At 48.6% G+C, this 72,089-nt stretch overlaps 2 pseudogenes; both read right to left on the reverse strand.

The window, feature by feature from the left end:
• Positions 1-22,439: 22,439 nt before the first annotated feature.
• On the reverse strand, positions 22,440-22,579 carry LOC147708638 (5.8S ribosomal RNA; annotated as a pseudogene).
• A 958-nt stretch (positions 22,580-23,537) lies between these two features.
• On the reverse strand, positions 23,538-25,358 carry LOC147708639 (18S ribosomal RNA; annotated as a pseudogene).
• Positions 25,359-72,089: the final 46,731 nt, after the last annotated feature.

Raw genomic sequence — 72,089 nt, forward strand, 5'->3', positions numbered from 1 at the left:
ACACCACAGAGTGATCACGGAAACCCCCAGGCCACGTTTTCAGGGCCACCAAAATAGGAAAAAGTTCGAGAAAAGCAATGTTACTCGTCAACCCGCACTCATGCCACCAAGACGGCCATTTTTGAGCCGACCATTGTGTGCCAAATATGGCACCAAAACCTATACTCCCCGCCGAATCTGTCCAAAGGCCCAGCTCCTCGGAGGACACCGCTGGTTTGTTCCAGACAATTCGACCATTGAAATCCGCCAGAAATGCGAACCAAATGCGCATGTCCTGGCGAACCTCTGCCGAGAGTCTCGTGCGGTGATGTCCGTCCTTCAGGCCGACCATGGCTTGTGCAATCGAGCGGGAAAAGGGGCGTGCCATTGGTATCACTCATAGGGCAAAATTCAACTGACCCACCACCTGTTGCAATTGATGCAGGTTTACTTTTGTTGCACGAATACATGTCTCAAGGGACAATCTGAATTTCAACACTTTTTCTTTGGGTAATCGAAAACAACCTTCCACCGAGTCGAGCTCGATCCCCAGAAACTCGATCAAGGTCGAGGGACCCACAGTCTTACCTGGCGCCAATGGCACCCCAAACCCATTCATTAAGACACAAAATTCATGTAAAGCCTGTCCACACTCAGGATCCCCGGCTGCCCCCAAAAACAGAAAGTCATCGAGATAGTGCATAACATGTTGAAAACCTGTCTTCCTTGTGAATACCCACTGCAGAAAACAACTGAACTTCTCGAAATAGGCACATGAAATCGAGCACCCCATTGGCATACATCTATCCATGTAATAGCGACCCTGAAACATGAAACCAAGAAGACGCTGATCGTCTGGGTGTACCGGGAGCAACCGGAACGCTGACTCGATGTCTGATTTCGCCATCAGCGCCCCGGGCCCCAGGCGATTCAACATGGCTACGGCCTCATCGAAAGATGCATACCGCACTGAACACACTTCCGGGTCTATCGCGTCATTCACGGAAAGACCACGTGGGGCTGACAAGTTATGTATCAGCCGAAACTCACCCGGGTCCTTCTTGGGGACCACCCCTAGAGGGGAACAAACAAAGTTAGCAACCGGTGGTAAATCGAATGGACCGGCAACACGACCTCGAGTCACCTCTTTCCCAATCTTTACCTGTACCACCGCCGCGTGCTGCAAGACCGACAGTTGATTCTTACAGTTTGCTACACCCTGAAAATCCCCCACTGGGATGCGGAAACCATATGAGAACCCGTTTCGCAACACCCCAGCGGAAGCATGATCCGGGTATTCGTTGAGCCAAGGAATCATTGCCATGGTATCAATCGGGGTAGGTAAAGGCGCCCCTCGGACTATATCAGACCTGTTTGGCGCCTCCCTTACCACCGTTATCCCCCGTTTTGGCTCTGCACAAGGACTCAGGATGGGATGGCTGCCCACACCCCCCACACTCATGTCTGAATTTGCATGACCCCTGGGGCCTCGTACATTTCCCTCTGTTAAAATTCCAACAGATCCCCCTTTTTCCTGTGTTGCCACTCGGTTTCGAGTGGTACTCATTACCTGCACCCGTTCGAAAGGGCGTCCCAGAGTTTTGGCGGGAAGATTCTCCTCCGTTACATCCCACCAATGGTACCTTCAACATTCTTGTACTCTCCATTTTTTGCCATGACACGGAGTCGTAACAATCCCAAGTCAACAGAGGGTTGTGTTCCTTAGCTTTTCTAAACAGATTGTCATAGCAGAACCACTGATTGCCCCCATATGCCACAGAATACTCCATAATACGAGACTGATAAATGGGTAACTCGGTCAGCAACTCGGGCCTGCGCTCGCCCATGATGGAGGTAAATATGCCCCACGCTCTGCCCCAAGTACCAATGGTCTCGTCAACCTTAAAGGCGGCCATTTTTGCGCGACAAACACTCGGGTGCATGAGCTCCTTTTGGCTCTTCACATGCTCTATCTCGTAATGGTCGGTAAGCAATGAAAACATGTTTACATACTTATCCGCCCAAATCAATTCCTTAATTTCTAGCGGGACATGCTGGGCAATCTTCTCCCTTCGAGAAGGTACAAACCCCTCCCCCGCAATCGGCAATGGCCGCTTACCTGAAGTAGACCCCGTGCTTGTCGCCGAACTTGGGCCTGCTGTACTTCCAGCCGCCTGAACCTGTGGGGGAACAGAAGATGTTGCCTTCGCAGCCTCCCTAGATTCCCGCAGTTGCGTCATTACTGCCCGGGCGTCGTCAGCCGTGGCGCCCTCGCTATCTTTCCCCAACCACGCTGCCAATTGTGCCGCTAACTCGGGGGGCATATCCTCCCTGTTCACGGGGGTGACCACCACAGGAATTGGATTCCCCTCTTTTGGCACCGGGATTGGCTCCTCACGTGGGGTATCGGGAACCGGGGTGTCTCCCCCAAGTGCTCCCCTTCTGGGCCTCTTGCTTTTTCCACCGGGGACTGCTTCCTGCAAAGGCCGTTTCGATACTCCCGGCCCGTCCTTAGCCTCCACCTTTTTCTTCAGATCGGCTATCTCCTTCATGAGCATGTGGAGCATCTGCTCGGTACCGACCCGCTTTCCGACTTTCTTGGGCATTCTCCGACGGGATATCTGTAAGACAAAAGAAAGATTACCACGCTCAAAATTGGCTCTTCGTTCCGTCTCGAGCTCACGTGCAGCGGGGAGGTGCAGCTTCAGAGCACAGGAACAAGAGGATGCTTTCTTGGCTTCCGCTCCTTTTATCCGTCTTCAGGGCGAGCGTAAACCCGCCCCCGCCTGCCTCCGAGGGCGTGGCCGGCCGCGTTGGTGTCTAGGCCAGCCCACTCTAGGGCGGGAAAAAGGCGCGCCCCGGCTACGCCGCTTCGGGCATACCAGCCGAGACTCGCCTCCCGCCCAAGATGGCTTCCCGGGGGGATCGTGGTACTCCACCATACGTTCGGGGGGACCGAATGGTCGCCCCTTTCCAGAAGAAGGGTAAATAAAGTAAGCGGTCAAACAAAAACACAGCGTTGTTCAGAAACAAAGTTACAAATTCACACATTTCCTGGAGTAGGAGCAGCAATGCTCCACTGCATCCAGCTGTCCGGGAAGTGAACCGACATGTAACTGATCTTGCTGCTTTGAACCAGTGCGGGAGAATTCCTTAAAGGTCAGACATTGCTAGGCCACTTCTCTTTCGTCGGCCTTGATGAGTGAGGTTATAAGTTGATGAACGGCCATACTGAAAAGCATCAAGTGTGGAACCTACGCAGATGGCAATAATGGTTCAGTCGTAATTAAAAGTAGCAAGCATGAAAACTAACTGAGGTGGCAATATTGTTTACATGCCAACAATATGCTAGAGAAAATAACTCATGCCAATGCTTGCGAATTAGCGCAGTAGAATGACTTAAAATAAAAACATAACTAGACCGTGCCGCTTACATTGGCCATGATGGGTTAGCCTGAAAGGTATATAGTACACCTTTCATTACAAGTGTGGAAACATACTTCGGCTGCAGTAATCCATGGAAAAGACTGCTAGCAATTCAACAATTTACTGGAGGAAAATTGCTAAATGGGGCAACTGAAATGACTGCAGAGATAATTGCTGAGACAGAGACTTTGCAGATTAAGTCAGTACATTATCCTGTAATCATGGCAGCCATCTTTAAACTGGACAAAGCGTATGACAGGAAGAAAAAGTAGAAGGATTAGTGGTGTGTTCTGAGAGTGCTCAGTACGTAAATGTCACCGGGTTATAGTTAAAAGAGTTAATCTATTAGCATGGTGTGTGAAAAAATATATATTCATTTCATGTAGCTGGAAAAAACATTACATTATAATACATATTTCATGATTATGAATATTTGTCTGGCCAGCAATTACAGACATTTATGTTGAATCCAGTGAAACAGCAAACAGTGCATAAATGTTTTATGGTAGGGATCTCATTACAGATCGATATAAGTTCCACAATCATTTCTATATTACTGAAAAATAATTACAGAAATTCATTATGAATCAAATGTAAGCTTGCAACACACACTGCCTAGATGTCAGATAGCCAGGATTATCATATCAATTGACTAAGATTGCACTGATAAAAGGAATAGGACATTATACAATATATATAATCCATACGATCAAAGTGTAGACATTTCAAAGTAATAACATGATATGTAAAGCAACTGTATAACACATGCTTTTACAACTGAAAAGTCAAATTCCAATGTAAAATATGAGAGCCTTCTCATAGGAAACTCAGGTAATGCGAGGAGTACATTTACCACCATAACTCAGAGATTAACAAAGTGCAGAGCAAAGCTTCATTGAGAATCTGCAGTTGACTCCAGGGAAATAACTAGAGTGTTGCTACGGAAATGTTTTCTTTTTGTGCCCTCATACATGGTGAAACATCCTTTACAACGCAACTTTTACCACGCAGTGCCTTTACGACACAACTATTACAACGCAAACCATTACAACGCATTGCGCTGGGGGGCGCTCTAAGATAGGGAATAGATTTAATTTACCATCCTACACCTTCCCTAGTGTCCACGGGGACTGGAGTTGGAATAGTAAATTAAACTACTCACTATCCAGCACCCCAAAGCGCTATGCGTTGTAAAGGTTTGCGTTGTAATACTTACATTGTAAAAGCATGCGTGGTAAAAGCATGCGTTGTAATGTTATACATCCTCATACATGCCACCAGAAGATGTCTGCTCTAGATGGGATCTCTCTGAGCCTTTCACACACAGACTTAGATTCGGCCCCTGGAGTGTGTGGGCAGCATTCAGAATTCACCCAGAGGTAGGCTGTCTCCTTGTCCAACTCCCAATTACCTCGATACACCATTTTTACCAGGGAGGACCGGACCACAAACCTCTGGCATAATCATTGAACTTGAGTTATTCTCTTGACCAGGCTTCTAACGAAGACCAAACTTTACCGGCACTCTCTCCACCACATGCCCTATCTGATTGGCTGATCATCATTATGTTCTTTAAACAGTCTGCAAATCTGGGGGGGGCCTTCGACTCCCACTCTCTACATATTTCTCTCCTAGCGATAACAATCACATAGAACAGAAACTGTGTGGCACAATTATTCATCGAATACCCCTGCGGGAGACCAAAGAAAAATCAATCTGGGGCAACAGGTAATTGATATTAATAGAACCTCCTCCAAAAAGCCACACACCTGCCTCCAGTAGCTGGTAATTTCCGGCCAGTCTATAAACATGTGTTGATCATCAGCTGCCGGAAGGTAACATCTCGGGCAGTGATAGCTTTCAGCTGATATCCTGGATAGCTTAGCAGGGGTCCAATATACCCTGTAAGCTGTAATCAGGTGGTTTCTTCTGAGGTTGGCTGGTTTAATTATCTTTTGAGACATAGTGAATGCATCAGACCAGACTTTCTGTATCTCTTCTGGGCTCTCAGTTAGAACATTGCCCCAGAGACTCACTAATTCATAGTCCAGACTATGTTTTACAGCCACCAGAGTGTTATACCAGAAGGCGATCTCCCGATTCCAGCCTCTCCCTCTACCGATGAAATAAAAAATCTGGGTCTCCTCCTCTTTCCCCAACACTGTCTTCCCCACCATGATGACAATTGGTAGTTTTTGAATCTAGTAAGGGACCCCCTAGTTAGATTTACTAGGGATTCCCAATCTAAAAGCTGAGTGTTAACACAGAGGTTCCCCCACATTTCCAAACCTGCTTCTTTCAGTGGCTGAGCCAATCGATCTAACAAACAGTCTGGGGTGCCCGGGGAGTCCCATATTGGGGCTTGTACGTTCTAATAGGGGATCCCCAGAATCCTCTGAATGTATCGCCAGATTTTAAGTGCCGCCTGTAAAATCTTCAAGCGAACCTTTTTGTAAAATTTTTGGTCCCCAAATTTATAGAGAAAAAATTCAAGACCCTGTGGCTGGTCCGATAACATTGCCTGGAAGAAAGGGCCATGCGAGGAGGAGTCTAGCTTATTGGCCAACATTCTAAAGTTCTTGAACTGGAAGGCATAGCAGTATAAAAGCAAATCAGGTAAAGCCAGGCCTCCTAACTTCAACCCTCTTCTCAATTTTTTCCAGCCTATCCTGGGAAATTTTGAGGCCCACATAAATGATCCAATTTTCCCCTGGAGACTAGCGATATCCTTAGGGTTAAATGATAGAGGTATGGTGTTAAACAAAAAGGTTATTTTGGGGAGAATAGTCATTTTAACCAAGTTCACTCTTCTGTAAATGTTCAAGGGAAGGCCCCCCACATAGATAATAACTTACTTACTTCCTTCACCACTGTCTGCCAGCTAGTTTTAGAAGTATCTGCTAATTTCTGTGTGAGGTATATTCCCAAGTATCTAATTTTTTGTTTAGCCCACTGTACCGGGGCTACGCCATTCCAACTCATTATGTCTGTTTTCTCTTTATTGATTTTGTATCCCAATACCCTACCAAAATCTTCACCTAGTTCAAATAATCTAGGAATTGCCTCAGTATGGTTTGCAGTGTATAGGAGGAGATCATCTGCATATAATGCTGTTTTAAGTTCTAACTCCGCCATTTTAAAAGGTGAAATAACGGAGTCCGATCTCAGGGAGCATACAAAGTGCTCGATATAAGCATCGAACAGGAGGGGGGACAGGGGACAACCCTGCCTGGTGCCTCTGGAGATGTTAAACCAATCTGTCAAACCACAATTAATCAGGACTTTGGCCCGGGGGCTCCTGTATAGGGATTTAACTTCCTCGATAAAGATGGAAGGAAACACAAAACGTGTCATCGTCTCCCAGAGGTACACCCAATTAACCTGATCAAATGCTTTAGCAGCATCAATTGCTACAATGGTAAGTGGCAGTCCTCTCTCCTCTGCTAAATCTATTGCTCCAATCACCTGAAACGTGAGCTCATTGAGCTGCCGGCCCAGTATAAACCCCCTTTGATCTGGGTGAGTGATTGTCTTAATAACTTTTGCTAGTCTGATTGCTAGGATTCCAGAAAATATTTTCAGACCTAAATTTAGAAGAGAAATCGGTCTATAAGACTCGATTTTTTGGGGATCTTTTTTTGGTTTAACTATTAAGGCGATAGTAGCCTCCAGCTAAGAAGGGGGAATACCATCTCCTTGTAGAAGAATTCTGTTGAAAAGTGTCATAAGCACAGGCAAGATTTCCTCCAAGTTATCCACACATACATCAGTCGGCATGCCATCCGGACCAGCGGCTTTACCTCGGCTCATCTTTTTAACTTGCACCCTTATCTCTCCCTCTGTTACGGAAATATTCAGCCCTTTCCTGACACTGTCATCCTTTCAAATCCATCTATTTTCCTTGACAATCAGAAGGCAATCAACATTCTGAATCTCGTAGTGGATTTGATGAAATCTTTTGTAAACCATTTCATGTCCTTCCCCAATTGTATAAAAATTTTGACTAAGGTAGTTTGTCCTATCTTACACCTTTCTCATGATTGGTGTAGTAGAATGCATTTTCTGACACCCGGGGCACCCACCATATACAAGTTAGAGGCCGGAGGGAGAGCCCCAAGACCCCAGCCGGGTTCACTCATGCAGCAGGCACTGGCACAACTCCCACCTGGAGGGAGCAGCTACTCAGGGCAATTTCAACCATTAGGCAAGACTTGGCGGCCACCTAGGGGGGCAAAAGGGGGAATTTTTTTTATTTTAAATGAAACAGCGAAAAAAATTACAGTCGGAGAGAGTGATGGTAGTAAAACGGAGGGGCGGCCTTTTTCAATTCTCGCCTAGGGCGGCAAAACATCTAGAAATGGCCCTGCAGCTACTAATGCTGCTCCCTCCAGATGGTATCAATATTTCGACTTGTTTCCTTGCCTCTGGAAAGTCTGCTCCTAGCAGGTGTGAGCCTTTTTAATGCTTCTGCCAGCATGGTAGTGGACCTTGTGTTTGCCCCCGCCTGACAGAAGATTGAAAAATGCTCACACCAAGAGGGAGCAAGTACAGGTTTCCCGCCCCACTCCGCTGGGGGTAGGGAAACCCCTATATCATGTGGGTGGACTCCCAGGGACAAATCATGGGGTATAGCCCCAGGGAATGGGGTTCTTGGGGAAATAAATGGCTCAGAGAGAATGGGTTGTGTGGCTCCCTTCCCATTTACTGTAATTTCGACCCTGGGGGGGGGGGGGGACATGGGTCTTTTAGAGGCTTTTAGAGACTTGGGGGCATGTGGCTCCAATGCATTTTGAGTAATTTCAGCCAAGGGTGTGGGCTCCCAGGGGCCTTTAGAGTCTCAGGAAAAGTGTTGTCTGCCCCCTCCCCATTTTGAAAATGTTTGACCTCGGGGTGGGCTCTCTTGGGCCTCTGATGGTTCCAGGATGGACCAGCGCAGCCCTCTATCCTTATTCAATTATTTTGACCTTGAGTGGGTTCCCCGGGGCCTCTGATGGCTTGGTTAGGGGGGCCAAAATCCACCCACAGCATATAAAATGTTTTCGATCGTGGGGTGGAGTCCCTGGGGCCTCTAATGGTTCAAAGAGGGGGGGCCACACATCATCCCTCCCTATATATATATATTAATGTTGTCCCTGTGGTGGACTCCCTGGAACCTATAAAGGATAGGAGAGAGAGGGTTGCGTGCCCCCTCCCAATATTAAAACACATCGATCCCCACCCACCTTTTTTTTTATTCCAATCCCACTGGAGTTACACAGAAATCTGGCATTTTTTGCCAATTGCTTTTAGGTCTTGCCTAGCGACGCAGCGCATACGCTGCTCGCCTTGGCTACATCTATTGTCGTCGACTTGGTTTTCGAACGGGGACAGGACTTGTGCACACGTAGAAGGGACAAGAGTTGTGCATGCATATGGTGGCATTAGCACAACTCGGAGGACAGGAGATGTGCATGCGTATGGCTCGTGGCGTGTTATCACAAGTCCTGCTGGCTCGCGTCACTTCCTCCCTCTTCCCTTTACTTTGTACCCACCCCCCTCCTGTTGTTCTGTTCTCCTTCCTCCCCTTTAGTTTGTACCCACCCCCTCCTGTTGTTCATGTTTTCTTTCCTCCCACTGTCCACCCGCCTCACTGGACTGTTTGAGGGAGGACGCACACGAGTTGCACTTTTTGTGGCTACTATATGCAGAATGCTCCTTGTTCCCTTGTAGAGAGTGTGTGCACACACGGCAGTCCCCTCCCTGTTCTCCATTAGTTTATACCCTCTGTCTGGTGCGGGCGTGCGCTAGGTATCAGTGGTGTATTACCGGGTTTAGCGCCCCTACGAGAAGCTCTCAGTGCCAAATCCTCTCCATTCTTGGTTGGTGTCTCGTGCGTCTTCCTTCCATTTCTGCTAATGCTATAATGATGATGATGAAGCCGCCCTCACAGCAGGCCCCGCCTGGGCAGAAACTAGTCATGCCTGGAGCAGGGATACTCTCGCCCCAACTGTGCGTTGAGCCCAGGACTGTGGCAAGACCGTCCTGGAGGTGGGGGCAAGTAAGTGCTAATTTGAGGTGTGGAGAGACTGGCATCATGTGGTGTGGCAGATGAGTTACATCAAAACTCCATGCTGTTCGCAGTATTTTTGTTATAAATATCAGATGTATGAAGTGGACTCGGCAAATATTTCACCAGTGGTTGTTGTTTACTTCCCCAATAAATCTGACAGACAGACAGAGAGGGAGAAAATAGGGTTGCCTCTGACAGGGGCCATGTGTGATTCCTTATATACCTAAACATATTTTGAAAGCAAATAACAAAAGGCAATTAATTAAATGCACTTAGGACAATGCTGAAAAACGTTTTCTTCAATGCTGTCATATCAGTAGGTTTCATAAAGTTAGCCTGGCTATATATGCAAATAAAAATAATGTCTCGCTGGTGACATTGTCTAGGTGAAGACTGAATCGTATTGTAATAGCATTCATATAGTGCTTCCCTATTCCCAACAAAAAATTAAAGCGCTTCATTAGAACATTTTGTCTCCATGCGTTAAGCGTATTATTGAATATGGCATTATAAGTCCATTTTGAGTTATGTTTAGCTGTGTATGTTGTTCGCTGCACAGCCTGGGATGGTGTATGTTCATGTGCTTCCCTAGCGTTACTAACCCTGTTCTTTGCCTCCAGGCCTCCCGGATGTAAACGTGGCTAGTAAATGTCAGCACACAGAAAGGAACTACAGCGAACTGCAAGAGCTGCGCAGGGAGCTCTTTACAATCCTGACCTTTCCCTGCAATCCCTTTGAAAAGTCAGAGCCAGCCTCGATCCAGCAGATCACAGCTTTTGCCTCCATGACCTACGCGGCCACCTTTCCCATCTTCAGCAAGATTAAGATTCTGGGACCGGAAGCCGAGCCGACCTTCAGATTCCTTACAGATAACTGACTAAAAACACCTTCTTCCGGCAACTATGGTACATGTATCCGAATCATGCTTGCACCAACACTTGTGTTTTTGAAAGAGAAAAATGGTGGTTTATTCACATTTTTACTTCTAAGAATTAATTTTGAAAACAATTAAACGCAAAGGCTTATTTTAATGATTTCTTACACAGAGTTTGTTTGAACATGTGTGCTGGGAGTGCAGTGAGCCATCATGTCAGCTGTAGTACATATGCACCCATTTTAGTACCTGATTTAAAGTTTGGTGACAAAGATGCCAGATGGCTGTAGTGGCATTATAGGGCTGAAACATGGCACCAAGCAAGAGGCCACGGTGGAACTGCTGTCACTTACGTGAGGCCTTCGGGTTGACTTCTAATTTTTGGATCTCTTTCTTCAACAATCTCCAGCACATTATAAATAAGAAATTGCAATGCAATAAGGCATGCATTCCGTGAGTTTAAACTATTAGCATTGTAAATGACAATGCTTTTTATTTATCTGTTATGAAAACAAACACATAAATAAAAGGCCTTGTCATTTACAATGCCAATTGCTCAAACTCTCGCAAATGCGAGACATATTGCATTGCAAATGCTTGTTTGTTTTGACGGTAGTACCTCTGGGTCCCCTCATGGGTATCCCTACCCTGCTCCATTATAAAGCTTTTGAAACATGTTCAGGACAGTGGACAACGTCCCTGAGTTCTGTAATGGATGCCGTCAACATTTTTCCCTTGTTGCTGTAAGCCAATCAAAAATGGCCCAAGGGAAGTAAGGTTGCCTGGTATACAATAATATTTTAACCTTAATATCTCGAAAACTACTAAACGGATTTATGCAAAATCACAAAAGGTACAATCGGAGGACCAAGTTCTAGCTTCCTGCCACATTTGGTGTAATTCCGTTCAGCAGTTTTTGTTGTAGCCAGCCTAAATAAGTCTATGAAAAATGCTGGGGATTTCGCTTTTTAGAAACCGCTCCCTTTTTTCTCGACCACCGCTTTCTGGATCACTCCAAAGGCACTAACTAGGCATAAAGTAGCACATATTTTGAGTGTTTCCTGGAGATTCACAAAACAGTGTAAAAGTTATTAACAATTAAAAAAATGCTTCATATACCTATATCTAAATATATATGTATATATATTAGACATCTGAGAGATTTAAAGGTTAAAATAAATATATAATTAATACATATTTTATCTATTATTTTAAAAAGTATTAATATTTTTTTGAAGCTATCACAGGAGTGTTTTTGTCAAATCAATTATTAAAAATAATATTGATAAATTAATAAAATATACTTTATGAAAATTAATTTGTTAGTACACATTAAATAAAATGTCTGCAGTCAAATTTTATTTTACGTTTCACTTGGTTTACAAACATATTTAAAATTATTTTACAGTAATATTTTATATGAAAATATTTTTTGTTTATAATTTAGTAAATTTCGTTATTGGCACAGAAACCTCCCCACTACGTGTCAAAAGTTACTAGTAGTAACGGTTCTAGCAGGCATAAGTTTACAGCTGGGAATAACTTTATATTCTGAAATGGTGAATAACAATAAAGAGTAAAGTTACTACCGGGTATAAGAGTAAATTTACAGGTAGTAAATCTACTCATGTAAATTTAGGTTTGTGAATAGGCCCCAGCCCCATTGTGCTTTTCCCAAATTTGGCTACCCATATTCACATCTGCGCCAATTGGGTTTGTATCCCCACTTAGAATGTAGGCCTTGCTGTGGGCATGAAGGGCCATGATGATATGTATGAGGTCGACATTTTAAATCTAATTTCAAAAGTGTGTTGCAATATATTGAGCGAAAAATGACAATAATTGATGTTTTAATCCTGAGTCCTTTCAGTAAGAGTTGTGTTCTGACAGTTTTTCAAGTGAGTATTCAAAATATTCTTCCATTGATATCGGGCATGTCACCGAGTGAGTTTCAAAAGACTGAGCACAGTGGGTGCCACAGCCATTCATTGCTGCTTCAAGGTCATTTTTGTGAAGATCCGTGGTGACGCAGCTAATAAAACTTTACAATGTAACTTTCCAAAGGGCACCGGCACACTGACATTCTGCTATAATGTTCCTGCTATGAAATATCTACTTATCATGTTTTCTTTCGTTTGAGGTTCTACTTGTGCCGGGTATTATTTGATGTGTTTGGAATCTCTGTGGATCTAATCAGGCGCGCCACCTGCTGGGCTCTTTCATCTCAGCTTAGAAGGAAGTAAAACTTGAGTCCAGGGCCTGTGGCTGAGCAGGGCCTGTTCCAAGGATGACAGATTGCTGCCAGACAGGTGAAAAGTCTGCGGTAAGGATTTATCTGTGGCCGCGAGCCCCTCAGGGATTCATTAGGGTTATGGAAGAGAACAGCTCCGTCTTAGTCTCTGTCTTCGCCGAAGGATAGTGGCCGTGTTAACATGCTCTTCCCCCGGGTCAGCCAAGATGGAGCACGACCTTGACTTATTTCCTTTTTATCAGCTAGAACGCCTCTATTGCTGGCACTTTCTTGCTGTGAGTTTCTTCGAACAACTTTTCAAGTTGCTCTTCCTTACAGTTATTTGTTGTGTGATGTTTCGCTGCGTAGGAACATATTAGAACGTGTTACGCATGCTCACACCAGGTGGATGAGCTTTTTCCCATGTACGCGCTTATGATCTAATGATGGCAAAAAGTGACTGTATGAATTGTAATTTTGTTTGTATATTGCGTCATAGCTCGTTACGAAGAGCGAAAGCACGTTATGGGACAGGTTGAGCGGATGCACCTTATGGTACAGGTAGCACCGGATAGCACGTTACACTGTGGGATAGTGGAAAGGTTGTTATGTGCCCGAGTTAGGCCCATGTAACATATTTCCATATTTTCCTCTTTTTGCACAATAACATTACTGCTGTGACCTTTTGCACATTTGTGCACGCGTGAAAATGTTGGATTAGTTTATCTGAAACGACTTCTGTTTTCACATCTGGCTTCGCCTTCCATTCCTCGAACACCAAGTACAAGGCCTCCATGCACGAGGTTCAAATGTCGCCCTATCTTCATCAAGGGGGCGACAGGGCTATCTACATATCCATAACATTGCTAATCTATACGTACATCTCAAGGATGGTTTTTATTATAAATAATACGCATCTCAGAGGATTAGCAGAGGAGGCACTTCAGCTGACACCCATCCCTGCATGCGGAGACTTCACCTCACAGCAGTCTGGCATCTCAGAGGATGTACTTTCTATGGGCCTACTTGGCAAGCATTTTGATGTTGTGTGTGAGCGACCAGAGTGGTGCACTTATCTTGGGACACAACGCTTAGCGAAGAGATCGAGGAAAGACAAGTGAGTGACAGGGCACACACGTTATAATTAGCTGGAAGCTATAATTTACTCTGATGCTATCTTGCTAGATTTAAGGTGATTACTGAAAACGGCATAAAATTTGAGGTAGTGTGTCGGCTGTACCAAAAATGTGAAATCTAACCATGGGGTTGTAGCTTGAGTAGCACACCTGCAAATCTAGGCAGTTCAGATGTAAACATGGAAAAGAAACAAAGATGCTATTAAGAGAAAATGTGATCGTTATGCAGAGACAAACTATTATACTATCATGGTACCATGCAAAAGAAAATGCTTAATAAACAAGCACAGGCAAATCCAACATGCTGTACATTTTATAGACGGCGGCGCTTCTTCTTCAGTGAGTGAGTTTGTGTGTGACAGTGTGGTTGGGTGGGTCGGTGAATGGGAGCCTGTGCCAATGGTTGAATGAATGAGATGTGCGGATGGATCAATGGGTGAGTGATGGCATGGATGATCAATGGTTGACATAATGCATAGATAGATAAGTCTGTCTAGTTCAGGAGTTGAGTGAGCAAGTGTATGAATTGATGGCTAAATACATGGGTGAGTGGATCAGTGCATGTATGGATGCAGAAAGATTAATCCAATCTTTTTTTAATGTTATTATTGATTAGCAAAATCATTGCAAATAAATACATTTGATTACATGGAAGAGAAAAACAAGACCAAAACTACAGCAAAAAGGTAGTGGAAATATATTCAGATAGCAATCTCAAAACACAAATATCAGAAGCTGAATAAAAATAGACCATCTCCTTCCCTGTTGATTAATCAACCTACATTTCATTTTAATATGGGCAACATAGCTGAAGGGGCAAGGTACAAGAGATACTTTCCACCACAGTTACTCAGTTGCATCAGGCAAATGTTTCCAAATTCCTGAAAATCTGTGTAAGGAGCCAATTCTAGCCGCATATAACCTCTCAAAATGCTATACCCATTGTACCTTGCTTAATCATGAGACAAACAAATGTACAGCTTTGGATTTCCACTTTTGTAAAATTAATGATATGACGACCAAAAAGGTAATAACAACAAACTGTTGCTGCTGCAAAGGTATCTAAAGTTCTGGGATACTAGTCCAAATAATGCCCCAAATGATTCTGGCAGTAGATTAACTTGGAGCTGCTGGCTTAAAAACCTGAAGACCTGCTTCCAGAAATAACAAAGATGTGAACAGGTGAAACATATAGGATCCAATCCTCTTTAGGACTGGAGCATTCGAAACAACAAGATGGTGTTGCCGGATACATCTTGTGGAGACAATTTGGCATGTAATAAATAGAGCATCCATTTGTTAAAGATGGCAATTCTTCTGATGTTAGCAGCTCAAATTGCTCTACTGGTGATCCTATATTAGAAGCCCCAAAATGTAAGATCTATCTGGTTATTGGTTATGACCAAGATGGTGCTTAATCTTGAAGGCAAAGTTTTGTCTACCAGTTTTGAATGAAGCAGGCGATACTGGTTTGCACTTACGCTTAAGATGGGAAATGAAGAATGCCTTAGGATCTCAGGATTTGTGTGATTCCCTCCATGATTATTTTTTCACCAAAATTTCCAGTATTCAATCTCATATTTCTCCTCCGTCCCCCTTTTTTGTTTCTCCCTCTCCCCCTCCTAGTATACATTCCTACTCACACTTTCCGCCCATACTGACAGAGAATTTTCTCAGTTTGGTGAGCTCTACTAAATCTGGCTCTCCCACTGATAGTTGTCCTTCACATATCTTCCGTGAGATTTTTTCGATCTGTGTCAATCCACTGCTTACTCTCCTTAATAAATCTCTGGCCTTGGGCGTCATCCCTAATCTTTTTAAATCAGCCATGATCGTTCCAGTGTTGAAAAAGGTGGGAGCTGATCCGACTATCTCTTCCAACTTTCGACCCATCTCCCTACTTCCCTTTTTGGGTAAGGTCTTAGAGAAACATGTCACCAACTGCCTTAGCTCTTTTATAGAGGCCTCTGACTACTTAAACCCTTATCAAGCTGGTTTCTGTCCTACTCATTCAACGGAAACGGTCACTCTCGCAGTGCTGGATGAGCTGAGAGTCAGTGCTGACCGTGGATCTACTCAGGCCCTTGTACTTCTCGATCTCTCGGCAGCCTGTGACACGGTCGACCACCACTTTTTGGTCGGCCGTGTCCAGGCAGCTGGCATCTCCGATGTGGCCTTGAGCTGGGTTTCTTCATTCCTGGAGAACCGCCAACAGGCGGTTCAGCTTTCCCCTTTTTCGTCTACTTTTCGTACAGTCTCTTGTGGTGTCCCTCAAGGTTCTGCTCTTTCCCCTCTTCTCTTCAATCTTTACATATTTCCTTTAATCTTGGCTTTACATAATCGGGAGGTCACAGTGTTTAACTACGCTGATGACCTTCAACTTATTTTTTCCTATTCTTCCTCTCCTCACTCTATTTCCCATTTTCAAAACACAATGATTTATATCCAAGACTGGATGAGCTTAAACCATCTAAAGTTAAATCCTGACAAGACTGAGTTAGTCTTGTTCGGAGGCTCATACAATCCCTGGTCTTCTAATTGTTGGCACCCTTCCCTTGGACCTGCCCCCATCCTGTTAAGTTGGTGAAGAGTCTGGGCATTAAAATCAGTGACAATCTTTCAATGCACACCCAGATTAGTATGATCGTCTCTTCCTGCTTTTTATGCCTCCGCACTATTCGCAAGGTCTCCCGTTTCTTCACCATTGAGGCTCTTAAGGCTATCCTTCTCGCCCTGGTTATTTCCCGGGTCGATTATGCCAATTCTCTTTATATTGGTATTCCAGCCTATGAACTACGCCGACTCAAGCTGATTCAAAATCAGGCGGCTAGGCTGAGTAATAACCGGTCCAGATTCCATCATGCCCTTCCGCTGCTGAGGCAACTGCATTGGCTACCGGTGGTTCATAGATGCCTATTTAAATTAGGGTGTCTTATTTTTAAATCATTAGCGGGCTTAGCTCCCTTCTACGTTGCTTCTAGACTTTTAACCTATTCTCCTTCTAGGAATTTACGGTCTTCCTCCAAGAATCTCTTGGTTGTTCATCGTTTTGTTAGGAAGAAACACGGGGGGTCGAGCTTCTCCTTCCAGGCTCCCCGATTTTGGAACTCTCTCCCTGACAATCTTCGATTTTCTCAATCCTACTTGGAGTTCCGCAAAGGTTTGAAGACCTGGTTATTCATTAGTGCTTTTGAGGTCTAATTGTCACCCTGTCTGCTGCTGACTGCCTTAGCGCCATGAAACCTTTTTGTTATACGTGTGCTTTATAAATTTCCCTAACTTCAACTTCAACTTAGTTATAACTTGAGCTAATGGAGAAGAATCCTGATGGCTCTTACTAATAAAACTGCTAATTTGGCTATAACTAAACCATAGACAGAGAGGAATATTAGGGGAATTCACAACTAAGACACCCCATGGTATCACAGCTCTAGCTTGGACGAAGTTTGTCTACAAAGGGCATTCAACCTTTTCCCATTACAAGATTTCAGATTCATCCAGTGGTAAACCTAATGGGGAGGCGGCTTTTAAATGTAATAATAAATGAATCCAGGGCACCTTGTATTCGTGCCAACATTTTACTAAATCTGAAACTTAAAAATGTATGAGTTTCAGAAGCCTCAGTATTTTTAGAAACGTTGTAACATCTGTACTGTCTTGAATAAGCATCTTAATAGGACAGATATTTTTTCAGGAGTTCCTCATGCAACTAGCTAGTGGAGCAGAAAAGATTGATAGCACATTTTACTCCTAGATAAAGTTATACCACCTTCATTTACTTCTAGTTGAAGAACTTTAACATTTGTGCTGTTTTTATCCCCATGTCACACAAAACCTCTCAAAACATTATCAAATTCATCAATATACGATTGAGGAATCTTGATAAGAGTATTGGCGAACACGAAAACAAACAAAGGGACTATGGACATCTTAACTAGGGATGGGCATAAAACTCTGCTCTGCCAGCGTGGTGGATAACGCCAGCCACCCCTGCTCCCCGGCCCAGTCCCTGCTTCTCAAAGCAGCCAGGCCAGTAAGAGCCTCCTCTGGCCCCAGTGGACCCCGTCCCCAGCGCCCAGACCCTCCGCTGGCTTGCAGGACGGGGTACTCCCACAGCCCAGGGCCCACCGGACGCAGCACGAGCCCCAGGCCCAGTCCCAGCTTCCGAACCCTAGCCAGGCCAGGGAGAGCCTCCCCGGGCCCCGGCGGACCCCCTGTACCAGTGCCCGGACCCTCAGCTGGCTTGCAGGACGGGGGGCTCCCACAGCCCAGGGCCCACCGGACGCAGCACGAGCCCCCGGCCGGGTCCCAGCTTCCGAACCCTAGCCAGACCAGGGAGAGCCTCCCCAGGCCTCGGTGGACCCCGTCACCAGCGCCTGGACAAATGGCTGGCTTGCAGGACTGGGGGCTCACGCACCCCGGGGCCCGCCGAATGGAGCTCAAGCCCCGGGCCCGTTGCCAGCTTCCAAACCCTAGCCAGGCCAGGGAGAGCCTCCCTGGGACACGGTGGACCCCTGTCCCCAGCGCCCGGACCCTCTGATCGCTTGCAGGACATGGGGCTCACGCACCCCGGGGCCCACCGGACGAAGCTCAAGCCCCGGGCCCGGTCCCAGCTTCCAAACCCTAGCCAGGCCGGAAAAAGCCTCCCCGGGACACAGTTGACCCCCATCCCCAGCGCCTGGACCCTCTGATGGCTTGCAGGAACGGGGCTCACATACCACGGGGTCCATCGGACGGAGCTCAAGCCCCGGGCCCGGTCCCAGTTTCCGAACCCTAGCCATGCTGGGGAGACCCCTGTACCCAGCACCCAGACCCTCGGCTGGGCACAAGGAGGGTTTAACCCAGGCCACATCCTCTCCCCGACAGCCTTCCCTGGAAGCCCATTTTTCTTGACTATTAAGCCCCCACGTAGTGGGGGCTTACAGAACTTTGGCGAAGGACAAAATTTGGAGGTAGCCCGACCGCCGGCCCGCAAGGCCATCTGCTCACCTGGCCCGCAGGCCCATCTGTTCATACTTTTTATTGTTTGATCCAGAACATTTAACTTTTTTCCTTCTGTTCCTGTCATTTCCAATTTGAATGATAGCTTAGGGGACAAAGTACTGACACAAAATTTCTATTTTCTGCATGGGCTTTTGAGCCCAATTGACAAGAACTTCATTAATGTTGTTGTTGCTTGTATAGCTAGTGTGTGGATCAAAGTTCAATCCGAGGTATCTCTCACTTTCTCCTGGATGAATGTTTTCAATATTTTCTTTTTCAAAGTCCCATGGTTTACAGTTGTTAATCAGGATTTTATTTTTATGGTGACTAATATAAAATCCATGTGTTTTTTTCACATGAAATTTTAATCCTGTCGTTTTACAGAACTTTTCAATGATTTTCAGATTTGTACTCATTCCTTCCAAGGTGCTGCTGAGTACTGCGATGTCATCGGCAAAGGCGAGAGCAGTGATTTGCTCAAAGAGACTATCTGATCCAAATGTGAAGCCCCTGTCGTTTTTCTGAAGATCACAGATCAGAGGTTCCATTGCAATGTTAAATAATAGTGGGAATAAAGAGTCACCGTGTTGAACCTCAGATTTCATTGTTATTTCAGGAGTTGCTTCGTTGTTCTTTTCCTTGAAAATTTTTGTTGAATCAGTGTACAAGTATTTTATTATGTCTCTGATCTATGATTGAACTCTGTGCCTTGCCAGACTCTGTATAATGTAACCTGGTTGACAGAGTTGAAGGCTTTTAAGATATCTATGAACACTACTGCTAATGAATGACAGTTTTTTCGTGCCCTTTTTATGATATTTTGCAGGAAAGTCAGATTCTCGAGACAACCTATTACCTTCATGAAGCCTTTTGTCTCATATTCAATTCAACAAAAAATGAGGCTCTTTTAGTTAGTATTTTTGTGAATAACTTCATGAATGCAGTACCGATGGTAATTGAACGCTAGTTACTGATTTTTTTAAGTTCACTAATCGGTACATTCTTGGGCATCAAAATTGATTCGTTCTTTTTGATACTTTCTGGTACTCTTCTCATAAACAATCAAGACGATAAAATTCTGGGTAGCAGTCTTGGTTACCAGCTGTGCACTTTATACAAGTCATTCAGACCAATCTTATCAGGCCCCACTGCTTTCTTTAATTGGGAGTCCTCGAAGGCATAAGTTATTTCGAGGAGTGTTATTTCTTTACATAAATTTCTAATTTTGTAATCTTCTGGTATCCGATCAATCGGCATGAATTTAGGGTTTTTCTTGTTTTCATTCTCAATTATGTTTTTGTAGTATTGAAAAATGTCATCAGCGCTGATTTGGCAAGTGGCATCTTCTGCCCCATCAGTGATAATCCAGGAAATTTTCTTTCTGTCTTTTTTAAACATTGCCTGGTATCCTTTATAGCTGCCCTTTGCTTTGGCATAATTTTTCTTGTGCTTCCGATTAAGCCTTCCATTTTTCTTGTCTTTTTTTTGTTATCTTGTTCCCTACTGAAGCATTCTGGTGCTCATCTTGAGCAGAGTTCATAGGCTCATTATTGAGTGCACTTGCTGGTTCATTTGTTGGTACACTTGCTGGTGCAGGATATATATCAGTGGTGTTTTCTGAGATATAAGTCACTACCTCATCCATCAGATCCATAGCAGCATCGTGTTGCTCTATGTTTTGGGTGTACTTCTCGATTTCTATCTATCTTCCAGCTCATCAAAGTTCTTGATTTGTTGCGCACGTTTGCGATTAATAAAGTCTCTGCTCTTTTCTGTTGTTACTTCCACTGTAATCTCTGGTTCATCGCAAGAGTAATTTTCAGAAACATTTGATGCTTGCAGTACATCTTATGCCGATTTTTTGCTTTTATCTCTTCTATCTCGTCTTTTTTCTGCAATTTGTTTTCTCTTTTTATTGTCAAAATGTGGAACCATCAACGCATTAACATTCCTCTTGCTTTCATATACTTTTTCCAATTCTGCTTGTAGCAGTAGTTTTCCTGTGACCATCATTCTGACGGTTTGCTGCTTGCTAGAGCTGCTAGTCTAGCCTCATTTTGCGCTCTTGGATGCCCATGCCGAGCATGGTGAGAAACACCAATCTTTGTTCCAAATCTGAGGTCACAGAAGCTGCACAAGAATGGCAGCTCTCCTTTTTGAGGTCTTCCTTTACATTTGGCATAAAGGCATGCAATAATGAGGTATTCAGCTTTTTTGCCACATTTTGAGCAGTGCTTTTTTAGATAGAAGCCTTTGTGCTTGTTGGAGATATGTTTTCTCAGTTCTTTAAACGTTCCCAATATGTCTCCGCACAAATCACATTTATACTTTTCGTTTGGGTATTTCCAATAAGTGACTTTTTTTGTGTAGTCACTTTTCTTTGTTATTACATCTTTACTGACCTCGTACTTTTGGGAAGATTTTCAAAGTTTGTGGTACCAATGTTATTCTTGGCTGAGGAGGCCACAGACTCGATGGATTCGCTGAGGTCTACTGTTTTGTCTTCTTCTGCTACGGAGGGTGAACTAAGGCCTATATCGTGAACTGAATCATTTTTGCTTGTTGCATTATTTGAAGTGGGTGCTGGTTTGTCTACCCAATCTGGAATTGGGTTTGTTTGATTTGCCATTTCTCACTATCACACTTGCTGCCATGATAGAAAATTTTTTGGCCTGTCTCTATAGACTTCTCTACACAGAGTCTAGCACTACAGAGGCAGTTACCGGCGGGACCACTGGGAGGTAAAAGCCACTACAACCAAGAACAGGTTAAGAGGTTCATAATTACTCCTGCCATTTACCCGCACTTCATTGAATTTCTTCACTTTGACATTCAGAGCACTGGGCATATATCACATTGCGTCAACACCCGCCTCGGGCCTTCGCGATGCTTTGTTTTAATTAAACCAGTTCTAAGTCCCCTGTTAGGCACCGGCTGAGGCAGAATGCCGGCCCCGCCCCCGCTGGGGAGGGGGCATGGGGAGAGGCGACCACCGCAGCTGGGGCGATCCACAGGAAGGGCCCGACTCGCGTCCAGAGTTGCACCTGCCCTGGGGGGAGGCACCTCGTCCAGCCGTGGTGCGAGCCCAGCCCCGCTTTGCGCCCCAGCCTGACTGACCCAGCCCTTAGAGCCAATCCTTATCCCGAAGTTACGGATCTGACTTGCTGACTTCCCTTACCAACATTGTTCCAGAGGCTGCGGATATGGGTACGCCCCGGCACGAGATTTACACCATCTCCCCCGGATTTTCAAAGACCAGCAAAAGCTCACCGGACGCCGACGAAACTGTGATGCTTTCCACGGCTCGGGACCTCTCTCGGGGTGAACCCATTCCAGGGCACCCTGCACTTCACAAAGAAAAGAGAACTCTCCCTGGGGCTCACAACGTTTTTTCTGGGATCATTTAGGTTACTGCACTGAACGCCACGAGGTGGCCCGTCTCCACCACGACAGGTTCGGGGATCTCGCGGAAGTGGGCGCCCGAGGCGCGTGCACACGGGCAGCCGGTGAGGCACCACAGACAGCAACACGAGGCATGCAGCCAGGCACCCCGGGACGGGCCCGGGGGCGGACAGGTCACCAGGCCCCTTTCCTGGTGGCAAGGCACGTTGGTGGCATACCTCCGTGGCAGGACCTGGTGAAGGACCCTGCCACGAGCAATCAGGGGGTCTGAACTTGTGGGGGGACAAAGGGGAAGCGGAGCTAACCCTGCGACAGCCACAGCTGCGTCCGGGGGAAGCCCTGGGGAGATTGATGATCGAGCGACCCTCAGACAGGCGTAGCCCCGGGAAGAACCCGGGGCTGCATGGTGCGCTCGAAGTGTCGATGATCAATGTGTCCTGCAATTCACACTAATTCTCGCAGCATCGATGCGTGAGCTGAGTGGTTCACCGCCAAGAGTCACAGGCAACTTTTCGAAAATGTTCGCCCACCTGTGGGCACAGGAGAGGCGGAAGGAAGGCGACGCCATCCATCTACCGCCCACAGGACGAGACGGCACAGGCGCCCCGTTCAAGGCTTTCCCTCAGGGAGTCAGACTGCACCGTTGGGAGAAAAAAACATTGCCAGGCTCTCGGCCTGGGAATCTCCCCACCCACGGGCAAGGAAGGGGCTCCCGGTGCGACAAGAGCAGGCAGCCCCACAGCCGCCGGTCCCTCCCGGGGTAACCGGGAGGGACCCCACGAGTCTTCAAACCCCTTGGCCCAGATGCACGGGACCGGGTCAAACAGGGTACCTGGCATTGAGGCATGGTTGCCCCACCTGCACCTTAGCTGTCCGTCACTGGGCGGCCCGATCCGTGCACCAAGCTGGCTTGTACAGCCCACCGCATCCCTGCCTGTGCCATAGATGCCGGATGGGAAGAGCCAGGCAGCTCCCCTTCCTGCACGCTTCCCACCGAGAGGAGCTGGGGTCCCCTTGCAGGCCCTCAGCCCCTTCTCTTCCAGTCTGCCCTACCTCAGTCGCCCGGATCTCGGTCAGACCAGGACATTGGGCGCAGGAGAGCCCAGCCAGCCAGCAGCCCCTCTAGGGGGGTGGTACCTGCCATTTGGTTTCCCCCCATTATGGGGTGGTGTCAGGTGAGCTTGGGTTCCATCTCGGGAGGGCCTATCGAGGTTCCCCTCCCAGAGAGGGACAAGAGACAGGGGCCTCTCCCCATCCCCAGTCCCTCTCACGTCTGTTGGGCCTTCCCCAGGGAGAAGATAACCTCCAGTCCTCATGCAAGCGCCCCATATGGCCGCGGACCGCTCCGCCAGCCGGGGTGCCAGGGCAGGGCTGGGCCCTTTGCCTACAGTGTGTGCTTTCAGGAGGCAGCCGAGGGTTTCAGGCAGGTGCCGCCGGTCGCTCAGGCCCCTCCGCCGTTAATGATCCTTCCTCAGGTTCACCTATGGAAACCTTGTTACGACTTTTATTTCCTCTAGATAGTCAAGTTTGATCGTCTTCTTGGCGCTTCGCCAGGGCTGTTGCCGACCCCGGCGGGACCGATCTGAGAACCTCACTAAACCATCCAATCGGTAGTAGCGATGGGCTGTGTGTACAAAGGGCAGGGACTTAATCAACGCAAGCTTATGACCCGCACTTACTGGGAATTCCTCCTCCTTCATGGGAAATAATTGTAATCCCCAATCCCTATCATGAACGGGGTTCAGCGGGTTACCCGCACCTGTGGGCGAAGGGTAGACACACGCTGATCTATTCAGTGTAGCGCGTGTGCAGCCCTGGACATCTATGGCATCACAGACCTGTTATTGCTTGATCTCGTATGGCTGAACGCCACTTGTCCCTCTAAGAAGTTGGACGCCGAAAGCTGGGGGTCGCATAACCAGTTAGCGTGGAGGATTCTCGTTCGTTATCGGAATTAACCTGACAAATCGCTCCACCAACTAAGAATGGCCATGCACCACCACCCACAGAATCGAGAAAGAGCTATCAATCTGTCAATCCTTTCCGTGTCCGGGCCAGGTGAGGTTTCTCGTGTTGAGTCAAATTAAGCCGCAGGCTGCACTCCTGGTGGTGCCCTTCCGTCAATTCCTTTAAGTTTCAGCTTTGCAACCATAATTCCCCTGGAACCCAAAGACTTTGGTTTCCCGGAAGCTGCTCAGTGGGTCATGGGAATAACGCCACCAGATCACTAGTCGACATCGTTTATGGTCGGAACTACACGGCTATCTGATCATCTTCGAACCTCCGACTTTCATTCTTGATTAATGAAAACATTCTTGGCAAATGCTTTCGCTTTGGCTCGTCTTGCGCCAGTCCAAGAATTTCACCTCTAGCGGCACAAAACGAATGCCCCTGGCCGTCCCTTTTAATCATGGCCCCAGTTCTAAAAAACAACAAAATGGAACCAGAGTCCTATTCCATTATTCCTAGCTCAAGTATTCAGGCGACCGGCCTGCTTTGAACGCTCTAAATTTTTCAAAGGAAATGCTTCGTACCCCCAGGACACTCAGTCAAGAGCATCAAGGGGGCACGGAGAGGCAGGGGCTGGGACAGGCGTTAGCTCGTTTTAGGGCGGATCGCCTGATCGATCCCAAGAGCCAACTACGAGCTTTTTTACTGCAGCAACTTTAATATGCGCTATTAGAGCTGGAATTAAGACAGCTGCTGGCACCAGACTTGCCCTCCAGTGGATCCTCATTAAAGGATTTAAAGTGTACTCATTTAAATTACAGGGCCACGAAAGAGTTCTGTATTGTTATTTTTCATCACTACCTCCCCGAGTCAGGAGTGGGCAATTTGCGTGCCTGCTGCCTTCCTTGGATGTGGTAGCCGTTTCTCAGGCTCCCTCTCCGGAATCGAACCCTGATTCCCCGTTACCCGTGGTCACCATTATAGGCACAGAAAGTACCATCAAAAGTTGATAGGGCTATCATCTGAAAGTATTGTCGCTGTCACGGGGACGTGCAATTGGCCCGAGGTTATCTAGAGTCACCATAGCGGCCTGGCGAACCCGGATTGGTCTTGGTCTGATAAATGCACGCATCCCGGGAGGTCAGCGCTCGTCGGCATGTATTACCTCTAGAATTACAACCGTTGCCCAAGTAACAGATGGAGCGTTCAAAGGAACCATAACTGATTAAATGAGCCATTCGCAGGTTCACTGTACCGGCCGTGTATACTTACACATGCATGGCTTAATCTTTGAGACAAGCATATGCTACTGGCAGGATCAACCAGGTAGCCGCACTTGATGACGGCGTGGGAGCCGCATGTCCATCTCCCCGACCGGCAACCTTCACGCACCCCTCCATCTCCCAGGAGCCTGCCATGGGAAGGAGCCCGCCCGCCTGGGCGGGAGGGCTCGGTGGAGGGGTGTGGAGTTGTGAGGTCACATGGGCACAGGCAGGCCCAGCCGTCTCCCCCAGGAGGACAAGGCGGGCCGAGGTGCAGCCTGAGCAAGATGCAGGGATGCCGGAGCCTGGCGGCGGCGGCACCCCTCAGAATGGTCATTCTGAGCTGCTGTGGAAATGTGCTGGGCAGAGAGGGGTGACAGTGTGACATGTAGGGCCTACAGATCTGCTAGGCAGCAGCATCCAAGGGCCTGGCGCCACCCAACCCCTCCTGTTCGGGTCAGACCACTGGGGGGCACAAGCTGCTGGGGCCACTAGGCCTTTGCTCTGCTGGGTAAAGGGCCTCCTGCCAGGCGGCAGGCCCTCGAGTCGGACAGTCCATGCAGGGTGGACCCAGCCCGGGCTCCCAGGCCCAGAGGCGCAGGGGAAGCCTCCCCGGGCCTGCCGGACACCATCCCGGGCACCCTGCAATGCGGCAGGACCGAGGCCGGAGTGGGGAGGCCACCCTCACTGGGGCCCTCAAGGACCCCGGATAGAGCTCCTGAACCCAGCCAAGCAAGGGGAGGCTCCCCGGGCACAACAGAACCCTGTCCTGGGCCTTTAGCAGAGTGGCCGGCTGGGTGACGGGCCCAGGGCTGGAACACCCGACCCGGGGCCCCAGGGGCCCAAGGACCCAGCCAGGGTTCCAAGGCCCAGAGGCACAGGGGAAGCATCCTCTGGTCTTCTGGGGTGGGGAGGCCGTTCCTTCCCAGGGCACTCGGGGGTCCCAGATGGAGCTCAAACCCAACCAAGCAAGGGGAGGCTCCCTGGGCACAACAGAAACCCGGCCTGGGCCTTTGGCAGTGTGGCAGGCCGGGGGACTGGGCCCAGGGCTGGAGCACCTGACCCGGGGCCCAGTGGGGCCCCTGGACCCAGCCAGGGCTCCCGAGCCCAGAGGCACAGGGGAAGCCTCCAAGGCCCACTGAACACCATCCCGGGCAACCTGCCATGCAGCAAGACCGAGGAAAGAGCTCGGGGTGGGGAGGCCACCCTCCCCAGGGCCCTCAGGGGCCCCAGCCGGATCTCCTGACCCCAGCCAAGCAAGGGGAGCCAGGGCTCCCAAGCCCAGAGGCACAGGGGAAGCCTCCCCGGGCCCTCTAGACATTGTCCCGGGCACCCTGCCACACGGCTGGACCGAGGACGGAGCCTGGGTTGGGGAGGCCACCTCCTTGGGCCCCTGGACCCAACCCATCAGGGGGAGTCTCCCCGGGCCCGTCGGACTCCATCCAGGGCAGCCTGCCACGCGGAAGGCCCCGGGGCAGACCCAGGGCTGGGGCAGCATCCTGGCCCATCCAGTTGCCGGCGGAGGACCGCTAGGCCGAGAGGGGTCAGAGAGTACCTTGTCCCTAGTACCCAGAGGAAGGCTAACTCTCTTTCTGGGAACCTATGCGCACCGCGAGGCTCAGGAGACCTTAGGCGCGAACGTGCCCGGCCTCCTGGAGCCCTTGCTGGGATCAGGGAGGCAAATGGCCCCTCATCAGGACTTCCAGGGAAGCCCGGCCATCTATTCGCCCCATTGGAAAGCATTGGGTGCGACCAGATGGCCGAGGGGGGCAGGTGGAACCAGATAGCCGGGACTGAAAGCACTCCCATCTGCCAGCCCCGAGCCTTCCCACCTGCCCGCAGGGCTCGAGGGCTCTGCTTCCCGGGGGCTCAGGGAACCCTTGCTGGACCTCGGGCATGGGGAGGACGAACGGAGCTCTTGCGCCCGGACGCCCGGGGGATGACTGCCCAGGAACCATGGAGCCTGTCTCGGGCACTTTGCCACGCTGTTGGCCTAGAGGAGGGAGCCGCGGAACCCTAGGGAGGTGTTGTCAGTGCATAGCCCATCTGATCCCCGGCAGAGAACCGCCAGCCCGGGAGGGGTGTCCCGGCATACCCTGCCCCTAGTAATCCACAGGAAGGCTACCCCTCTTTCTGAGAACCAAGGCATCAGAAATGTTCTGTTCAGGTAACTGAACTGGACAAGCTTAAAGCTACCATTATTAGATATTGTCTTTGTGCGCATGCCTTTTCCCAACATTTATCTGTTTTGAATCCTGGGACGTCCACTTCCCATCTTTCCCTGGAGCCCATATCCCTTCTCAGAGCCGTATAGATGTTAGAAACAAATATTTTTCTGAGGCCATGTTGATTAATGTCTTCAGAGCCTCTGAATCTAGCGCTTCCTCTACGAATACTAGCCAAAGAGCCATAACTATTTGAGGCAAACTCACATAGTGTAAGAACTGTCCTTGCCAATCATAACATTCTGCCTACGTATACACAAACATCATAAACCTACCATTTTGGTAAATGGCCCCTCCAATTAGAGAATCCCCATCGTTCCACGGTGCCATCTCTATCATACTCCTCATTTTCTGAAAGGTCTAGAATGACCATATTGCCAAATCATGCATTAATGGTGCATGCTTCAATATTTCTCATACTGCTGTTTCACATACTTTTCCCACCTATCACACTATATTTGGAAATTCTTGTGGAATATACAACTCCATCGTTAACAGCTCTTGCAGAGCAATTTCTTTATGAGTGCTTTTGAGCAGGTCCCTTTCTCAGCTGGAGCCATCTCATGATAAATGCACTGCAAGCAGAAGGTAGTGACTGTTGAGTATAACTCTATATTGGATAGCACTAATCTGCCATTGTACCATGGTAGTTTCATGATGTCTAATTTAACCCTGCCTTGCCAACCAGCCCATTTTGGCTGTATTAACATCGGGTCTAGTTCTTGACACAATTGGACTGGGAGTGGACTTATAGCTCCCCGGAGACATCACACACAGAACATATTCACAATGCAGTTCATGCCAAGATGGATAACAGTGATGTTTTCCGGCAATGGGTGACTTCAGACCCAACATCACCTGTCCCATGTTATATTTATATGGCTTTTCTGGGGCTTGGGCCTCTATTGTCTAAATATCTGAAACTATCGGACTCCCATGAAATGCCTAAATCTGGGACATTCCTAATTTAATGCCCTGCCAGGGAGAAAGCCTGGCCTTAGCCTCGTCACTCCCTGATGGAAATATAGGGATATATAAGCAGAGAAAAGACTCCCTGGAGGTAAATTCCACACACCATTCACCATTCACTCTAGGCACCTTCCCATCCACCACAGTTGGAAGTCCTATACCTAGGTTAATAATTATACACAAAGTTATAACCCCATAGCTGAAATGTAGTGTGTACACTAATTTATTAGAAAAGGAGTAGCACGTTTTCACAGTCGGTGCAGGTACTAGAGACCCAGGTCTTGCAGGGAATGAGGTGTCAGGCTCAGGCAGCTTGTTTCTGTATTCCCCAACCTCCCTCCATCTTGGAGACCCATGAAATTGGGAAAGAATGTGGGCAAGACTGCTTGCTGTCATTCCAACTTCTTGCTCAGGTTTTTGGATACCTATGTATGGAAGGGGAGCATAGGAGAAGAAAGTGCTTGTCCTTATGATGCAACAGAACTGGAAAACAAATCTTGTTTCCCTTTGTTACTATGTTACAGCTATGAATAACCTGGTTTCCCATCCAGTTACTCACGCTGTTTCAGAGGATCACCTTAGAAATACACTTTGTTGATTTGTGAATGTTTGTTCAAGAAATGTAACAGTAGTAATGTAAGACCATTTTTTAAAGAACGAACACACAACAACACGCTTTTTGCTTTTCTTTCTGACTGCACTTTCTGTTTTGGACACTGCAGATAGAGCAATTTATTCAAATAAAAAAAAACAGACAAACGCTCTGTTCAGCTTTTTGTCACGGATGGACATGTGAATGTCTTCAAAGTATCAATGTGAGAATATCATGTGGCATAAATGTGTGCCCTAAATAGTGTCCATAAAAGGATCGCTCCTTTTGAGTTAATAATAGGAAATCAACTCTAAAATGCTGGTATTTATATATAAAGCTTTGAACATGATGTTCAAATAGGGCGATATTTCTATATATGTTGTTTTGATGTAAGACCACACAGCTGCATATCAATGTGAAATCGTGTTAGGTGGCACCAGAGCACAGGAGACTGAGAGTTCATGGCGGAGTAGTACTAGTAGTACCTTTATTCAGTAACCAAGTACCAGCAAAGTATATAAACATATAACAATACAATAAATACTTCAGAGTACATATTAAAAATATCATCCAGCACAGTTCAGTTTCACTGTTTTTTTCCAGCAAATATAGGCTTAATCAAGATTCTCTCTCTTCCGATATTATTAGAACATAAAAACAGAAGCTATGGGCAGGCTAGACTATGTGCAAATAGTGCAATACACTTTAAAACATTTTAACATGTGCCTTTCTACTCAATACAGAAAATACATAGAATACATAAAATTGATACAATTCATATCAGACAATAATTAAAAAAAGAATGAATTTAAACACTAGAAATCAAATTTAGCAATCTACAGCGTTTATACCAGACTGCCTGTAAAAATGTGCTCGTAGCAATAACAATACCAGGAGTAATAATACTTTTTAAAATTCTAAAAGCCACTAAATATTTGTCCGCCTTCAAATTTTGACAGAAGGGAATAATCCATTTCCGGCGTGGATGGTGGTAATGAGGACAGAAAAATAATATAGGTGCCTCATTCTCATCACCCAGGCCACACGCTGGACAGATACTAAAACTAGAGACCTTGTGCCATTTATTAGTTAAAGATCTCAAGGGTAGAGTACCAAATCTAAAGCGAATGTAAAGGCTTTTGGCTAAGGGAGAAGAAACAAAATCTCAAAATTCCTCAAAACTGGGAAAAGGTTTAATGGCTAAAAATCTACTCATCAGAGTGCCAATTTGCTGGTTATTAAAAGAATTGTCTTGGAAATAAACCTAGTAGCTAGATTTCATAATGTTAAGATCAATTTACTCATATTTTCCGGGTTAGTCCAAAATCTTGTTAGACCCAGTTTAATGAGCCAATTGGAAACATGTGATTTGGCACTCCTAATAGAGAGCACTTCAACAAAACAATTTCTAAATGTCTTTAACTCAGGGGTGACCCAAAGCCAAATCCAATAAACAAGCAGCTAAATCTGCAATTATTTTGTGTCCTAAATCCAAGCAAAATTATTACTATGCAGTTTGAACATGAGTTGGACCAGGTTCCCAGGAACTCCTATCCTATTTAATGCTGTAATTTATCATGGAAATACAGTTTGGATAGTCGATTTAAGTTGTTTGTGATAGTCCCTTTGACACCACTGACATAAAAATCATATTATCAAGCCTGCTCCCATTTTTCCTAACATATATTGTAGGAAATTAAATTACCTGTTTAGGCAACATATTAGAGGAACGCAGAGTAGAATAAAGGATTGTAAAGAATGGCTTGCAGAAGAAAGATGAGCACTCCAAATGGTACAGTTCTTCAGGTTTAATGGAGCATAGGAATCCTGTGTATGAACAGCCAGACACCAACAGCCCCCACTGGTCTCAACTGCCCTGGAACCCACCTATATCACAGACCCAAGCAACGATTTCAACTGCACGCTTCAACATAAATGCAAGTTCGAGACTCACTGTGTCCTCTCAAGGTAGATATACTGCATGTTAATGCTACCGTAATGGCAGCAACTTTCATTTAGGGGATTCTAAATCCTGCTTTACCTTGGGAAAAAATTGGCGTTCCTGTGAGCATAAGGGCCATTTTGTTCGGGCATGCAAGGCGAGCAAAGGAAGAGTGGCAGCAATTGAGGCCTTGGCAGAACTCATGGAGCACAGGGTTCTCATGGTCGACTTTGAGCACATTGGGGAAATCAAATCTGGAAAACATGATGGTGACAAGAGATGTTCACATCCTAAAGAAGTCTTTTTGGTGGGTGAGAAAGCTGTGATGTTGATGGTGGACTCTAGCTCCTTATGCACCATTATTTCTTAAGAGTTGTTTGATGAAGTGTGGCCAGGTGTAGTATTCTGTGTATGTTATTTTACATGTATGCTTTTTCCTTTAGTTCACTATGCATGCATTGTCTCTGTTCTTATTAGAATTTTCCTGGTTGCTTAGGAACATGAGAATGTACATATGTTCACTCTTGAAGCTGTTTCTGTTGGAGTTGGTTGTCCTCTGGCTGGCTAATTATCCATGTAGCCTTACAATAAATCTCTTCAAGATTGATCCTGTACCCAGCTTCTTTACTACACTGGGCAGAGTGTTGAATCCCATGTATGTGGCATTGAAAGGCTATTAAGGAGCCAACATTGGTGTGATGGGGTTTTTTGACGCTAACATTTTTTAAAGCAACACTATCCTTTAGTGTTGGATCAGCAGCTGCCCAGAGACGCTCCTGCATTTTTTTGTTGTTGCTCTGAACAATCAATGTATATCTTATGAATTCCTCTGTCATGGGTTCAACTTGCATTTCATGGCCAATTCCCTCAATCTCGCAACAAACTCATCGACAGATTCACCAGGACTCTGCGGTTGGGTATAAAACTTGTGCAGTTGCATAACAATATTCAAAGTCTTTCCAAAACACAGCTGCATAACAATATTCAAAGTCTTTCCAAAACCATCTCTACAGGTGCAATTTGAGTTCCTTATATACGTCTTCCATTACATCACAGTTGTCTTCATGAACTTCAGGCAAATGTTTAAAAATATGTTGACCTTCAGTGCCAAGACATCCTGTTAACAAAGCTTTTTTCCTGAGTGGTTAAAAGTTTTATCTCAAACGTTTCTATCAAGCCTTCCCACTCTATAGCGGGTCACTTTGTAACATTAAGAACAATGGAGGCACCACCACTGATTGATTGATACTCATGATGAATGGGCTCACAACTGATACTATAAAAACATACATTTTAGTTATGCTCTCTTCTTATGGCAGTATGGGTGTATGCGAAGTGCAGTACTACCAAAGGTCACACAATCGCAGTGTGAGCAATGTATTTTCCCTTTCAGCGTGTTGAACTCTATGATAGATGCAGGGGAGCACGGAAGTGGCTCACGTTGAATTCACCTGCCTTCGGGTTCAGGTGAGAAAATACCTTAATGAGCACAGTTATGCATATAAAGTCTTCTCCAATATGAACAGGCGAGACAGCTGGTGACACTTGGTTGCCCGCGGCCTGGCTAGGGCGAGCAATGACACGGCACAAAGCCACATGTCCTCGGACAAAGGCTAGCGTACTATGTATGCTGCAGGAGGCACAAGAGATACTGGTGTGTGGAGTGGGTACGCAGGCACCATTAATCCGAGTTGACGGCCCCCTGATACTTAATGCACAATGTCCCAGCTCAAAAGTAAGCTTGCCAGAAGAGTTGCAAAGTAAAAATAAATCGAATTAGCCATAGAATAACACTGTGCAAGCAGTCCTAACAAACTCTTCAAAGCAGGTAGACAGACTCAATCTTCAAGGCAGAATTCCTTGAACAGCTCCAAGGGCACAAGTGCCTTGCAAATCCCATCCTGGTCATCAATAAATGTTCTGTCTTATCTGGTAAGAAAGACCAGCACTCCAAATTGTAGGGATCTTCAGGTTTGATGGAGCATAGGAATCCTGTTTCTGAAAAGGCAGACTCCAACAGCCCCCACTGGTCTCAACAGCCCGGGAACCCACCTATGACACAGACCCAATATTCCACTATGGACTAGATATATCTAGGACAAGTACCTTTTACACAAGGATATTTGAGTCAACAACAGCCAACTGAGAAAAACAGGAAGAGGAAGTGCTTATTGTTTGCTGAGTGAAATAAGAGTGCAGGTCTAGGGGGTGCTAAAAAAGCAACATATTTGTGCAAAAACATACACACATTGCCGTTTCTGTCTATGCCTAGACACCTTGATGAAAATCTCTGCACAGAAGATATTCACCAATGTTTGGCGGTGATCTCAACCCGTAGGGTGACAGTTCTGCGCTATATAAATGCACAATACAATACAATATAATACAACATTATGGGTCACCAGCCCTTTACTTAATGGGGCAGGTTCTCTTACGTCTGAAATGACTAACCCGATGGTTCTGTTCTACTATGTATGTTTGTGAAGAATCCACCACAGGGGGGGTGATCTTCACCCCTGGAGCAGAGAAACCAATTGGAAGATAGTAGGGAAACACCATACACCTCACCCAAATCACACATCCCTAACATTCAAAATGCAAAAATACTGTCACACTCTACACTCTGCCTCTTCTCCTTTGGGTGGGTGACCCTGTGGACAAATGCAGATAGCAACATTCAAGAGTAAAGGGACTTCACTGGAGAGGCGACAGAACTTGCAGTAAAATGTGTTGTTCGTTAATATAGGGAACTACATGGTCTGCCTCATACACCCTCAGTAGATCAGAGAAGAAGGCCATGTAGCTGGAATTAACAGACTCTGTCAATGCGTTAGAGGCGAAGGTAATGAACAGGTGGGGGACAATAAGCAATGATTGCAGAGCAAGTGGAGGCAGGTAACAATAAGTTCTTTGGGGTACTGGTGGAAAATGCTATTCCTGTTGGTGTACCTGGTTCCTGACTCTGTCCAAGCTGCCTGGTAAGTGTATTCCATTCACCATGCTCTTTGACCTGCTATATGGCCAACCTGTTCCACGGAATCTCCATGTAAGTCCAGGTAAGACACAACTCCCATCTAATTTTATTTTATTTACTGAATCTACAATTATGTCACTATCTTCCACCTCACACATAGGTACATTTCTAATAATTCTGACTCACACAAAGACTTTTAAAACAATTGCATGACAACATGCATGGCATATCTCTAACAATGTCCCACACCACAGAGACCAGCCCATATGCCTGTGCAAGGGGAACGCGCCCTCTGCGCCCATGCCCAGTGGACTTCATGCTGGGGCTGGGCAGGGGCCCATTTATGTCATGAGCAGCCAACCTCTGCCACCCAAAACTTTCAGTCATGTACAGCAGGGTTTGGAAGCAGGGACTGGACTGAAGCCATGTCCTGCTTCCATCCCCTCTGCCTGTAACCACTGCCCATGTTTTGCCATTGGTCAAGCACAGTAGCACTGAATAATGTTTACCATTTTTTTACAGGATTTGTGAACCTTGAACCCTGCCTGGATATTGTGGATCCAGACATGGTCTGGGATTTTCAAATCCAGGACTGGATTTGCAAATCCTCAAAAAGAAAAAATAGAATAAATATTTATTTTTTCGCCATTTTGGTCCGTTTAGACTCACCTATATGGCATGGGGATAAGGGTAGCTTCTTCCTGATGCTTTATGTCTTTTTTTTCTTCTTCCAGTATTGTGCTTGGTGCACAGTGTTGGGAAATGGCAGGACCAACAGTATTTTTTTAGTGATGACCAACCAATCAAAGCACAGTGGATTCATGAGTGTGCAGCCAGAGTCATGAAGTTGCAGTGCGCGATGAAAGAAAAATCTTCTTCATCAAATGGTGTGCCTTCAACTTTGAATTGGATTGGCAAATCTTCTGTGGATTTGCAAATGTCCAAAGGATCCTCAAATCAATTGCCCAGATTTCTCTTAAATGTAACACTTTCTTTTTTTTAATAAACAACTGTATTGGTTTTAGCACAACACAAAAGGTCACTTTTAGGCAAAGCGCAATGGTACAGTCAGTATCACCTGCATTGAACATAGTGTGCAATTTAGCATTCAAGAAATCTGCATATTGTCCAAGAAACTTATCAGTATTATTTTCAATACAACAGATCCACTTCCACTGCTCCCCAACATTTGCTCCATATGTTGTCATATTGAACAGGACAGCCTCTGGCCTCGTACACCGGCCTCTCCAGATGGGTACACTAGTCCACTCTGTGCCTCGATTGGGACAATATGTGCGGCCTGAAAGTCCTCCAGTGGGACAATGTAGCCGGCCTGAATGCTCTTGAGTCGCATGCAATATCTCGCTTGGCCACCATAAGACCGATATCTATCAAAGTTCAGTCTGCTCATGTGCCTCCCAATCCGTCAGGTACCCCCAGCAGTATTGACAGCTGGGAAAGATCCACCTCCCAACCCAGCAGCTCTGATAGCTCCACAACCAATGCTTCCCAGTCTCGCTGTATAATCGAACAGGACCGGACAATATGATAGAAATCTGCCTGGTCCTGAGAGCATCAAGGGCATTCAGGGTATGCAAGAAGACCCGCCTTATATAGACGGTTGGGAGTGAGATACGCACAGTAAAGGTAGTAAGTTTGTACCAATAAAAATGTGAGGAGGATATTGTGATCACTGTAGCGGACATCAGTGCATGTCACCAATCCATAACCTCTAGCCCTCTCACCTAGTTCTAAGGTGGTTCTGTCTATCCTGGGCACTGATGATTAGTGTACGATGTATCTGCGAGACACCACCTTTCCCTAACGTGCCCATCATAAGCCTTGCTTTAATTAGGCTGAATTCCGGGAGCACAGAGTTGTGCCCTGGAAGTAACTGCAAGTATTTATGAATCTGTGTGTTGGACAAAGCATACTCTACTTGCAGCTCCTGTACACCCAACCAACCATCTTCCAATTGTGTAATGCCAATAGTGTACAAGCAATTAAATCCTTCCAGTGCAGCCACCTCCCCCAGCCAGGTGCCCCACCACTTGGAAGTCTGCTGAGCTAGAGTAAAGCTCCATTTTGTATGGTGAAGAGCAGCTCTCCACCCAAGAAAGATTATGCGAATCACCTCCAGTTGTGCAGTAGGTATGGTGGTACCATAAAGTATCAACATGATCTTTGGGAAGCCTGTGAGGCGAGCTTCACTCTATAGGCCGGGTCAGAACAATCCTGGGTCAGCCAGGCATTATATTCCAGAAATGTGATGCCAGATAATATAGATATAGGTTAGCCATATAAAGGCGCCATCATACAGAGCTTGCTGACTGTTGACATAGACCATGTGTAGTCTAGATTTGTGCCAGAGAAAGGAGATAGCCCCAGAGTCCATCTTACAAAACCACTGGCGGGGCAGCAACTGTGGGATATTTTGAAAAAGATAAAGAAATAATTTTATTTAGGATTATCCTACCCATTACATTCAATGTGAGGTTTTGCCACTTTTTAAGGTCTACCTTATATATTTTTCGAATCAAAGGATTAACGTTTAAGGCCACATTGGTTCAGGGTGGAGCGGTACTTGAATACATAGGTAACGGAAACTTAAATGATGCACTCAAATTGTAGCCTGCCATTCCATACAACTGCTTGATGATGACAATGGTACCATGATAGACGATAGACTTGGTTGAGTTGATATTTAATCCTGAAGCCTCAGCAATAATCTACAAAACCTGGAGGCATCGAAGGCCACTGCTATCTGGATTCGAGATGGACTTCACCGGTGCATAACTCAATACGGACCCCATGACCTGTGTCCCAGTCCCAACCATTGACCTGTGCAGCACACCGTATGCATCAAGAAAGGGGCTTGATCGCTTACATGAAAAGGGTGGAGGACAAGGGGCCCCCCTGCTGAGTTCCCCACCAGATAGGGAACTTGTCAGAGGCCATCCCATTGATCTTGACACGATCTGTGGGTTTAGAGTGAAGCACATGGACAAAGTTACGGAATTGGGTTCCAAACCTGGCCCCTTATAAGACCTTTGAAAGATACTCCCAGTCCACCATGTTGAATTCTTTCTCGAAATAAATGAGAAGATATGCCAGCTGGGTAAGAAAAGGTGACGACGAGAGAGGGCCACATGTAGGCTGTGCAAACAGTGTCTTGTGCTCGTCGTTGGCATTAAGTCACATTGGTCCGGGTGTATTAGCGTCTGAAGGACTCGTGTAAGGCATGAGGCCAGAACAGCTGCATAGAGTTTAACTTCCCCGTTAACGAGGGAGCCAGCTGATAGTCTTTACACAAGATGGATGGAGGGTGCACTTTTGATATGACCGCAATGGTGGCCTAGTCAAGCTCCTGCTGGAAGGACCCCGTCTTTGCCACTTTGTTATAGAGGTTTAGTAAATGTGTTTTAAGCATCTCTCTGTACTTGGAATAAAACTCCATAGGATAGCCATCAAGGCCTGGCATCTTACCAGATGGCATGGCCGAAAAAGACCCCTAATTTCTTTGGTCATGAAGTATTGGTCCAAGTCCTGCTTCTCCATTGAAGAGAGCTGCAGGAAAGGTACCTAATTGAGGAGGGGACACAAGGTTTTGACCAAAGGGCGGGGGACTGCAGCATGAAGCGAGGTGTGATATAAAGCAAATGTCAGTGCAATAGTGTGAAACCTATAGTGGAGGGGGCCATTTCGCTCCATTTTTTCTGGCACAACTCTACCAGTCAAAGGATGCACAGCAAATCTGTTACACTGCCTTAAGCAAGATGAAACGACTTTCCTCTCAGATCAAGGTCAGCTGTTGGGTAATAGCTTCTTTTGGCTCTGTGGGCAGTTGTGGGCAGTTGGGACTCTAGACAGAGGGCGCAAGTCTCCAATTGAGTGATGATGATGTCTTGCTTTCCCTTTTCCCTCAGGAGGCCCTCAGCACAACCTCTGACGGTGGTCTTGCAGGCCACCTAAAGGATGCCCGTGGATTGTACTGTGCCATTATTAGTCTGCCAATAAGCTGTAAGTTCTTGCTCTATCATGTAGCATAAGTCTCGCCTTTGAGGTACCATGCTTTAAGCCTCCACATGAGGTATTAAGAATCGCCCACCGTACCCATTTGTAGAAGCACAGGGGCGTGGTAGGAGATGAAACGTGAGAGAATCTGCACGTGAGCGACCGGCAGACAGTCTGTAGCGGGTTTGAAAATCATGTGAATTAATGTGTGGTTATGGTGCGCAGCAGACTTGTGTCTATACTGTCTGGGCCCGATTCACAGAACTACCTTAAGACAAAATCCAAAACTTACCACCATTTTGGTATTCACAGAAGACACTTACTTGTTTGGGTATTCACAGAAGGCACTTACTCATTTTGGTATTCACAGAAGGCACTTACTCATTGATGGTAAGTGCCTTCTGTGAATACCAAAATGAGTAAGTGCGCTTACTCATTTTGAGTTGAGTGCAATGGAAGAAGTATAGAGGCATAGAAGGCTCAGTGGTCAACCCTTGACTATGCCAGTGAGAGCGAGTTCTGTACCCCAAGAACCCACCCACCAGCGCAACGAACCTCAGCCAAGCGGCCACCAACCTCACGAAGTGGATCAGCGACTGCACAGATGACCTTGCCCCTCTGAGGACCCCGCCTAGCAGACCCGATAGCAAGAAAGCCCCATGGTTCACCGACGAACTCAAGAACTCAAAGAAGAACTGCAGAGCCCTTGAGAAAGCCTGGCGCAGAGACCCAACACTGGACAACATGACTGCCCTCAAGCTCGCCACCCGAATACACCACCAACTGATCCACACCACCAAGAAAACTGCATTCAAGGAACGACTGGACAACAACGCACACAACAGCAAGGAACTCTTCAACATCGTTAAAGAGCTCTCCAACCCCAACGCCGGAAACAACGGCATCACCCCTTCGCTAGACCTCTGCAACTCCCTCGCCTCCTACTTCCACAACAAGATCGCAGACATACACAACAGCTTCAGCACGCAACCGACGCACGCCACGACCGAACCACCGCCCCCCACCACCACCCTCCGTGCCTGGACCCCGATCAGCACCGAAGACACCATCCGCACGATGAACTCCATCCACTCCAGATCTCCGACCAACCCTTGCCCTCACCACGTCTTCAACAAGGCGGATGCTGTCATCGCACCCCACCTGCGGGACATCATCAACACCTCCTTCAACACCGCCACCTTCCCGGAGAACTGGAAGCACGCTGAACTCAGCGCCCTACTAAAGAAACAATTCATCCAACCCCTCCGACCTCAAGAACTACTGGCCCATCTCGCTGCTCCCGTTCCCCGCAAAAGTCATCGAGAAGACCGTCAACAAGCAGCTGGCCGCCTTCCTCGAGACGAACGGATCCCTCGACCTCTCGCAGTCTGGCTTCAGGGCCAACCACAGCACCGAGACCGCCCTGATCGCAGCCACCGATGACATCCGAGCTCTGCTCGACAACGAAGAAACAGCAGCCCTCATCCTCCTAGACCTCTCCGCGGCCTTCGACACCGTCTGCCACCGTACCCTAGTACAGCGCCTCAGCAACGTTGGAATCCAGGAGAAAGCACTGGAGTGGACCATCTCCTTCCTCGCCGGAAGGACACAGAGAGTCCGCCTCCCCCCGTTCAGATCAGAAGCCACCGAAGTCATCTGCGGCGTTCCTCAAGGCTCCTCGCTCAGCCCAACCCTCTTCAACGTCTACATGAGTCCCCTCGCAGCCATCGCACGACAGCACAACCTCAACATCATCTCCTACGCCACCGACACCCAGCTGATCCTCTCCCTCACCAACGACCCCGCCACCGCCAGAGCCAACCTACACGAAGGGATGAAGGAAGTAGCCGAATGGATGAAGAACAGCCGCCTGAAACTGAACTCGGACAAGACGGAAGTCCTCATCCTGGGATCCTCACCCTCTGCCTGGGATGACTCCTGGTGGCCCCCCGCCCTAGGCAGCGCACCCAAACCAACAGACCACGCACGCAACCTGGGCTTCATCCTGGACTCCTCCCTCTCCATGACCAGACAAGTCAACGCCGTCTCCTCGTCGTGCTTCAACATCCTGCGCATGATACGCAAGATCTTTCGGTGGATCCCCACCGAGACCAGGAAGACGGTCACCCAGGCCCTCGTCACCAGCCGACTGGACTACGGAAACTCCCTTATTGCCGGAATCACCGCCAAACTCCAGAAGAGACTCCAGCGGATCCAGAACGCCTCAGCAAGACTCATCCTGGACAACCCCCACCGCAACCACATCTCCAGACACCCGCGAGACCTGCACTGGCTCCCGGTCAAGAAGAGAATCACCTTCCGTCTCCTCACCCACGCACACAAAGCCCTGCACAACCAAGGACCAGGATACCTCAACAGCCGCCTCAACTTCTACGCTCCCAAACGCCAGCTCCGATCGACCGGCCACGCCCTCGCCGCCGTCCCCCACATCCGAAGAGCTACCACAGGGGGAAGGACCTTCTCCTACCTCGCCGCCAAGACCTGGAACTCCCTCCCGAACCACCTCCGCCTGACCCAGGACCACCTCGCCTTCAGGAAGCAGCTCAAGACCTGGCTGTTTGAGCAGTAGCGAACCCCCCTCCCCAAGCGCCTTGAGACCCTCCGGGTGAGTAGTGCGCTAAACAAATGCTCTGATTGATTGATTGATTGGGGGTCAGACCAGTTCTGAGCAACCACAATAGGAAATGCACAGCACAAGAGGATTGCCATCCCATGAGACCTAGCATAACCAGCATGATAGATGCAATTGTAACTTTGGCGTGCCAGGAACTGACATTTTGCACACATCAGATGTGTTTCCTGCAACATCAGGCTGAGGGCAGGAAGCAGTGAGTGTAACGCAGCACTGCAGACTGCTTGACCCGGTCTCAAAGGGTGTTACCATTGCAAGACATAATTTGATAAGATGTCATGCACAGGCAGGAAGTGACTGTGGGAATGCAGCTAGTGGTCTATTAGAGACAGTCAAAACAGTCAGGTCTGGGTTGCAGTGTTTTACTAAAAAGTTGTAGTGAGAGAACCTTTGATAAAGTTGTGTGAGTGTGCTGTGATGACTGAATAAAAATGTACAATTGTAACTGGTTAGAAAGGAGTGGAGCGGTGCCACAAGGGCAGAGGTGATACACCTAGTGAGGGGCGACACCCCAATAAGTTGAGCGCCTGCTGCAGGCAGGTGAAGGGCAGCCTCAGCTTTTCATCCTTATGAATGGATCGCTTACTGCTTTATCATAAATCGCTGCTAAGTTGTTGGTTCTTGGCATGTAGGACAGTAGGAGGGAAGTTTATAGTTCTTTGCATGCAAGCATTACGGGCACTCTGTTAAATAAATAAAAAGCCAAGGCGATTGCTGCTCAGTTATGTTTGGGAGGTGGAAGGGGTAAATAAAAGGCCACAGTGATTAAACTAAGAAAGTGAAACCAGCCACAGCATCGGATGATGTGTGGGAGGTGTGCTCTTTTCAGAAAAACATTACGGGTGCTCTATAAATTAAATAAATAAAAGTGCACTGCGATTTCTGCTCGTTGCTGTTTGGGAGGTGGGAGGGGAGCTACGGCGATCGCTGCTCGAAGCTGTTTGCGAGGTGGGAGGGTGTTCTTTTCAGGCTAGCATTACAGGCGCTCTATTAAATAAATAACAAGCTGTACAAATGATAACCCGATCCCAGCCACGGATCAGGAGTCACACCCTTAAAGGAAACGTATGAAAAAAAGCATTGGCAAACTCAGCAAGTGAAGTAGGCGCCTGCTCAAATATTAAGCATGGCACCGCTGTTGCAGTGGAAAGAAACAAAGTAAAAGGACTGTAAAGAGTGCTGTGAGTAACAGGAGTCCCACAGGTTCAATGGCCGCAGGGAGGACGAGGATCTGCTACTTCCGGGGCCTGGACAAATCCAGCATGGAAAGAGAGGAAGAGGGCGGGTGAAAGTACAAAGCTGCGCGCAAGAAAGGATTTAAAGGAGCAGGCACCATTAATTATATTAAATCCCACACGCATACGAAAACAAATATAATTAAATAAATAAAACAACACAATGTGGTAATGCAATTAATGTACGCCAACACGCTTAATTAGTTTAAAACTTCTTTTAATCGCCGGAGCGCCGGGATCCGTGACCGTTACACTAGCGGTCGGCGCCTCTCACAAGATGGCCGCCTTCCGCTTCCTGCTACTCCCTTCCTGTTCCGGTGACGGAACAACTAGAGCATCACCACATATCTCCCCCCTTTTAATCAATACAAACAATATAACAATAGAGTCCTTACTTCCAGTTCATGTCAAAGTCCTTGAACTTCTCAGGTACCTTTACAGTCCTCCCCACTCTGGTTCTCACTGCTTCAATACCACCTTCTTCCAGTTCTTTTCTGTCCAGCCTTCCTCCAGCGCCTTCTCTCTCTCTCTCTATCACTTCCTCACTGCTCTCTTCCTTGCACCAGCTCCTCGTTCCCTCGTTCGTACCTCCTTCTCCTTCACTGTCTTCCACTTGCTGCATTCCTTCTCCGACCTTCTCAATTCGCCTTCCACTACATTCTTTTTCACCCTCATCTCCTACATACTCTGCGCCTTCTTCCGATTCCTTTCCCCACTTGATGATCTTGCTGCATTTTGCCATTCTGTCCTGTGACCACACTTTCCCATCACTGAGTAAGGCAGAACGTGCGTAGGGCTCCAGTACTTGCAAGGGCGGTGAAAATTTGCTCTCTCCCTTTTTCTTGAGGATAGCTAGCTTCACCCTTACCCAGTCGCCCTTCTCCAGTTCTGCACCTTGCACGTTGCGTTTCTTGTTGAAGTGTGTCGTGTATGTTTCTTGAGCTTTTTCCAGATTTCTTCTGACCACTGCAGGTGACCATTTGCTCTGCACCACTAGTTTCCTCCATGCTAAGTTGTCTCTAGTGAAGGCTTCTCTTCCTCTTAAGACTTTAAATGGGCTGTATCCCGTGCTCCCAGGGGTGATTCGATAGGCCCAGATCATCTTCTCCAGTTCTTTCTCCCAGTCCAATCCATCAGTAATCGCCGCTTGGATGGTCGCTATGATCACTCGATTGAAACGCTCCACCTGACCGTTTCCTGCAGGGTGGTAGATGGGCGTGTGTTTGACTTCTATCCCATTCCTAGCTGTGAAGGTGACCCATTTGGCGGAGGTGAATTGCGGCCCATTATCGCATGTGACAACCTTTGGAATTCCTTCTCTGACAAATGTGGAGCGCAAGAAGTTCACCACTGCTTCTGTGTCTACGTTCTCCGTCACCTCTACCTCCGGCCACTTGGAAAATCTATTGATGAGAACCATGGCATACTTCTGTGTTCCTGTTTTGTTGTGGATGGGGCCCATAATGTCCACTGATAACATTTCCCACGGGCCATCCGGGACAGGGAACTTTCCCAACGGTGGTCTTAGCATGCTCTGCGACTTGTCTGCCCTGGCACATGATTTGCACTGTCGTACATATCGTTCTATCTGAGCATCGATGGCCGGCCACCAGTACGCCTGTCTAGCAAGGGCCTTGGTCTTTGTGATGCCCTGGTGCCCTTCATGCAGTAAAGACATCAAATGATTTAGTATGCCGCGCGGTGGGATCACTTTGTCACCTCGCAATAGGAATATTAGATTCTCTGCCAACGACAGTTCCTCTCTTACTTCCCAATATCTCCTAAGTTCTTCCTTGAGGTGCAGCTTTTCCGGCCACCCGTGGATCACGTACCCCTTGATGGCCTCCAAGTCGTCGTCCTCTTTATAGGCTTCTTCCCATTCCTGGGCACTGATTACGTTCTCTGTCTCCTGGATGGTGGCTACCACGTATCCTTCCCACCTATGTTTCTCGTGGTTATCTTCCTCTTCCATGGCTGCCGCTCTGCTAAGGAAGTCCGCCACTTTGTTTTGCGGCCCCGGGATGTGCTCCACTTCATACACATAGTCCAGTAGTCTGAGTGTCATATTAGCGATTCTCGGGGTCGCATGGGCGTGGCCACTGGAGGTCAGCACTTTGACCAAGGGCTTGTGGTTTGTCCTCACCAGGAATTTCGCTCCCCACAAGTACTGCCTGAATCTTTCCATGGCCCAAACTACGGCCAGCATGTCTTTTTCTATTACGCTGAACTTTTCTTCGTTGGGCGCGAGTGACCTTGAGGCAAAGCTGATTGTCGACGTGTCTCCATTCTCAGACTGCTGCATCAGTACCGCACCCAAACCACGGTCACTGGCATCTGTTGTTAGGATAGATGCTGCCAATGGGTCAAACCCCTTCAGGGGAATGGCGGCTCCCATTTCCCATTTGAGGGTGTCGAATTCTGTCTGTTCCTCCTGGCTCCATATGAACTTGTTCTTTTCTTTCAGTAGCTGGCGCACAAGATGAGTTTTTGTTGCAAAGTGAGGAATGAACTTGCTGTAATACTCGGCCATTCCCAGGAATGACCGAACACCCTCTTTCTTGCTGGGAGTGGGGGCATCCAAGATGGCGTCCATGTTGGCCTTCTTTGGTTCTATCCATTTTTCGCTCACCTCGTGACCCAGGTAGGTGACAGATTGCACTCTGAACTTGCATTTTGTCCATTCCGCTGTTAGTCCATTGTCCTGTAATGTGCGCAGCACTTTGTGTAGTTTCTCGTTGTGGTCCTGTTTGGTTCTTTCCATTACTAAGATGTCGTCTTGGAAGAACTGTACATCTTCCACGTTCCTCAGAATCCTGTGCATCATCTTCTGAAAGACTGCCGCCGCTGAGGCCAGGCCAAACTGCATTCTCACGAACTCGTAGCAGCCGAAGGGCGTGATGAAAGACGTGAGGTGGCAACATGATGGATGCAGTTTCACTTGGTGGTAGGCTGATGATAAATCCACTGTGGAAAACCACTTGATGTTTTTAGTCTTCGCCAGCATCTCATTTATGTGGGGCAGGGGGAATTTGTAGATCACGATGTTCTTGTTCAGTTCCCTGAGATCGACACACAGCCGCACTTTGCCATTGGGTTTCTGGGCCACCACCAGTGGTGAAAGCCATTCTGCACTCTCATTCTGCATTCCGCCTCCATTTTGTTTATTTGTTGTCCTCCTCGTGTGCCCGACCCGCCTCCCAGCTGAGACGCCCTCGCCCCTCCCCCTCCACTATCCATATATGACAGTAGCTCCCACGCGCAGCGTCAACGCGCAGCGTTCGCGCCCGATTCGCGCCGAAGGTGCGCCAAAGGTAAGCCCGTCTACGCCCGTCCGCGCCTGGACCGTGCCCAGCGCCAGACCCCCTGCCCCTCGCGCTGCCCAGCCCCCCCGCATTACCTACGATGCCGCCACCCTCCTAGCCCTTAACTCCGGTCGCGCCCCAAACTGCGTCCAAGCCGCTCCCGGACACACCCATGGACCTTTCTCCTGCTACTCCTGCAAATTCATCGGCACCGACAACATCTCCGCTACGACCACAACACAGACTCCTGACCCCAACCACCTACAGTGCATCCTTCTCAACACTCGATCGGTCCACAGACACGCCATTGACCTATGGAACCTACTAGACACCATCTCTCCGGACGTCGCCTTCCTAACAGAAACATGGATGAACGCCTCCTCAGCCCCAGACATCACCATTGCCATCCCTGAAGATTATAAGATCATTCGTAAGGACCGCACCGACCACACAGGAGGAGGAATCGCTATCGTCCATAAGAAATCAATCCGCATCTCAACCAGCTCTGACGCCAATCTCACCAACTCTGAACACCTTCACTTCCAGATCCACATCGACCCCAAGACCACACTCAGAGGCACCCTCCTCTACAGACCACCAGGGCCCCCGCAAAATTCAGTGAAGACATCACGGACTTCATCACTCCTCACGCGCTCCTCTCCAAAGACTACATCCTACTGGGAGACCTCAACTTTCACCTTGAAAAGATCAACGACCGCAACACCACCACCCTCTTGGACAATCTCGCCAACCTCGAACTCAAACATCTGGTCACGTCCCCCACCCACATCGCAGGTCACACACTCGACCCCATCTTCACCTCCAGCAATCATGTCTCCTTCAGCCACACTACGGATCTCCTCTGGACTGACCACAGCTGCGTTCACTTCACCTACAACAAACCAAAACCCACCAACCACCTCCAACCAACTCTGCAAAGAAACTGGAACAAAATCACCACGGACCAGATCTCCGCATCGCTCCTTCTAAACACCCCAGCCCACTCTTCTAATGCAAACGAAGCCGCCGCCAACCTCACCCTATGGTTATCCAACACCGCAGTTACCTTAGCACCACTGAAGAAACGTCAAAACAAACCTGCCAGCAAAAAGGCCTCATGGTTCAACGATGATCTCAAGAAGTCCAAGAAACTCTGCCGCTCCCTCGAAAAGGCCTGGAAAAAAGACCCAACCACTAGCACCAAGGACGCCTTCAAAAACGCCACCCGCACTCACCATCAACTAATCCGAAAGGCCAAGAAAACAGCATTCAAGGACCGACTTGACAACAACGCCCACAACAGCAAGGAACTCTTCAACATCGTCAAGGAATTTTCCAATCCCTCGGCCAACTCCAACGACATCACCCCTTCTCAAGCCCTCTGCGACTCCCTGGCTTTATTCTTCCACAACAAAATTGCAGACATCCACGACAGCTTCGACAACCAACCCGGAAACCAACCCACCCTACCATTTGCTCAACATTCTCCCCCCGTGAACACCCTTAACGACTGGAACCCAATCTCCACTGAGGACACAACCCGCCTGATGAATTCCATCCACTCAGGATCCCCCACAGACCCATGTCCCCACCACATCTTCAACAAAGCAGACTCCGTCATAGCACCGCACCTCCGAGACGTCATCAACAGCTCCCTCAACTCCGCCACCTTCCCGGAAGACTGGAAACACGCTGAACTCACCGCCCTTCTGAAGAAACCCACAGCGGACCCCACCGAACTCAAAAATTACCGCCCCATCTCGCTCCTTCCATTCCCGGCCAAAGTCATCGAGAAAGCTGTCAACAACCAGCTCGCCGCCTTCCTCGAAGCCAACAAATCCCTCGACTCCTCAGAATCTGGCTTCCGAGCCAAACACAGCACTGAGACCGCCCTCATCGCAGCAACAGACGACATTCGAACTCTACTGGACAATGGAGACACAGTCGCCCTCATCCTCCTCGACCTCTCTGCAGCATTTGACACAGTCTGCCACAGCACCCTTTTACAACGCCTCAATAACATCGGAATCCAAGGAAAAGCACTTGAATGGATCACCTCGTTCCTCACCGGAAGAACTCAGAAAGTTCGCCTCCCACCATTCAAGTCCAAGGCCACTGAAGTCATCTGTGGCGTACCACAAGGATCCTCACTCAGCCCCACCCTCTTCAACGTATACATGAGCCCCCTCGCGGCCATCGCCCACCAACACAACCTCAACTTCATCTCTTACGCGGATGACACTCAACTAATCCTTTCTCTCACCAATGACCCCAGCACCGCCAAAACTAACCTACACGAAGGAATGAAAGAAGTTGCCGAATGGATGAAACAAAGCCGTCTGAAACTGAACTCAGACAAAACAGAAGTCCTCATCTTAGGTACATCCCCCTCTGCATGGGACGACTCCTGGTGGCCGGAAGCCCTCGGAAAAGCACCCATCCCGACAGACCACGCACGGAACCTAGGCGTCATCCTGGATTCTTCACTCTCAATGAATAGACAAGTCAGCGCCGTATCCTCTTCATGCTTCAACATTCTTCGCATGCTTAGAAAAACATTTCGCTGGATCCCCACCGAAACAAGGAAAACAGTCACCCATGCGCTGGTCACGAGCCGACTGGACTACGGAAACACCCTCTACGCAGGCACTACCGCTAAACTCCAGAAGAAACTACAACGAATCCAAAACGCCTCAGCCAGGATCATATTAGACATCCCACGCAACGAACACATCTCTGGTCACCTTAAAGACCTCCACTGGCTACCCGTCAATAAGAGGATCACTTTCCGACTGCTAACCCACGTACACAAATCACTCTACGACATCGGACCAGAATGCCTCAACTCACGACTATCCTTCTACACCCCCTCCCGCCAACTACGTTCTTCCAGCCAAGCCCTCGCCACCGTTCCTCGCATCAACAAGACCACCATGGGAGGCAGATCCTTCTCATACCTGGCTGCTAAAACATGGATCTCACTCCCCGCCTACCTTCGCCTTACCCAGAACCACCTAGCATTCAGAAAGCAACTCAAAACGTGGATATTTGACAAGTAATTCCTCCTCCCCTTCTAAGCGCCTTGGGACCCTCTGGGTATGTAGTGCGCTATATAAATTCTCTGACTTGACTTGACTTGACTATGGCTCTGATCGCTCCTTCTTTTTCTAGCCTGTCCAGCTCCTTCTGCACTGCTTCTCTGCAACGGAACGGGATGTTCCTCACCTTATGAACTACGGGTTTCGCTCCTTCCTTCAGTTTTATGAGGTGTTTGTACTTTGATAGTTCACCGATTTGTCCCTTGAAGACTTTAGGGTATGCTCTGTGCCATGACTCAGCGTCATCTTTCTCTTCCCTGTCCATTAGTGGGATTTTCTCAATGCCTCCTGGGTTGAGTTGTATTCCCAACGCTCCTTGGTCCTTCCAGCTTACTACTGAGGGGCCTTTTTCTGCGATGTATAGCTTGCAATTTGCGTGGCGGCCCCTGAACTCGAACAGGAGGGGGCAGTATCCCAACATGGGAATCTTCTGTCCAGTGTATGTGACCGGTCTCAGGTCCATCGGACGTAGTTCCTCCTCATTGTTGGAGGCAAATTTTTCCTCCCACACTCGTCTCTGTATGATGGAGATGGGAGCACCGCTGTCCGCAATCATCTCTATGGGTATCCCTCCAATGTGCATGTCCAGCCTCGGCTTGTCCGACTCAAAACCATCCATCTCTAACACCTGAACGTCAATGTAGAGGACTTCTTCTAAGTCCTCATCTTCCTCTTGGTTGTCCACGTTCTCTTGTTGCTCTTGGTCGACGTACCTGACCATCGCTCCTTTTGGCTTCCGGCGACACACTTTCTCGTAGTGCCCGAACACGTTGCAGTATGAGCATCTTACCCTGAATGCCGGACACGCTTTGTCGTTACCGAGATGCAATGTACTCCCACACCTGTAGCAGCTCAGTTGCCCACCTTTGCTTGTTCTCTGGTCCATTTGATTGGTTGGGGCTGGGCGTCGTCCATCTTGATTCTTCGGTTGGTCTCTCTGCTTCGGCCGTTCACTCCTCCCCGGCGTCATTATCTTGCACACTGTTTGCGTTCCCCCAGTTTCCTTCTTGGCCGCTTGTGCACATCGTTTGGATAATTCAGCCTTTTTCACCATCGCCCAGATTTCTTTGAGGGGGGCGTCCCCATTAACCCACAGTTTTTCTTGGACGTGGGTGCTGGAGGTGTGCATGATGATTTGGTCCCTGATTAGGTCGTCGTGTAGCGCGCCAAACTTACACGAGAGGGCTAATTTTTGGAGGGCCACAACATACTCGTCCACAGACTCACTGCTCTTCTGCTTCCTTTGAAAGAAGTTGTATCTGTCTATGGCGACGCACACCACCGGCCTGTAATGTGCGTCGAGGTCAGCAATGGCGTGGCTGAAGACGTCTGTATCCGTGGCTTCCCTTACGCCTTTAACTATGGTACCGTATACTCTTATCCCTTCAGGGCCTAAGTTATGTAACAGTATTTTCTTCTTCCTCTTGCTAGAAAACGGGGTATCACCTTCCTCCTCCAAAGCATCAAGGTAGTTCAGGAAGTACCTCTTCCAGTCTTCCTATTGCATCTCCGGTTCTCCGCTCTTCATTAGGAATGGCACCAGCTGAGTGAGGGAGGAGGACTGGGCAGCCATTTTGGGTACGCCTCTCTGGCTCGCAGTAGCTGGGATCGCTTGACTGGGCGGACTCCCCGGCGTGGGTTGCTCGGCTGCGTCCCCTTCGCCGCGATCGCCGTCGCTATCTTCACCACCTTCCACCTCAGAGGGACCAGGTAAAGACTGTAGACTGCGCCCCTTGGCTGGGTCTGAAGAGCTAGGCACCTCTTTGCCTGATCGCCGCTCCGCCAGCTTGCCGGGCACACTTTCACTTAAGCCTGGGGTGGACCACTCCCTGAGTAGGGCTAGGCGTCTCCTGTTTGCGCCCTCTATGCTGCACTGCCTGCGCTTGCCTTCTTACACCCTTTGCTGCAGCCCGGGGTGATGTGCACCAATGAACAGGGCTCTGTGGCTTCCACTCGTGCCCACTGTGCTTTATAGCGCTATTTCCTCCTCCAGGTCTTCCCCCCCCCGTAGGTAGGGTGCAAAACTGCTTACTTGCAGGTCCGTGGTGCCTTGCTGGAGCGCCGGCGCCGTTTCGCGCTCTTTTTCTGTTGCAGGTCGGGACCTCTGCCACGCTCCGGCGTTTCTTCCCGCTGGTGGTGCCTCGACTGAATGCTGGCAGTGCATGGGGTTCATAGACCAGCTCTCGTCGCCATTGTGGTAATGCAATTAATGTACGCCACCACGCTTAATTAGTTTAAAACTTCTTTTAATCGCCGGAGCGCCGGGATCCGTGACCGTTACACTAGCGGTCAGCGCCTCTCACAAGATGGCCGCCTTCCGCTTCCTGCTACTCCCTTCCTGTTCCGGTGACGGTACAACTAGAGCGTCACCACACGCAACAGACTGTTTATAAAATTGGATCATGACGAGCGCTGTGCTGAACATGTAAAATTAACAGCGCAGCACTCGTGAGAGCTCTGTGCTGATGCATGCTGGGCATCAAAAAAAAAAAAAGTTCCCCTCGGACACAATTGAAACGTGAAAGCGGATGAAAACAGAAGTTAGAGGATGCTGCTTCCTGAATAAACGGAAGTGACATTTCTCATCCACAGCCAACCTAAGCCTGCTAAGAAGAACAATTTCACTGTTAACAAATAGCAAGCTGCAGGAGTAATTACCGGGAAATTGACCCCTGATACAGATTACATGAAGTCGCGAAGAGACAGCACATTCATGCTGCCTATGCGAGACCTAAAAAGGAAGGAAACACATTTTTAGGTGACAAAACGATAACCTCTAAAACCCAGTAGCAAAGAGAGCCCTGCCCACCTCAATGACCCCCGCCCTATAACTTCCCTAGAGAAGCATTTGTTGCCCTGTAATTTGCATCAAAACAGAAAACCAACATATGTTCAGGTGTGGAGTGGTGGACCCCTCTATGGTGCAGGATCATTAATCCTCAACAGCTCGCAGCGGTGTGGGTTGGTCACAGGCACTCCTGTGAGTGGCGTGTAACTGCATTTCTGCTGCCGGGCTTTACTCAAGTTCGGAGCCAGCTGCATTCAAAGAAGGGGGTGATGCAGTCGGTCCACCCTCATGCAGGCACAATGAGGCTGTACATTTTTTGTCCTCAAGCTGGTAAGCAGAACCTTAGGCCTGAGGCACTGAGTAATCAGATCTCAGGAGGGTGAATTGACCCTCACACCACGTCGACCTGGTTGGGAGAGGGTACAGATCCGCTTCCGGCGCTGAACCACCTCCAAGGCAGCTGTCACACAGGCTCGGGTGGAGGGAGAGCGGAGGCAATTTGTTCAGTCGGTGGAGCTGTCTCTCTTCTGTTAGCCAGTCCCTAGCAGATTCTGGAGTCACAAAGAAAAGTATTTTGTTAGCCTAAACCACTTTTATATAGGACCTTGCTTCGCCTGGACTTCTTTGGTGTATTCTGTTAAGATCAGGATTTTGGTGTCCCTCTAGCGGAATTCTGGCAGGGCCTGAGCCCCTTTCAGGATGCAGTCTCTGTCTTTGAAGTAAAAAAAAAGGCAATCATGGGCTGGTGTGGTGCTCCAGGTGGGGTCTTAGGCATGAGCGCCCTGTGCACAAATCCTATAGCAAACCGGGAGAAGAGCCCATCCACTAGGAGCCAGGATTTCATCTACTGTTCCATGAACTCTGTGGATGTGTTGATCTGCTCCCTCACGGAACCCAATAAAACTGAGGTTGCTACGTCAGAAGCTATTTTAGGCCTCCTCCGAATGGTGATGGAGCGCTGATATTTGGGAGAGGATGCCAGCTACTTTTACCTTAAAGCTTATCTTTGACTGTAGAGAGGCGCCCCTGTGCCTCTACAATCCTGCTAGTGGCATTTATGAGATCTTGGTGAAGGAGTGCCACATCAATTCTCATCTTCTCAATTTTTGATTTGACTGCATTCTGCTATGTCTGTATGACCTGTAATATCTTGGCCAAGTCTCCTTCAGTAGGCGCTCTTTTATCTGACACCTCGCCTTCCGTTGCTCCAGAGTCTTTGTTGTATTGGTCAATGTGAGGCTTGAAGAATTTGTCTTTCCCCATGGCTGCAATAGTAGACCACTATAAGCTCATGTTGGGACTGGGCCCACTTGCCGCAAGCACACAGCAGCATGAGCAGCCAGGCACCAGGGGAGGAGACCGAGACCATCAGGAGGTAGGCAGGCAAAATAAAGAGGGATTCAATAGCCACAGGTTGAAAGGTCCATTGGTCACCTAAGTCTGTGTTTCTGGGCTTCGGACAGGCGTCTCCTCTATCACCTTGGCCTGCACAAGCCTGTGGCGATGAAGGTAACAATAAGATCCTACCTATTTCGGTGGAGGGGGACTTGGCTTCACTACTACTTTCACCACTCTTTAGTTCCTAGTGAAAGGTATGTAGGGGAGCACAGAGGTACTTTAATAGGCATGCCTCTGGATCAGGGAACCTCAGGGAATATCAGATAATGAAACTTTGCCAGGGACAGGAAGAAGAGGCCTAAGTTCGGAGTAGGGATGCATGATCATGTCCATTGCAGGGTAAGAGGATAAGGAGCCAATTCACCAGGGGGAAAGGGGGCACTCCCACTCTCCATGCACCAGCACCCCAATTCAAGCTACCTGGTAAAGGGGGCTGTTAGACTTGGCATCTTTTGGCTTGTTTCCCCTGACTGTTTGCTTTTTGACCTCCCGTTTTTGACTCTGTTTTTGCTAGTGTAATGATTCTGCGCACTTTCCTCACTATGGTCCAGCAGTAAAGTGCAAGTGCTCCGGTATAAAATGTGTTATGGATTGGTGTTTCTATGATTGGTATATTTGATTTATGTGTCAGTCCCCTGTAAAGTGCACTGCGTGTGCCGGGGCCTCTAAATCGAATGCTGTTGGTGGGCTACAGCACTGGATTGTGCCACACACGTAAACAGCTTGTAAAGTGTACCTCCGGCCTGCCATCGCAGAGCCTGTGTGCAGCCTGGGGCTGCCGTGCCGATTTGGTAAGTCCCGAAGAGAGACCCTCCAGGATATCGCGACTTCGCAATTTCGCGATTTGCCGCGAAATCGGCACTTTTGTAAAAATGCCACGATTTTTACAAAAGTGCCCGCGAAATCGGCACTTTTGTAGAAATCGCTGTATTTTTACAAAAGTTAATCCATGCCACTATAACCTGGGGGGTCTGACCAAAGAAAACCCCGTTTTCTACTTTTTACTCTTATAACGATGGATTTCTGTGCCAAAAAGCAAAAGCAGTGCTAGCTGTGGGCAGATGTCAGGCAAGTTTATTCCCACATTTAATTATGTTTGACTGCTTAATGAACCAGAGAGTGGATAAAGTGGGCCCTGTAAATCTCAGATTAACCACTGATGGTTAAGGTTCTGTCAAATGGCCGTGGGGCTTTTGTTTGCAAGGCATGTTGGGAGCGAGCCAACAATTAACATAAAGATCAAACACAGTCAGCTGAGGGGTAATTGCCTCCAGGGCGAAGGTGGTTACGCAATGGAGCCACCTAGCTCTTCGGAGATGAAGGCTGGGTTCAAGATAAAAGCCTGTGCCTAGTAACCCGGCACAGGAGTGCTAGAGAAGTGCTTAGTAACGGTGGCTGCTGGCATCAGCTTTGCCCACACCTTTTTCAGGACACCTCTCGGATCCTGCTGCAGGAGACGAACCATCACTTTACTTACATCATGGGCGCTAGCAAACATTTTCCAAGGGGTCACTAAGTTTAGCCTCTGATGTGACCTAGGACTGCATGAAGCCAGCAGCTTTCTCCGCTTAACCATATTGTGTGATCCTAGCCAAAGATGGAGTGAAAGTATGGCTTCCACTGTATGGCACATTCCCACTCCCACCATCCTTTGCACACCATGTTGTGGGTTTGCACTTTTGTATCTGCCCTGGCATTACAGCAAGTTGTTTGACTCCTGGTCATGCTTTTACTATGGGTTTCTAAGTGTTTTTTTATTTTAGTCCTCTTGTTTATAGAGTGAGGATATACACTAAAAGGGCTGAATCTTGTTGGTTATAAACGGACCTACTGTTTATGTTGCTTTTAACTTTGTATAGGACAAGCCAATACTGAATAAAGTTAATATAAACATCTCTGCCCCAGTACACTTTTAACCTTTAAGAGACACTTGTTTTACAAACTGAAAGAAATATGTCACCTCGAGCTCCGGATGATCCCACCATGCATCATTGAGGAGTCGGTGAAGGTGGCCCCTATGATAATGCATGTTTATCAAGTGTGAGCGAGGGATACCTTCGCATTTTTAGGAATAATCCGTCAAAGGTGGAAAAAATTAAATAGGAAAAGACAAGATTGAGCTGGAATAATTTCCCCCTCAAAGTCCTTTATTTATGTGTACACATAAATTGAGTGTTAGTGCTGGGGTTACTCGTTAATTCCTCTCTCCCCTATTTGAAGTTTCTGATACTTGGCCACGGTCATAGATGTGCACTTTGATGTCATAACTCTTCTTTTCCTACCAACATGGTAGCCATTTTTGCAATGCAAGACGAGGTTAGCGAAGGAAAAACTCCCAAGCTCCATGACTTTGAACTAAAAAGGCAGTTTATCAGCTTTACCAAGGATCCAAGCCTCTAAACCAGAGCAGCTTTTAAAGGAAAGCAGTTTTCTTCCGGCACTTTTTGTAAAAATCGCGGGATTTTTACAAAAGTGCCCACGAAATCTAGGCATCCAGACCCCTTTTAAGGGCGGTGGGGCCGCTCTGCGGAGAGGTGATATGTGTGTCTTACATTTTGTAGTGAAATGTTCTGTTTATGTTGCATGCAACATCTATAAAATAGTTTCTTTTTGATCAAATCAGGACCTTACATATGAGAAATGGGAGAGTAATTTCCTTAAACAACTCTTGCTGCTAATTTACTCTACTGCTCTCCGCATAGGTCCACCAGGAGAGCCGGAGTCGAGAAACACTGAACTGGCAATTCATTTCCATTCGTATTCAGTGCATGCAAATATAGCTTATGTAGATATCCTGAAAATATTAAATGGATCCCGAACTCCTGGACAACGTTGGACACCACTGATTTAACACATTCTCTAAAAGGAGGCACGTGCGCCGATAGACATCATGAGAAAATGAGTAAAAGATATAACCACAGCCGGATCTGGCCATTGCCTTTCATAGTGGATCATATCGCCTGACAAACACCAGGATATCCAATGACCTGAGGCACCTGCATCCATGCCTTTATCTGCTAAAGATTGCCAAAACACTCATTTAGATTAAATGACGGCCTGCACACCATGCCTCCATCCGAGGAGGAACCTCTGCTCCTAGGTTATCATCACTACTATCATCAGTGGCAGCCTCCGTTCCATGGGAAGCCTGGGGAGGGGCCGCTCTGTGGGACCCTCCAGGGGTGCTCTCTGCTGAACCCACGATCGAGAGGAGAGAGAGGCGCGTTGTAACTTGGAGGCTCCAAGGCGAGCATCCGACCTGTGCGGGGGGGGAGTGCTGTCAATCATGGCTCTTTCAAAGAAAGCTGTGTCTGTAATTACATGAACATTTCAATGCAGCTGCAGACCAGGGGATCTGTCCCTGCTGGAAGCCTGACTCTCTGCCGCAGCCCTTCTGGGGGCTTCCTTCAATCTCTTTGCTCCCGGAAGGGCCCTTGTCTGGAGACGTGCACTGCCCGGGCCCCTAGGGGCCCTAGGGGGACTTCAGTGTCCGCAGACAGCAGCAGCTTCAGATAGTTCAAGGACAAGAGGAAATCATCAGTGCCCGGCGGCACAGGACTCAACTCACTACAGACCAACACACTGGGAACAACACACACAGACCATAAAACACACCAGGGAACAACACACACCGGCCACAAACACACCAGAGTCTAACACACACAGACCACAGACACACCAGGGACCAACCCACACAGATATCTGTGTTTGTTGTAGTAAAAACCGCCAAATAAAATGCTGCTAAATTGCAGCTAAATTTCCACATTTTTGCCGCTAAATTTCCATTTGTGTGCCGCTAAATTTGCTAATCCATGCCGCTATATCCTGGGGGGTCTGCTAAGCCTTCCCTTGCTACATGTGAGTTGCCCTTAAGGTAGGCCGATTTTAAAAGATCAAATGGGCCTCTGTTGAAGATCATGGGTGTTTCACCTGTCTGCTTTTTGTCACTGCAATCTGAGGCACTCTTTAGCTAGGCGGACCAACACATTAAATAGCCAATAGCTAATTGGGAGACTGAAATATTATGACTTGATCCAAAATGTTAATGACAAATGCTTCAAGTAGGCATGTTACAATCAACATTCCTGTCAACTCACACCATTGCAGGGGGCACCCAGGGGGAGCAGGGCACGAGCCGGTCTCCCCCTGGGTTGTTTCTCATGGTGGGAGCTGCCGCAGAAGTAGGGCAGGGGACAATTAGGGCAGCCGGCGCGCGGGGCGAAGTTATTTAGCAGGGCGGGCGGTGCAGGAAAACCACTGTGCCCTTGGGAGGCGGCAGGTGCAGAGGAGTTTTTGTTGCCTCCGGCGGCCTTTGTCCTGCGTCACTGACCTGACTGTTGGTTTGCGGAAATGGCATCGACTGCGGTGGTGAGGAAGGCCGTCCGGGTGGTCTGCGAGGCTGGCAGAGATGACCTGCTGCAGCCGGGAGATCCCGGGTGAGGCATGGGTGGGGCTCATGCGCTCTAAGAGAAAATCAGCGCGAGGAGTCTCCCAGGCGGTGGGCGCCTGTATGTCCCCGCAGCCCAAGGAGGGGGAGGTGTGCTCGGCAGCCATGCCGGTGGTGCTTTCGCAGGTTGCCGCTGTTGGGCGGGAGGAGCCTATCGTCTCTCTGGAGGCTACCCCAGAGTTTGCGCAGGTACATGAGTCAGCCCATCTTTCTGTGGGCATACGTCGCGCTAAAGTGGGCTGGAGGAGGGGGCGGTCCTTAGGCCAGGCCGGGAGGCTGCAGGATGGTGCCCTGAGTCGGCCTGCTGGCAGAGACTTGAGTGGCAGGAGGGGGAGGCGGGTTAAGAGTGCTGAGGCAGCAGTTGTTGTGCAATGTCAGCTGCAGGAACAAGCTACTTTACCGGCAACAGCACACGCTGGAATGGTGTGGCATGGGGGAGCTCAGCTGCTCACAGTGAATGGGCAGAATTATGTTTTGAGCCCTTCCCCATCGTTGTCCTGTGTTTCCCCCCCAGCTTTGCCCACAGATGCCCCCTCGGTGGGGAATATAGGAAGTTTAACACACAGGAGTGTATGCTTGGCCCCAAGTGCCCTTATGGAGGGACAGGCCTCCATAGGAGGGGAAGTTTTAATGCAGGCAAAGGTGCAGGGTGGCAAGGAGGCACTGCAGCTGCCCATTTGGACACAGAGTTTACAGGATGCAGGGCCCCTGTTTTCCCACGAGGCTGGCATGCATCAGGAGGCTCGGCAGTTGGCCAGCCCAGCAACGGTGGAGGGTCCCCAGGGTCTGCGCTTGGGGGGCCCATTTCAGAAGGTTGCGAATAAGCCCAAAGGAGGTCAGTGGGTATGGGTGGGTTGTGGTGGTCTGCCCACGGAGATCCATGCCGATGGGAGTGGCAGCATGGGGGGTACATCTGGCATTACGGCTCAGTCAGGTCTGAGCGGCTTGCGAAGCAAGGTGCCAGTCCCAAAAAGGAAAGCGTCTGGCAAAAGAAAGTTGCGGACAGAGCTCGCGGCGGCTCCGTCAGGAGGGTTCATAAAGGGAGGAAGATTACCCTTCGTATAATGTCAAAACAACTGCTACCAAAGATATTAATTGGCAATTCTATGATGGAGGGGTTGGTGATGGGAAATGCCGGGGGAAGTGGGGCAAATTATGATGGAAGTGGTGAACCATTGGTTTTGGATACAAAAGCTACAGAAAATATTCAGTGGGAGTTTTACGATGGGGGAGTTGGGGATGTGGAAACGCCGGGGGGGCAGTGGGGCAAAGTATGGGGATATGGGGAGACATTGATTTGCAATGGGGACAGTGATGAACTAGAAGAAGGGGAATCGAGAGATGGGGATTGTGGGGAAAGTAGGGAAAGGTTTTTGAAGCTTGCGGGGGATAAGAGAGGTGTCTCGGGGGAAAACAGTGTTCCTAGTCATTTGCAGAAATCAAGTGCGGACGAAGCAATTGCACGGGACTCTGCAATGGTCAGTCACCACAGTGTTGACTCTCAAGAATTCCATATGAGAGTGTCCCAGTTGCCGAAAGGTAAGGAAGGTTGGTAGTCGGTGTGGCAACAAGGGGGACAACCAAAAAGGGCAGCCAGGTCTATTGGAGTTGGGGGGCAAAAGGAGGGGGCACGGAACCTACTGGGTCTGGGCAGACAGGAAACTTGCAGGAGAAGGTGGGGACAGGTGGTGGCTCTCCCAAAGAGGTTCTGGAAGACAAGGCATTGGGGGTAAAGGACACTGAGGCGGGGGAGAAGGATAAGTAAGTAAGTAAGTAATTTTATTGTTTTAGGTTAATTAAAACCATTACAAAAGTACATTGATAGCTCATACCTTCGGATAAAAAGATTTTTAGAAAAATATATTATTTTCAAAACAAGAGAATGTTGATAAAAACAGTTTGGTGCAGGTGTGAGGTCCCAGTGTGGTGTCTTGGCCAATATTCAACTAGTCCGGTCTGGTGCCATCTTCCAGATTTTTTAGTTTCAGTTCCAGACATTTCAGGAATTTGACCATCTTTCCATTTAATGGGGGATGGCCTGGGTCGAAGCAAGCAAGAACCGCTTGTCTGCATGTGCGGATTTTAAGTTCATTGAAGGCCGTTTTTAAAAGGGCTACTCTTTCCTCTTTCAGCCTTGGGCAGGTGCATAGTAGATGTTCGAAGTCTTCATACTCTGCCCCGCACAGCCTGCATTTTGTCCCCCAACCCCTTCTCAGCCATGGTTGCAAATGCAAAATACAGGGTAGAATTCCTAGCCTATGTTTTAAAAAGGCTTCTTTTGATTTCCTGCCATACCCCAGACCAAAGTATGCTTGTAATCCAGGCGATTTGTATGTGGACAAAGTCATCCATGCGTGTCGCCTTTGTGAAAAGGTCGCTTTATCTTCCAGGTGCGATTGATTTTTTATGCTCTTGTTTACAACACGCTTGAATTGCACATGCGGTAAAGGAGTTTCCCATAGTTCTTTTAGACCTGTGATAGTCAGGGATTCCTCTAGGAAAGTTTTCGCCGGCAGTTGAAGAGAGCTGCTTAGGTCTAGCCATAGCAGGTGGTTCAGTGAATTTTCTGGCGAGTTCTTTATTTTCTGCCAGCACTTTATGTATGAACCTCTTCTTGCAAGCTTTTGGGAGGTCAGTCCAAACTCTAACCAGATCTGGGCTTGTGAGGTGTAGGTTGGCAGATTAAAGAGAAGTTGGTAGGCCTTTGCAATGGTTGTGTCCAGCAATTTCTCATCTATGCCTTTTAGAGCCTCACTGCCGTATGTTATAGATGACCCTAGCTTGACTTGTGCCACACGGAGCAGTGGGAGTAGAGTGGGACCATTCAGATTAGACTTTAGCTGTTTAAGCGTGGTAGCTATCAGCATCCCTTTCCTCTTAATTGCTTCTAGTTGGTTCATAAAGCGTCCTCCTTTATCGAACAATATTCCAAGGTATTTGTACTCTGAACAATTCGCGACAACCTTTGTTCCAAGGAACCAAGTGTGCAGCTTTTGTTCCCATTTATGGACAGAACTTTGGTCTTGTCGATATTTATTTCTAACAGGTTAGCTTCGGCATAACCATGCAGTGCATTGATGAGGTTTTGGAGACCTACTTTAGTGTGGCTGACCAGGACCACGTCGTCTGCGTAGGATAAGCTAGGCAGCGCTTTGCCCCCCAAGCGTGGAGCGTGCGCGTTACAGGTTTCTAGGGCAGGTGGTAAGTCGGCTGTAAATAGGTTGAAAAGGGTCGGTGCTAAGACGCACCCTTGCTTTAGGCCGTTGGTTGTTGGAATCCGCCTAGAAAGGTGTGTGCCGTTGCCGAGCTTTATCTGGACCCACGTGTTGGTGTGCAGTTCGATCAAAAGGTTCAGTAGGGGATCGGGGATTCCCCAGGAGGCCAGTTTTCTCCAGAGGTAGCCCCGGTTGACGTTATCAAACGCCGCCTTGAAGTCGACAAAGCAAAGGTGAAGAGCCTGTTTGGTCACCATTGCTTTGTCAATAAGTTGCGAAATTGCCAGCAGGTTAGTCGTTGTTCCCGTTTCTCTGCTGAAACCAGTTTGGCTCGGCGGAATTATATTATGGTGGGTAGCCCATTCGCACAGGTGGGTCAGTAAGAGCCCGGCAAAGTATTTAGCCTCAATATCCAGAAGTGCTATCAGCCGATAATTTTTTGGCAGCGTTCTATCCCCCGCCTTGTAGATTGGTGAAATGATTGAACCCCTCCAAGAGGCAGGAAGAATCCTGGATTGGCTCACAGACGTGAAAAGAGGGGTTAGCGTTTCTGCCCAGTATTCTGGCTCAAGTTTGAACAGGGCCGGAGGAATCCCGTTTGGCCCTGCTGCACCATCCTTCCTTCCCTTCGCAATGAGTTTAAGCAGAACCGCAGAGATTCCAGGTTTGGATTCTAGCCAAGTTGTTGTTGTTTGTAGCGGTTGGCCCTCTGGGGCTTCCTGGGGCTTACTTGTAGTGGCGACCTGCTGGTTAAAATGCGAGTCTAGGAAGGATTCCCAAGAAGATTTGGTAATGTTAGACGTTATTCCGCAGTTTTTTGGATTTATGATTTTGTTTATTGTAGACCAAAACTGAGCGCTGTTATTTCCCTTTAAGTCGTCATGAAGTTTTGCCCAGAGGTCGTCATCATTGGATCTTTTGACTGTCCATTTCAGTTTTTTTAGGTCCGACCGATCCTTCTGAAGTTTTGCAAGAAGGACCCTGTCCCCCGTGCTTTTTCTCAGCATTCTTAACAGTCTGTTGATCTCTTTTTTGTGGGTTTTTAGAGCTGATTTCTGGGAGCTTGAGATCTTCCTTAGGGCACCAGAGCCAGCAGATGAACTGTGCCGTACGATAGATGAGTATTGATTTGCAAAATCAGCCGTAAATTGTTCCCAACCTGCTACTGGGTTGCTTGAGGGGTAGTTTAAGCTGTTTAGTTGATATTTAGCAGCTTGTAGTACCTCCGGCGTATTAGCAACTGAGGTTTTGATCCGTTTAAGGTCTATGGTGTGGCTAGCATGTGGACCTGTTGGATTTAGAAGTATTTGGTCCGGGAGAGCGCAAAAAGAGACTTCCTGGGGGCGATGGTCACTGTCTCCCTTATCCCCTAGGTTAAAGCCAAGAATGTTGTGAAAAAGAGGAAGAGAGACCAACGTATAATCTATTGTCGAGGTTATGTTGCCTGAGTTGAACGTGGCCATGGGTGGAGAATCTTCAGGAAACCTTCCTTCAAGCCCATATGTTCCAAGTCTTCCAACAGGTCCTTTGCTAACTTAGCGGTTTTACCTTGGCTGCTACAAGTTTGATTTGGGATGTTCCAATAGTAAGACTGGGCCTGAATGTCACTGTTCAAGGATGACCCTAAAATACATTGGTTGAAGTCACCAGAGACAATTAAGTAAGGTGAGGTTTGCGTTGTCAAGACATGATGTATATAGTCCGTTAGACGCTTTGCCTCTTGTTTTTTCTTTTTTGGGTTGATGTAGGTGTTGATCAGCTGGACCTCTTTCTTGTTTCCCCCAAGATTTAATACCATCTCAACAGTATTTATGGATGGAGAATTGGAAGTGAGCACCTGTGCGTTCCCAACAGTTGAGATTTTAATGTAAGTTGCTAGGCCACCTGCCAAACGACCAAACTTACTTCTCCTTGTGGCTGGGGAATGATAGCAGGTATAGCCCTCTAAGTGAACCGGCTCCTCCAGCCATGTCTCCTGGAGGAGAATGATGTCAAACGATTTCACATATTGTAAAAAGTCGGTGTCCGCTGATTTGTTGTTAAGGCCGTTTAAGTTGCACGAACATAACTCCAAACGTGGTATAGCCGGGCACAAGCCTGACTCCGTTAAGTGTCCTTGTCATTGGCGGTTGTATGATGTATTGCATATTCTGAAGAGTTGGTCTTCTACTGTACTGTGGGGATTTACCTTCAATGAGCTGTTTTTAAACCCTGACACCTGGCTGGTTGTTGGAGATCGACCCAAAGCGCCTTTCAGCACCGACTTTGTATTCGAAGTAATTATAGGTACTCCCTCCTTGGGTCTCTCAAGCAGGGGCAGCGGGTATCCGATGTTGTGATAAAAGGCGGTTTTAATCCCCCATTTTTTAGGAGAATTTGCTCTTCTAGAATTTTGCTAGCAATTTCGGATGAAATCCATGTTGCTTTTGTCGCTTCTTTACCATATGGTCTGTCAGATTTTATAAATTCTATGGAAAGGAGGTCAGCTGAGGATATATTATTTAATGCTGGTATTGTGCTGAGTAATCGTAAGAGATTGCCTCTATTAAGAATATCAAAAGAGCCTTTTGAATCGAACTCTGGGGTGAAGAGAACAGTGGTAGGCGTCTTGCTTGCATCATTCACCTGAACGGTTGGCAGGTGGGAATGAATTTGGGTCCCTAAGTCGCAATTGTCAGGCCGGGGTGAGTTTCCTGGGCGAGTACCCCCGGAGGGAAAATTCTTAAGAACGGGAGCAGGTGGAGCTGTAGGGGCGCACGCTATGGTTGAATATAGCTGAACTTGGGGGCACGGGAGTGCTGTTCTCCTCCGTTCTTGGGCACGGGGTCCTTCCCGGTAGGCGCTGATGGGTCCTACTTGTGCCAAGTCCGAGCTGTGCTTAGACTGTACCCCCCTGATTTCAGATGTTAAAGGTGGTATGATGGGACTGTTGTCTATTTCGTTATTTGGGCAGCAGTTTTCGGGCGTGCGTTGGTTGGCATTGTCGGTGCCAGGCGGGACCAACCCCTCCTCCTGTGAAAGAACCCCGGTGGGAGCTACTGCGTGTGGACTGTTTGTGGAGGGACTAGGCCCCGTAGAGGTAGATTTTCCGCTGGTGTCTGGATCTGGCATCGAGCCAGGAGCATGCTGCTCCTGCTTTCTCCCTTGCTTAAAAAGCGGATACACTTCTGGCATGCTTGTAGTGATCAGTTTATTGCGGCCTTTCCTCCTTTGCTGCCGCCGCCCTTTCGCGTTCGGGGGCAGAGTGTTATTCTTTAGGGGAGGAGTGGTAGTTGTTGGCGGGTGGCCCTCTGGTAGCACCTGGTCACCTGATGGCGGTGTCAATGCCGCCTTATCGGCAGAACTGGCTGCTGTAGGCACTCTGTTTGATTGTCCGAAAAAGACTGTTTCACTACGATTAGTGTGCTGAGGCCTTGCATTTTGCCCTTTTGGCAACCCCTCGATGAGAGATGATACTATTTCGGGAAGGGCTGACAGTTTGTCGATAATAGGCCCACAGCTGCACACTAGCTTTGCCTCTTGCTGGGCTCTGATGATTAACGAGTTGAGTTGGCCAAGTTTCTCATCTATTCGCCCAACAAAGACAGCCAGAGTGTCAAGTAGGGTCAACTGCAAGTCCATTTTGTCAGATTGAAAATGAAGAGTGTCTACGGTTCGTTGGAAGGTGTTTAGCAAAATGTCCCACGTGTTTTCCGTATCTGATGCTTGAGTCCTTGGTAGAGGGCTTTTTTGGGTTGTCCTTTTGTTGGGGGTTGACGACAGAGAGGAATTCGGTAGAGTGGTTAGATCCGTGAGGACGCCCTCACATACGTGACCCCTTTTTGTTCGCTGGGTTTCTTTTTTATTGGTTCCTCTATGAGCGAGGATGGATTCACCAATGTTGTCGGAATATATGAGGCAACTAGTTCGGCCCACTCCTGAGAGCCCAGGTAGGTTAGGTTGGCGGGGCCGTCGCCCCCAGGATTTGTTGTGTTACCCCTGTCCTCTATTAGGTGGTCTTCAGAGATCTGGTCTTTTCCTGAGTCTTCCTTTGGCATTAAATGAGGTTTTGAGCTGTCCGGATGGACCAGTTGGTCCAGAAGACTTTTGTGGGTGATCAGAGAATTGTTTGGATTATGTGGGTTATCGCTACTTAAGACTTCTTGCCGTTGGGAGTGATCCTTACCGCTACAAATTGTAAGGTTGTGCAGAACACAGTTGGAAGTCTGACTGGATCCTAGTGCAAGTGAAGTAGTTGGTAACGGACGGGAGTTGATACACATAAGAGATGAAGATAACTGTGGGCCAGACGTGGCCCCACTATCGTCCAACCGTGGGCCTGGTGGGCTGCAGATGGCCATGTCTGTAAGATTGCCTTTACCTGTGGGACATGGTTTCCCCTCCGCAGAGAAGCGCGATGCCAATTGGCCGCCAGCTGTTGAAGAGCTGTTCGTAATCCCACTTCCATGGCCCAGGGGTTGGTCGTTTTGCGCTTCACAGGGAGATAGTGGAAGTAATGAGTTCTGGAGACCCAGGATTTTCCCACTGGACGAGAAAATGGTGGAGAGTGGATCTTTCAGAAAGTAGAATTTTTATGTGATTTTTGATTGCCGAAGGTTGGGGCGAGGATTCGCGACCTGTGGAGCTTGATCACAAGCCGCATCGCTTTCTCCTAGGGAAAGATCCCAGCTACCACTGACTCCAGGTACGTTGTCCTTTATGTTAGCAGTTGCTACAGTTGCTACAGCACTCTGCTTGGCTTTGGCTTTTGCCTTGCTCTTTGGCTTGTTCTCAATGTGAACCCTTTTTTTGCCTGACCTCATGTTGAGATTAAGCAGTAGTTTAAGCCAGTGGGGTCAAAAGGGAAGCCGGTGCAGAGCGTTGTTGTCACCTTGGCCAAACACCTGAGGCCGTGACTCCTGTGGGTGCAGGGGGTGGTGCAGGGGGCGGTAGCAGGAGCAGGAGCAGATTCCCAGGCACTCCCTTCTGACCACCGCGCTCTGCAGCAACACCAGCAACACCGGCAATGGCAATGGCAATGGCACCCACGCCGCCCGTGCAAACGGCCCACTGTGCCCTGCTACAACTTGCGGCACCCGGCTCGTGACTTCAGGGACTTCAGGGAACGCCAAACAGACCGCTGCTACCTCCCTCGCGGCTGGTGTCCACACTCTGTAGCTTGTGCGTTTCTCTTGTGCGTTTCTCTCTGCTCACTGCTGCTCTCTACTGGCAAGAGACTGTAGCAATCGGGACCACCACTCTGCCACCCTTTACGGCCCTTCCACAGCCCTCGCCACACTCACAAATCATATGCAGGGCCTCTCAGGGTCTCACGGCAGTCATTACAGCCTGTCTCAATGTTCTCAGTGTTCAGGGCCGCCGGGATGACTGCTCCCCCGCGGTGTTTGAAAACCGCGCTACACAAGATGCAGCACACAGCACTCAGAGCCGCTTCAATTGCTGGTTCAATGCTCCAGTCGCCAACCCCCCGCGCTCACCCCTTGCCGTGCTCAGAACCTAGAAATCGGCAAGACGTCCACGGGGCAAGGGGCAAGGGGCTAGGAGCTGACAAGAGATCCACGGAGGTGTGACTGGGCACCAGGTGTGGGGGTAGGCACGACGAACACACGGCAGTGCGAGAGGTGAATGTGAGCTCCTCCTAACTCATCCTCGCTCACCTGCTGATGCCGATGCCTGCCGCCGCCTCTCGATACTATTCCTGGTCGCTCTGCCGCTGTGAAAAGTGTGGTACAGTGAAAAGTGAAAAGTGGGGTACACTCCGCATCCAGCACAAAGCACAGGGGCCCGGTCTCCCTTTGGGCTCCGGTCTCCACCCCAGGTTCCTCGCCTTAACCCGGGCAGGGTTTTCTCTACCCCCAGGCTCCCTGCTCGGAGCAGCGAGTTGCAAGCACACGAACACGCCTCAGCTGCAGCTGCTGCTCGCCTCTGTAGGAGAGTAGGGTCTGCAATCCTATGATCACCCAGATTTTTTGCTTTTGTTTCACTGGTTTACGACTTTCTCTGGCTGTGGGCCTGCTAATCAGACCCACAGCCTGGCTGTTCTCTTTCTACATTACGATATGTACCCTAGGTGCATTTACCAATTGGTACTGGGCCACCTTATCAGACCCTGTAACTCAGGGCATAGGTGTACCCAGGGCCGCCAGGGGCTGAAGCATGTATTATGCCACCCCTGGCTGGCCTCCTAAATTTGACACAACTGGCTGCACGACAGCTGGGGCGAAGCCGTGTAACCACCCTTCGCTTTAGGTATAGTAGCTCTATATCTAACCATACGATGGACACCCGAGTTCCTATCAGTCACTCCTACGGCAGGCCTTAACAATCCTGAAGGCAGAGTGCGTGGGCTCGCGTGAGCTAGGTTCAGGCCCGAGCCGAGCCCGGTTGCAGCTTGCGGAATCAAGACCCAATGGCTGTTCCATGATAACGCGCACCACATCGGTAACTCCGGTGTCGCGTTATCCAGGCATGTCGAGTAAGGTGTCATACGAATCGGGGTGCTGCCCTCTCACCAGTTCTGGCGATGAGGTTAGCATCCCACCCTTCTAGAGGGACACGACATGTACGTAACTGTGAACCCCGGTTAAAGTTAACTGAAGCCTCAGCTCCACAAAATGGATGCTGCCACCACAGACACGAGTCTGACCTCCTGCTGCTGGGAGTCCTTCCAGCGAGGAGCACTTGGACAAAGGGTTTCCTGTCGAGGGCGCTGTTCACACCGTCCCAGACAGGGTTTGTGTATTCTGGGTAGGTAGGGCTTTGGCGAGAAGGTGACTGCGAAGTGGCACCCCGGTGCTCACTACGTATCTGCCGGTTAGAACCAGTTCCAGGGGCCACAGCCCTGGCCTGGGGAAAGTCCGGCAGGGGAGAGGGGCGTAACTACCCCCCTTCCTGGTCCCACCCTTAGGGCAGGACCTAGTCATGTACCCACCCCTTTCTTTAGAATAAAGGCCGGAGCGGGGACCCTTCCAAATTAGATCATCTTTGAATCAAGAATACTTTCTACGAAAGGACTTCAAGACTCTTCTCAAGATTTCTCCCTTGTGGCTAAGGAGTAGTCACCCTGCATCAGCGGGCACCATCTAAGAACTCTGCGGTTTGCTGTAAGTCCTTCCTCAAGGAATCCGACGGCCCAGCTCGACGAGAACCGGCTTCCCTGGCACCTCTGACCTCTACCCACGTCATCAGCTCAGCTGTGATCTGTGGGTGCAACGAGACCTCGAGGGACCGGCCATCATCAGAACCTGCACGCTCTTAAAAACCAGCACGACCATCGAGGTAACTCTCTGGTGAGTGCTCTGGGGTCCGAGAAGCCCCGACCCTGAGCCGCTCCAGCACCGAAGTGCAGTCTCCCAGCATCTCCACGATCTGCGTGGGGCCCTTCTGCTCGCTGCTCAGCACGTTGTCTGGTCACTAGCCGCTGGCTTGTGTCCTTCTGTGACGACATCCGAGAATCATCACTGCTGGTCTGGTTGCTCCAGACTGGCCCTTGCTTCCATCTTTCCGAGAAGCACCCCGGACCCTCCTGGTCCACTCAAGACGCCATCTTAGGCCCACCACGTGGCCCTGAGATCTGCCAAGGCTTGTTGCCCCATCCTGGGCCCAGCGACGCCGACAGCATCATCCTTCGTGGGACAGCTCGCACCTCCACCGTGGTCGCCGACAACGCCTCCTGGTCCGTGAGACTGCAGAGCCTAGCGTCGCCCACTCACCTGGTCGAGGTGACGGCCAACCGGTGCCTTCCTGGTACCCTCTGACTACTGGCTAGTAGTACGAACTTGGTCCCCTCTGCTTTCAGGTTTCATCAATCTCCGATCCAGGCTTGGATCTCTACGAACTATTCAGCACTGGTCGCCGGCCAGCAACTCCTTTTCTTCCGGCTCCTGGCTCGTCAGCGAAGACCCCGACGCCTGTAAGACTTGTGCAGCCGCAGCCCTCGTGGCTAGGTAACTCGGCATTTCGGTGCCTGCATAGCCTCCTTACTCTAGGGTCCCGAGTCCCTCGCTTCCGACTTGCCTTATCGGGTCCGCCCGAGACCTTAACCTTTCCGTGTCCTCGGACACTTGTTTTAATTGTGCACTTGAAGTATTTGCTAAAGAGATTTGGTTTGTGCTTAGTACCCTGCCCTCATAAAGAGTACAGGGCTGTTGTGATTCTTAATAAATATACTGTTTATTTTCATAACACTTGTGTGGTGTCCTTTCACTGGGTGTTCAAGGGGTACATGTGTGGTAAACAGCTGGCTTAACACGCCCTCTCGAGTCTTTAGCCTTAGACTGCTCGTATCCACGCTACTAGGATAGCTGGTCTATAGGTTGACTTACAACCAAACACCATAAGGGTCGTTGGAACGATACATAGCGGTCGCTAGAATAGCGAACGTTGCATATCGGGCCAACTTCTCACATTGGTGAGCAGCGGTTGGGATTTGAGCTTGCTGTTGTTTTACCACACGTATCCTAAGAATATCTTGTTGAAAGATCGCACAAAGTACTGTTAGTACATATAACTAAAAGCTTAGAATACTCTGAGTTCTACTGAACCAGCTGTTGTAGCTCCTCAAGGCTTAGCACACCTTGGCTACAACTCTTAGCAAGGGTACAGTAGGAAAACACATAGTGTAGGTAGGTGCATCACTTACACCACACTAGAAACAGTATGTCGGGCCAAGGAGGAAACTCTGAGTCTCCCCTTGTGTCAGTTGACCCTCCACAGGTCATCCCTTCAGGATATACTGTGCTGAGCTTCAAGGAGTTAAGACGACTGTGTCACTCCCGGAAGATTCAGCAGGGGTCTAACCCCACAACGTCCTTTCTGATTGGTCTCTTGGAGACTTATGATGCCAGGAGAGCTGAGAAACTTCGTAGCTCTTCTAATCCAGAAGGAGACATGCCTCCCCTCGAGGGAACCCGAGACGATCATGACCTCATTCACCTCGCAACCGAGAACGAGGATGTGGAGGAGGATGAGGATGAGGATCTCTCTGGGGATGAGGCAGATAAGGGACAGGTAGAAGTCGTCAGACTAAGCAGGTCCAACTTAAGCAAACATGATAGCGGTACTGGGGGACCCCTGGGGCCACTATCAGGTCAGCTTAACATTGGGAATGGACGAGCCCGATCTCTGTCAAGAGGCTCTGGCGGATCCCTTCGAACCAATGGCTCTCACAACTCTTCTCAAAGAGGGATGACATCCCCTCAGAGGAGAGTGTACGAAGCTAAGGAAAGGGCAGCCAATCTGAGGATCGAAAGGGAAGAACTTGCCCTGGCCAAAGAAAGGCTTGCCTTTGCTAGAGAGCAACAGTTAAGTGGGGCAGTCCCCACTGGTGGCAGCAATATACCTAGTAATAGGGAAAAGAGTTTCGATACGAAACACCTTGGTAAGATAGTGCCCCCCTTTAAACAAGGGGACGACATCCACAAATGGATTACTGCTTTGGAGAGGGCCTGCACTGTGCAGGGTGTTCCCCAGAGTCAGTGGGCAGCTATCTTGTGGCTCTCCTTTGAAGGAAAAGGAAGAGACAAGCTCCTCACCACAAGGGTGGAGGATGCTAACAATTACCAAGTCTTGAAAAATACACTCGTTGAAGGGTTCGGCCTAACCACTGAGCAGTACAGGGTGCTGTTCAGGGATACCCAGAAAACGCAGTCTCAAGATTGGTCTGATTTCGTCGATTGTGCCACTAAGGCTTTTGAGGGCTGGTTGCTGGGCAGTAAGGTTACTGATTACGAAGGATTGTATAATTTGATGATGAGAGAACAAATTTTAAACAATTGTCAGAACCAGTTGTTGCATCAGCATCTTGTCGACTCGGATCTGACCTCTCCCCAAGAATTGGGAAAGAAGGCAGACAGATGGGTTCGTACGAGAGTTAAACAGAACCAGGGCCAGAATCAAGGTGGTCAGAAGAAAGCAGACCAGAAGGGTAAAGATTCAAAGGGGGAACAAAATGACCAGAAGTCTTCGACAGGTCCCCAACAACCCAAAGAGGGTGGGGGTCAGGCTCCCCAAAAGAAGAAAGAAGGCCAATCCAAAAGATGGTGCCAGTACTGTAAAAGTAAATCTCACTGGTTTAGTGAGTGCACCAAGAAAGGAGGAGGGCAGACTCCTGCCACTGCAGCCCCTAAGGCACCTGTGCCCCCTAGTACAGTCAGCAGTGGTAGTGCGCCTCCCAAGGGTTTAGTAGGGTTAACCCTGGGTTCTGAGGGGCGTGACAACTTAGTTGGCACACTCACTCAGGCTGTCCTTGTCAGTACAGGGGACGCAGACGTATCCCCTGACGTAAGCCCCAATACTTTGGGCAAATACCGACAGACGCCTTTCATAAATGGCAAGATGGCTCAGGCCTATAGGGACACTTGTGCCAGCGTCACCATGGTGACGCCTAACTTTGTGGACCCTGGACAGATCACGCCAGGTACAGAATTCCTGGTGACCAATGCAAGCAATGTCACTACCAATCACAGTATGGCAATTGTAGCTTTCTCCTGGGGAGGGGTAACTGGCCAAAAGAAGGTTGTAGTTAGTCCAGACCTCCCAGTGGATTGTTTGTTGGGCAATGATTTGGAGTCGTCACAATGGTCAGAAGTGGAGCACCGGACTCACATGGAAATGTTAGGTTTGCCAGCACATGTGTTCGCTGTGACTAGGTCACAGGTCAGGAAATGCCCCACTGAACAGGTGCTGGATCCTGGAACAACGGACCAGACACCTCCCAAGAAGAAGAGCGGTAGGGTTAAGGCTGCGCCTTCCCCCTTGCCCCAGGTCGTGGATCAAGTCTCAGAGGAGGCTGACCTACAGGAATTGAGGGAAACTGAGCCTAGGGAATTCGAACTTGATCAAGTTGAATTCTTGGGTTCAGGGGGACCCTCAAGGGAAGACCTGGGGAAGGACCAGTTAGACTGCCCTTCTCTTGAACCCCTCAGACAGCAGGCTGCTGCTGAGGCTGCTGGGAACGCCACAGGTACCCACAAGGTATACTGGGAAGATGGACTCCTGTACACTGAGTCAAGAGACCCCAAGCCTGGCATGACCAGGAGGCTGGTTGTACCCTTGTCTCAGCGTGGTTTCCTACTTACCTTGGCCCACGAGATTCCCTTAGCAGGTCACTTGGGCCAGACGAAAACGTGGGACAGGCTTGTCTCACACTTTCACTGGCCTCACATGAACGAAGATACCAAGGAGTTTTGCCGCTCCTGTGTCACTTGCCAAGCCAGTGGTAAGTCAGGTGGCACGACAAAGGCCCCCCTTATACCAATGCCTGTGGTGGGGGTGCCCTTTGAACGGGTGGGGATCGACATCGTCGGTCCCATGGAACCACCTACAGCATCAGGGCACAAGTTTATACTGGTGGTAGTGGATCATGCCACCAGGTATCCTGAAGCTATTCCCCTTAGGACCACTACAGCACCTGTTGTGGCAAGAGCCCTAGTTGGAGTATTCTCCAGAGTGGGCTTCCCTAAGGAGGTCGTCTCCGACAGAGGTGCAAACTTTATGTCGAGCTATTTAACTGCTATGTGGAAGGAATGTGGTGTCAACTACAAGTTCACTACACCCTATCATCCACAATGCAATGGGCTTGTTGAGAGATTCAACAGGACCCTAAAAGGGATGATTCATGGACTACCGGAAAAGCTTCGGCGTAGATGGGACGTCCTGATCCCCTGCCTCTTGTTCGCCTACAGAGAAGTCCCACAGAAGGGGGTTGGCTACAGCCCTTTTGAACTTTTGTACGGGCATCCTGTAAGGGGACCCCTGTGTTTGGTGAAGGAAGGATGGGAGAGACCTCTCAAAAAGCCTGCAACCAACATAGTGGACTATGTGCTTGGCCTCCGCTCGCGGATGGCTGAATACATGGAAAAGGCATCTGAAAACCTTAAGGCCAGCCAAGAACTCCAAAAAGCTTGGCATGACCAAAAGGCTGTCTTGACTGTTTACCAGCCCGGA

This window comes from Lissotriton vulgaris, chromosome 6, assembly GCF_964263255.1.
Source record: "Lissotriton vulgaris chromosome 6, aLisVul1.2, whole genome shotgun sequence".
In the NCBI taxonomy this organism is placed as follows: Eukaryota; Metazoa; Chordata; class Amphibia; order Caudata; family Salamandridae; genus Lissotriton; species Lissotriton vulgaris.